General features: G+C 33.8%; 5 protein-coding genes and 7 non-coding genes across 14 annotated transcripts in view; 1 reads left to right on the plus strand and 11 right to left on the minus strand.

Moving 5' to 3' along the window:
- Window positions 1-42: 42 nt before the first annotated feature.
- Window positions 43-903, minus strand: LOC110623441 (nucleoplasmin-like protein ANO39). Of its 2 annotated transcripts, XM_043957364.1 has the most exons (2): window positions 516-903; window positions 43-427 (listed from the first exon to the last, which is right to left on the minus strand). In XM_043957364.1, the coding sequence occupies exons 1-2, from the start codon at window positions 768-770 to the stop codon at window positions 188-190; spliced, it is 495 nt and encodes a 164-aa protein (XP_043813299.1). In that variant the 5' UTR covers window positions 771-903; the 3' UTR covers window positions 43-187. The 2 variants fall into 2 exon arrangements, with proteins under 2 accessions (XP_043813299.1, XP_021624079.2); XM_021768387.2 differs by having other exon boundaries at window positions 43-901.
- Window positions 904-7,810: 6,907 nt separating this feature from the next.
- On the minus strand, window positions 7,811-10,212 carry LOC110617333 (subtilisin-like protease SBT1.8). The gene is made up of 2 exons (XM_021760059.2): window positions 8,598-10,212; window positions 7,811-8,472 (listed from the first exon to the last, which is right to left on the minus strand). The coding sequence occupies exons 1-2, from the start codon at window positions 10,210-10,212 to the stop codon at window positions 7,811-7,813; spliced, it is 2,277 nt and encodes a 758-aa protein (XP_021615751.2).
- Window positions 10,213-15,072: 4,860 nt separating this feature from the next.
- TRNAD-GUC lies at window positions 15,073-15,144 on the minus strand. Its single transcript has one exon. It is a non-coding gene; the product is annotated as a tRNA-Asp (tRNA).
- An 18,622-nt stretch (window positions 15,145-33,766) lies between these two features.
- On the minus strand, window positions 33,767-33,838 carry TRNAD-GUC. Its single transcript has one exon. It is a non-coding gene; the product is annotated as a tRNA-Asp (tRNA).
- Window positions 33,839-35,676: 1,838 nt separating this feature from the next.
- On the minus strand, window positions 35,677-36,466 carry LOC110618230 (protein LTO1 homolog). Its single transcript, XM_021761357.2, has one exon. The coding sequence runs from the start codon at window positions 36,300-36,302 to the stop codon at window positions 35,928-35,930; it is 375 nt and encodes a 124-aa protein (XP_021617049.1). The 5' UTR covers window positions 36,303-36,466; the 3' UTR covers window positions 35,677-35,927.
- Window positions 36,467-37,152: 686 nt separating this feature from the next.
- TRNAD-GUC lies at window positions 37,153-37,224 on the minus strand. Its single transcript has one exon. It is a non-coding gene; the product is annotated as a tRNA-Asp (tRNA).
- Window positions 37,225-42,500: 5,276 nt separating this feature from the next.
- On the minus strand, window positions 42,501-42,572 carry TRNAD-GUC. The gene has a single exon. It is a non-coding gene; the product is annotated as a tRNA-Asp (tRNA).
- Window positions 42,573-43,482: 910 nt separating this feature from the next.
- On the minus strand, window positions 43,483-45,639 carry LOC110617627 (H/ACA ribonucleoprotein complex subunit 4). The gene has a single exon (XM_021760547.2). It carries the CDS (start codon window positions 45,459-45,461, stop codon window positions 43,611-43,613), a length of 1,851 nt encoding a protein of 616 aa, XP_021616239.1. The 5' UTR covers window positions 45,462-45,639; the 3' UTR covers window positions 43,483-43,610.
- Window positions 45,640-46,472: 833 nt separating this feature from the next.
- TRNAD-GUC lies at window positions 46,473-46,544 on the minus strand. Its single transcript has one exon. It is a non-coding gene; the product is annotated as a tRNA-Asp (tRNA).
- Window positions 46,545-47,264: 720 nt separating this feature from the next.
- On the minus strand, window positions 47,265-47,336 carry TRNAD-GUC. Its single transcript has one exon. It is a non-coding gene; the product is annotated as a tRNA-Asp (tRNA).
- Window positions 47,337-48,532: 1,196 nt separating this feature from the next.
- Window positions 48,533-48,604, minus strand: TRNAD-GUC. Its single transcript has one exon. It is a non-coding gene; the product is annotated as a tRNA-Asp (tRNA).
- A 13,321-nt stretch (window positions 48,605-61,925) lies between these two features.
- Window positions 61,926-72,089, plus strand: part of LOC110616622 (protein STICHEL) — a 12,029-nt gene continuing 1,865 nt past the window's right edge. The window contains exons 1-4 of one of the 2 annotated variants that reach the window (XR_002488232.2): window positions 61,926-64,592; window positions 64,770-64,989; window positions 65,567-66,109; window positions 71,589-72,089. The exon at window positions 71,589-72,089 is cut by the window's right edge and continues 235 nt beyond it. Coding sequence is in view for 1 of the 2 variants with exons in the window: in XM_021759053.2 (XP_021614745.1) it covers window positions 62,487-64,592; window positions 64,770-64,989; window positions 65,567-66,109; window positions 71,589-72,089 (3,370 nt within the window). In the remaining variant the exon portion in view is untranslated. The remainder of the gene's footprint in view (window positions 64,593-64,769; window positions 64,990-65,566; window positions 66,110-71,588) is intronic. The other variant, XM_021759053.2, reaches the window with a different exon arrangement.

The following is a 72,089-nucleotide window of genomic DNA, read 5'->3' on the forward strand; positions in this document are numbered from 1 at the left end:
TCTGTATTTTTTTTTAATTTTTTATTTCTAATTTCAACAAAATAATTTAATAAATATTCTATTAAAAACCATGGCCAGAAGTCGCAGATGAGAGAAACTCCTCGCAACCCAGTCCCAGATGAGAGAAGCGTTCACCTGTCCTTGAGCCACCTGAAACTCTTTCTGAAAGAGCCTTTAACTTTCCCTTCTACACTGTAAACCTTATAGCTAGCGACTCGCTTCTTTCGTTGCAGCTCCGGATCATTGAAACTCCAGCTCTTAGAAACAGACCCACTTGCAGACTTGCCCTTTTTGAACCGAACATCATTGTTGCCGACCTTGGTTTGGGCTTGGGATTGTGTTGGGTAGACGGAGGATGCATAGGAGGCGCTATAACATCTGAGATCTTGCATGTTACTGACACCGGACGATGAAGTGGGACCCATATCTCCGGCACCAACAGAGAACGCAACCCAGTCCCAGATGAGAGAAATGAAGTATATGCAGAAAATTATATAAATTTGGACATATATTACCTCTTCTTCACCGTCTTCATCCTCGTCATCGTTTTCCTCCTCGTCGTCGTCGTCATCGTCATCGTCATCTCCGCCTTCACCATCGTCATCGTCGTCTCCGCCTTCACCATCGTCATCTTCATCGTCATCCTCGTCGTCGTCCGCCGACTGAACCGGTGGCCCTCTGGAGGATTGTAAGACCTGAACCTCGTCGTCTTCGTCGTCCTCGCCCCCCTCATCAGTCATCATCGTCTTCGTAGTCTTCGTCGTCCTCATCTTTCGGGAGAATAGGGGTGGGGGAATCGGGAGATTGGAGTTTGGAGAATGTGGAAAATGGGATGGAGGGGTTCGGCGAAAGGTATGGAGGGGGTTGGGGTGCTGGCCTGCTGGGTTGGGTTGGGTTGGGTTGGGCTGGGTTGGGTTGGGTTCGGTTTTTCGGTTTGATCGGTTATTTAACATGTTTAAACCGAACCGAACCAAAAACCGAATAATTTTAAATCTACTAACCGAACCAAACCGATCTTTCCGACTAACCAAACCGATAAACCGAATTTAATCGGTTCGGTTCGGTTTTTCGGTTTAGACCGAGAATTGCTCAGCCCTAAATATGCCTACTTGGGAGCTGGAAATACACTTCCAGTAATTATTTCTAACCAGTTAAGCCAAGAAGAAGAGGAAAAGCTCCTTGATGTGTTGAGGAAGCATAAAGAAGCAATTGGGTGGACCTTGGAGGACATAAAAGGCACCTCAAGACCATTCGGTGGAGGCTCATCTCACCAGAATCAAAGACAGAATGCAAAGGATGGAGCACCTATTGGACCTGCTGGTGGACCATTTTCTGCCCCAGCACCGTGACAGATAGCGATTTACCCAGTGATTTGCCCAGTGCTTGCCCAAATCACTGGCCAAATCACCCACAGGCCAGGAAGTCCCTTTCCCTTTCTTTCCTTAAATTTTTTTTTTATATATATATGCTTACACATTGAGGACAATGTTTGTCATAGGTGTGGGGGTATTACTAGGTTAAATTTTGCATTGATTTACATTGATTCCATCATCTTTTGCTTTCTACTTGTGTCTTTTTGTTTCTTTTTACATCTTTTTGCCCCATGACATACACCACACATTTTTTTTCTTGCACACACACACATAATTTTGTCTTAGCTTTTGCTCTACTCAACATAGATAACAAGGTTAAAAGAGTTTCTTTATCTCATGACCCCATTGATTTGCCACCCCTTTAAGCTTAAATTGAATCATTCACAATATGTTACCTTCACTTAGGGAGTTTTTCTCTTGAATTGAATCCTCAAATTTGCTAAGGTCAAGGGAAATAAAAATACAAATACATGCAAATACAAAGTTAGTGTAACTCCCTATGAGCTGATTTGCCCAAACTATCATAAAAAAACCAGCATAAAGCACAAATCATAAACTTGTTCCAATGGTTTAAGACTATGAACTGAGCCTAATAGCCACTTGGAGAAGTGACTGACTGAGTAACTGGGGGTGTATCACCCATGTACACAATCGCGTAAAAAGGTTAGTGACTTTTTCAGGCAAGGATAAGAATAAGTGTTGCTGAAAATAAAAATAAAAATAAAAAGGAAGAAAGAAGAAAAGGGGCAAGTCACTCCTAGGGGCTGCACTAAACCTAACATAAAAGAATAAGCATGATTGAGTCAAAAACCTTTCTCTTAACCATGGTAGGTGAAAGGAAACAAGGAAAGGAGAGGACGACCTTGGTGCATGTACTCTATACTGTGATACTTCAGCTTAGGAGTCTAGGGGGGGCTGATTAAGTGGTACTTAGGCTCAAAGGAAAAAGGAACTTGATTAACTAAGTTATTTGTTGCTTGAGGACAAGCAAAAAGCTAGGTGTGGGGGTATTTGATCAAGCATAAATTAGCCGCATTTTTATTATCCTTTTTATTGCTTATTTACACATTTTTTAGTTTAATTTATGATTTTTATCTTGTTTTTACAGAAAAGGAAGAAATTGGAAAATTGGAGAAAAAGTGCAGAAAATTGACTGAAAAGTGATTGGGTCAGTGATTTGCCCAAAACACTCAAATCACCGGGCAAATCACTTTGACAGCAGAAACCTGGAGGCAATAGGCAGAAGTGATATGGGCAGTGATTTGTCCAAGACACTCGAAGACACTGGCCAAATCACTCGCAGAAGACAGAGAGCAGAAAACTGGACTGACTCACAGAAAAGTGATTGGGTCAGTGATTTGCCCAATCACTTGAAGAAACTGGTCAAATAACCGGGCAAATTACTTTGACAGCAGAAACTGACAGCAGAGCGGGAAATTGGGCAGAAAACAGAAATCCGAATTTTTAGATGTCCAAATCCAACCCAATCACTACCAACATAAAACCAAGAACCACGAAAGAGCTTCTCATCCAAGGAATTCCAATTGCAATTAAATTCAACATCAAAAGAGGAGTCAAACACCAAATCAAAAAGGGATTTCAAAACCCTAGATAGATAGAATTCTTCAGCTATAAAAGGAGAGCCTCCAAACCAGCAAAGGCATCTTCTAATCATCTCTCAGCTTCAGAAACTCTCCAGAAACGCAGCAATCTCTTCTTTCTTTTTTTTCTTTTGTGATTTTGTCCACCATGAGTGGCTAAACACTTTCCTTTCTAGTTGAAGTTGGAAAATTCAGATTTTGTGATGAATTGGGAGATTTAAATCTCCATTGTTAAACTTCTATTTATTTTCAATATTTATGCAATTTGATCTTTCTATAATTGTTGTTTTGCTTTTAGAATCAATTTAGGCCTATTGCTTTTAATTGCTTGAGTAACAATTGTTTGAATAATTTAAGTCCGTAATTGCTTATATTATTTGAACACAAATTTAATCAAGTTGCATGATCTAAACTTGACAACGCGGTTGGCAAGGTTAGAATTAGGTTTCTCTAAGTCTTAATGCAGTTAACAGTTGTTCGATGCCAAAGGCCCCAAGGACGTTCCTTGGCAACTTGTTAACTAGTGTTTGATTAGCGAACGTTTCCTAATCAAACTAGAACTAAGGAGGAATTTGGATTGTGAGAAGCGTCTTCCACATCCTAAACTAATTTATTGAGATAAATAGGAGTATTAAAGAATCAATGATCAATTCTAAACAATCTGAAATAGATCCATACTTCAACTAGAAGCTTTTCTCTTATTGATTTACTCATCTTTAAATTATTGCTTTCTTTTGTTATTTAGTGTTAATACATCAACTCAAAACCCCCCTCTTTTAATTACTTGTTATTTACTTGACCTAGTCATTATTAGGAAAATCATTGGTGTCAATTTCTTGTGGTTCGACCCTATTGCCACTATCTACAAGTTTATTGTTGATTGTTTAATAGGTTTATTTTTTACGGCTTCGACAACCGCTTATCAACAACCGTTTTGTTCGGGAGTATATGGGCAAGAAACTCTCTGTGTTATTCCATTTTCTCATAAATAACAGGTTAAAGCTTGATACTCTCCCTCCCCAATCTGTTTGGAACATTTTAATCGATTCATTAAAGTACTTTTCCATAAGTTGGCGAAAACAAATGAACGTTGGTAAAACTTCATATTTTTGTTTTAAGAAATAGACCTAAGAATATTTGAAAAAATGATCAAAGAACAAGACACAATAACGATAACCATCAATAGAAGAGACAGGGGAAGCCTCCCAAACATCAGAACAAATCAATTCTAATGGCTTAGTAGCCTTAAAATTTGACTCTGAAAATGGAAGTTTATGCATTTTACTTGACAAACATGCATCACAAAGTTCAACATATTGAAATTTATTACAAGCTAAATTATTCAAAGAAATAAAACTACGAAGCAAACGAGAATTAACATGGCCTAATTTGCATGCCAATCAGAAAAGGTAGCAATATTAGCTTGTGGATGAAACAGAAACAATGGAAGATTGTATAATCCGTCTTTACTCAAACCTTTGTGAATGATTCTCCTCGTGCGGATACCCTTCAAAAGAAAGAAGTTTGGAAAAAACTCGATAGACATATTGTTCTGAAGTGCAAAAGCAAATTGCGTGAAACAGATGGTGAATGCAAAATATTATCAAAACAAAAAAGATTATTGGAATTTCGAAAATAAGAAGAGCCAACAGAGGAAACACGAATCATTTTACCATTGCCAATTGTGACAGCATCAGTTCCTATATAAAGTTCAATATGATCAATGTTTCCGTAGGTCAGTGTTAAATGAAAGTTTGCTCCAGAATCCAATGTCCATTCTTAAGCTTTTGGCAGTCCTCAAGCAGCAACAAGATGAGCAGAAGATTGGCTGTAATTCTACTTAGATAATGGGCAAAGCCAACTTGTATGTCCAGTTCCTCAACAAGTGTAACAAATCAGAGATGAAGTTGATCGAGAATTAGAATCAAAATTATTGTGTGACGATTGATTATTCATCCAGAACCTATGTTGGATTGTTGGTTGCGAGAATTGTGTCCAGAATCGTAACCTCCTCTCCCTCGATTATTTGATTCCCACCAGACCTGTAGGAACCGTTTTAAGCAAACTAAGCAGTTGGCGAAATAGAAGAGTCCAGTGATAGACTAGCAATCTTCAATTGTGCTTCTTCACCCAACAAAAGTGTATACAGTTCATCATAAGAAATAGCAGAGTTTCAAGCTTCAATCGCTCGAATAAATGGATGATAGGCAAAGTCCAACCCTTCTAAAATATCACCAATAAAAATTGAAGCTTGTAACGCAGCCATAGTGTCGAACAAATTTTTTGCTCGTTTGAGATAATCATTAATAGAATCTGATCCCTTCTTTAAATGTTTCAAAAGCTTTCTACACTTCATGATCTGAGTGTGTGCTCCTTGAGAATAAATAGTGCAAGTAGAATACTTATCATAAAATACTGCAAGAAACATCCATCATTGCAAGTAGAATTATTTTAAAAGTTTGAAACTTTTGTACCCATATAAATTTGCAGCATAAAAGTCTTTTGAAAATAGACCGAACTGAGGTTTAGATTCCATCTTAAGAAAATGGACTGAGTTTAACACACGTCTAAAAACTAGTTAAAAATGAAAAGAGTGTTCAAAGCCATACAAACGGATATATTATCCTTACCATAAACTAATTTAAGATTTAACAAAATATTCCATAAAGTTTTATAATTTTTTACAATAATATAAATTAAGTATAAATTAGAGAAAATAAAATTAGATTTAAATTATGATTTTTTTTTAACTGAAAATTGGGAATTAATTGAGTAAAATCTAAGACCTCTCTCAAATTTATTCAGATACACTTACCATCAAGTTAAATCTGTAAGTGTATTTAAATCATAATGTTAGTAATAGAAAATAAATACATTGACACGAATTTATTATAAAAAGGTAAAAATATAATTATAATTTTTTTTAAAATAAATAATTTTATCATTGTTCGATTAATAATTTACTTTAATAACTATTTTTTTAATAATTTAATCAGTAAATTTTATTTTCTTTTATTTTCGATTATCCACTAATTACAATATATCAAATTAGAATTAATGGAGAAAATTTTAAAATTTTCTAATTTTTATAATTATAAAAATCTTTTATTATTCTTAATATAAACTGAATTCTAAAAATTAATTATTTTTATAGATCAAAATTAAAATTAAAAAAAGTTAAATAATTAAAAAAATTGTCTAATTAAGCCTAAACGTTATATCAAACTATCAGAATTGTTTGGAAAAAAAAAATCAGAATTGTGCCTGCTTGGTAGCCAAGAATGATATGAAATTTAAATTAAATAGTAGATCATATTATTGAAATAAAATAATAATAATTAAAGCATGTCTAACTAATTATAATTTCAACTCTAGCTAATAGTTTATATTCTAATAATTTTTATTTATTGAAATAATTTTATAATAAATTTTAATTTCATAGTACTAGAATTATATATATGTAATCTTTAATCTAATATTTTATGTAACATTTATTTATAGAATTTGGGATTTTTTTTTCTCATATGGTATTATAGATTTAAAATTAAATTGGCCCTTTAAATTTAAATTTTTTTATTAGGTTTTATCTATTTGAATTTATAGTGTTTTATTCAAAATATTAATTTATTTTAAAGTTAACTTAAAATTTAAGGACCAGCTTTGCAAACCACTAGACCTTTCTCTATAGCTATAATGACTTCTGTGTCGCAGATCACAATCTTACCATACACCAACCCCACTAGATTACTCCCCATTCTTTGTCCACTGTAGATGCTCAGACCCCCGATTTGAATATTCTACCGTTGCATAGCACATGTCCATGGCAGTAGGGAGATTTTACTTAGGACAACAGCCACCGTCAAAGTTTTTACAAACACTAAAGCGACAACGTATATGGCTCACAGGAACTCCACGTGCAATGGAGCAGCCAATTCTACAGCCACGTAAAAACACGAGTCATCTTTGGAAAAAAGATGAAATACATAATAATTAATACTTAATTATTTTTTTAAAAAAATGTTTACTTAAAAAAATTCTTTTTTGAAAAATAATTAAATTACACTTTAAAAATATCTTAATTTTTATCTAAATTTAACTATAATTATTATTAAACTAAAAATATTATTTTTTAGTATTTTAAAATATGAGTTACACCCTAATTTAATTTATTAAATTTTATTTAAATTTATTTAATTTTAATAATAATTTAATAATAAATTTTAATTAAAAATAAAATTTAATATTTTTTATTTAATTATATAATACATGACAAAATTTTTAACCGATTCACTGATGTGAAAATATCATATGATTTGCTATATAAATTTGTATTACTTCAAAATAAGCACGTTTAAAAGCAGAATAACACTCATAAATTTAGTCTGATAATAAGTATATTTAAATAAATTTAAAAAATTTTAAATTTTACTAGTCGAAATAAATTTATAATTAAAAATTAAAAATTAATTAATTTAAAAAGTTAAATGTTTATGTGTATTTAAATTTTAATTTAATTCTTTTAATTTTTATTTAATTGATCTAATCTGTAAATTTTAAATTTAATTATTTAACTGATATATTATATGTATTTTGTTATTATTTTTTAATTTTTTAATTAATGATGTTAATTAATTCAAAAAGATTAAATGTTTTTGTGTTTTTTTTTCCATGTTTTATAAGATATGAGGAGTCCAAACGTATTTAAATTCAAGTCGCATAAATAACATTATTATTTATACATTTACTGGATTGATACAAGTTATTTTAACTAGTATAAAACATTATTCCACACTTGTCATACATAAGATGAAGTTTTTGTAGATGGTAGCTAATTTCTCATGGCCACATAACAGCAATTGGGCTGCTGACTATGTGCTTAGCATTACTCCAAACAATCCAACCAAATGCAGCTTTAAGTTTAGACTTGTTAAGTCTCTTGTCCACAAATGTAACTCTATATCTCTTCTTCTCCCCAACATTCTTAAAAACCAGCTTACTAGGATTCACAGTCACATCCACATTTGATGGAGCAGTCACTTTCACTTTGTACACTGAATTGCTGAGACCAACATTTGTCACTTCACGACTGTATTCTACCATTGACGACTTGTTCCCAAACAAAACAGAAAATGATGGGTAATTCAGCTCACCAGGATCTCTAAACTTTCTCGAACAAGACAGATTTGGGGTGTCCAAAATTTCTCGAAGATATTCAAGAGGATAATTCAATGAACAGAAGAATTTAAGGTAGTCTTGACTTGAAGCATCATAAACCAGACCAGGAGAGAGAGCTCTCTGTGGGTTTACAAAACCAGAACCGTATGCAAATGAGTTGGCAGATGAACCTTTAGAAGCATCTCTAAAAGGCAAGTTCATGTTGTCTGTGTTGTAGGCAGTTGTCATAATTGCTGATTTTATTGCAGTTGGACTCCAAGTTGGATGTGCTGCTTTTATTAATGCAATTATTCCACTTACATGTGGACATGCCATAGATGTTCCTGACAAAATTTCACCATCTTAACATTAAATATATTAAACGGAAAATTTTGCCTGAATACCTAGTCCTGCCCAAAGAATTCCCCATTATCACGAATTAAAAAGATGCATATAACAAGAACCGTACCTGATACAACATTGAATTTGACAGTCCTCTTATCTTCCTTCAAGCCTGATGGACCTATAGCCTCAGTCCATGCAGCTAAGATGTTAACACCAGGAGCTATAACATCAGGCTTCAAGATATATGGAGTCACCAAATTTGGCCCTCGAGAACTAAAATAAGGCACCATCGGTGACGGCTTTACATTTACCACCGTCCCATCAAAGCCAAGAACAGCCGTGGGACTAGGATCAGTTCTCTCGTATTGTTTAATCAAGTCACCCACTTTCCACCCCACTTCCACAGTTGGCAACAAATGGATGTCAGTTGATAATTCTTTCATACTTACAGAGTTTACAACTATCATCCCAACTCCACCAGCTTTGCGAACCACTAGACTTTTTTTCACATTTTCTGTGACTCCTATATCACAGATCACCACCTTGCCACGCACCAAAGCTGGTTCAAGCGTACCATCTAAACAATAGTTACTCGAGCTATTTTTTCCTTTATGGTACACCAACCCCACTAGATTATTCCCCATTCTTCCTCCACTGTAGATACTCACACCTCTGAATAGCTTTTTGTTACCAAGCAAAATATAAGCCGGGAAGTCTCTGTCTACACTCCCGGCACCCACCGTTATAGCCCACGGAGCTGTGTTCGCTACTGACGATTTTTTAGGTCCTGTGTTACCAGCTGCAAAACTCACCAAAATTCCCTTACTCATTGCTGCGTATGCACCAACGGCCATGGGGTCAAGATAATACGGGGGTGGTTCAGAGACTAGGGCGATAGACAAAGAGATAACATCAACACCATCTGAAATAGCACTCTCAAACGCAGCAAAAATATCGGCTAAATAACAAGCATCGACTCGTGCACAAACCTTATAGCTTGCGACCCGTGCACGATAAGCTACTCCTCTCGCAGTGCCCTTACCATAGCCGAACAAGCTCACATTCTCCACCGGTGACCCTGCAGCTGTACTAGCACAGTGAGTTCCATGCCCGTCATAGTCCCGAGGCGAGGGAACCTGTTTCGAAGAACCAGATGCTTGTTTCTCGTGTGATTTTAAGAAATAACGAGCCCCAATTAACTTGTTATTGCAGAGTGATCTCCCATTGAAGTCATTACTAGACACGCATTTTCCTTTCCATCTTTTTGGGATATCCGACAACCCCTTGTCGTCAAAACTTTTGGATTCTGGCCACACACCAGTGTCGAGAACTCCGATGATGATATCATGAGAAGCTTGTTCAATTTCTTCAAATTGACGCCCATCAGTCAAGCTGAAGCTGGAATTGAGACCAAGGAATTGTGGGGTGTGAGTGGTCTGAGCTGAGTACACTCTATCTTCAAACACATTAAGGACAGCATCCATATTTCTAAGAGAGTCTGCTTCTTGTGGGTCGAGATAAGCAGCAAAGCCATGAAAGGCGGTGGTGTAGGTGTAAAGTATGGAATCAGAAGTTGAAGTAAGGGATTGATACCAGTCATGGTGAGTGGGATGTGACAGAGGTTTGGAGTTGTGATTCATATGAACAATATAAGTTTGCTTAGGGGTAGAGGCTGAGAGTAGGGAGAGAGTAGAGAAAATGACTAGAACAAGCAGCCAAAGGATTTTCATGGAAGCCATTGTGAGTTCGTGGAGGGACGATGGTCGAAGTTCCGTCTTATATTCGAAGAATGCTTGGTGTGTTGGGGTTCAGTCGAAGCAGTAAACTCCAAGACAATAAAGGACAAATGCCACCTCTCGAAGAAATTTTATTCATGGATATTAAATATTTCAAAATTATGAAATTATTATTTACATTTTAATTGAAAACTTAATTAATTGAAAATTAAAATTAAGTTCAATTTACAAATCAAATTTTAAATTAATTTTTTAATTTAATATAAAAATTAAGAAGCAATAAGAAGTTTCAACTAAAATTTTCAATTTAGCACAAAAATTAATTTTGAATTTTTTTTATTTTCTAGTTAATTTAATTTACATTGAGATTTCTAAATTTAATTAAATTAAACATAGGACAAAAGCACCGCTTCAATGCTTTCTTAAGGCACCAAAACGACAACGTACATGCCCACAAGAAGTCCACGTACACTGGATTCAGAACCATTGAATACGACATAGGGAGAATTATTGTATGATTCGAACTCTCATGAGCTGATTTTGTCTCTTTCTGTGTTCTCTGGGTTATCAGCCTCTTCTTCCTGCAGCTAGACCGTTTCTTCTGTTACAATGTGTGTGGTTATCTCCTGCCCTCCTTTTTATCTAGAGAAGTGGGTTTCTCCTCTTCTGATTAAGGTGTGGTGTAGATAAATAACTTTTCTTTCTGGTTTTGAGTAAATTTGAGCTTGTTGGAGAGGACTTGTCTGATCTGCTGTGTTTGTTCTTTTTTGTTTCTTCTTTGTTGCTTGTTTCCAATTTTTGTATGCGGATGGTTTCAATGGCATTTCTGATGAAGGGAGCATGCACCGAGAGAAGGCTACTCCCTTTCTACCCGCTTGTGTTCCAGTTGGGACAGTTCTTCGGACGAGTTTAAAATCTTACTAGATGGAGTTGTTCTTGCCGCCTTGGTCGCAGCTACCTCCAGTGGACAGGATGACCAGAGAAGGGAGAACGACGGTTCTGGTCGTGAGCGGTCGGTTTGGATTTCAAATTTGCAGTTGGGCCGGATTTTTTAGAGTTTTTTTTCTTTATGAGTTATTTTATTTTTTAATCCCAAAAAATATATTTTTAGCCGATTTATCCTTTCAATAACCATTTATTTTATTCTTTGTGATTTTAAAAAATAATAAAATTAATACTCTATAGATTGCTAGAATTTTTTATTACATTTATAATTTAATTTCTATCATTTTAAATATTTTAATAATTAATTAGTCCTATAATTTTAATAAATAAATAATATAATATTAGTAAATTAATTATATTTTCTTTATAAATATTAATTTTTTAATTTTCTAAAATTATAAAAAAATAAATGACTTCTAAAAAAAATTTAACATTTGTTTTTGAGAGCGTTAAATTTAAGTCAAGTCTAACTCATCTTAAAAATTAATTTAAGGAAGAAGAATATTTAAGGTATTTATAAGAGACACATTATTTCTATTTCAAATTGATATGTGATTCAATACATTCTCAATATTCATAATTATATTGGAGCGTAACATATTTATGAAAAAGAGTGCTTAAAGTCCTTATAAAGGGTACATTAGCCATATCCCAAACAGATGTGCACATTACTTCTATCTCAAACCGACGTGAGATTCAATAAACTCTTACATTACCTCTATCCTAAACCGATATGAAAACCAATATGCATATTACTTCTATTCCAAACCGTTGTGAGATTCAACATACTCCTACATTACCTCTATCACAAACCAACGTGTGATTCAACACACTCTTCTCATATTCATGATTATACTGGAGCGTAACATATTTATGGGATGTCCAACATCGGTGAAAAGACTCTAATACCATATTAAATTTGGATTAAGTCTAACTCACGTTAAAAGCTAACTCAAAGGGGAGAAGTATTTAAAATCTTTATAAGCAGCATATTATTCCTATTATAAACCGACATGGGATTTAATATAGGAATATAGGAGAAGATATTAAAAAATAAATTTTTACCATTTTCTTTATTTCGACAATAAATTATAGAAAAAAAAAAAGAAATGAGGAGAAAACATGAGAATTTTGGTTTACTAACCTCCTTCATTAACATCAAAACATTTCTCATTTTGAGAGAAATTGAAATATTATATACTGTTTATCTTAAAATTACTTATATATTCTTCATATCATATAAAAAATATTATAACTCATGTGAATTAAGTCAACATTCAATTATAAGAGAAATTTTACTTCTACTTTAATTTAGTAAGGTATCAAAATAATAATACATTAATTTCTTTTTTTTATTTTTCCTCTTTAATTTTTTTTTACCATAAATGATTCTAGCAAGGGGGTAATGATTTAATTAATTAAAATGGTGATTTGTATTTTAAAGTTGTGGTTGTGTTGCCGAATAGTGAAATTTCGAGGGATTGTGGTCTCACTCGTTGAAATGTTGAAAGCAAAAAATGAAAGAGAAAGCAAAAAATGAAAGAAATCAGTCGATGTATACCAATGGCATAACAATCACCTCCAAGAAGAAGTTGCAGATATTTGAAAACGTCATACTTATAAGGGAGAAGAGTTAGAAGAGCGAAATATAATTGCTCCCACTTAGACAAGCAGGGAAAAATATTACACTCAGAGTCAATATCTTTCCAAACTGTGTTAAAACCCTGACTCTGTTCTCCCCTCAAACGAACAACAGTAAAGCTTTCAACCCAATAACTGATAAAATCCTTATGGCCTGTGCATGGGAAAACTCGGCATAGTATAAAATCGTTGACATCTTGTAGTTGCATCATAATTTAGAAGATAGCCAGATGGCTCATGGGGTCTATCGTCCCGTCGTATTTATCCAAAACTAGGCAGCTTGAACTTTGTGAAAAAAGTCTCAGCAAGAATTTTCTCCGACAGGGGTGAAGCGTCGTCCAAGTCGTAATCTTCCTCTTGCTCTTTTTTGGTACCTTTTTACCGCTCGAACCAACTTCCAGTCAACATCTTTCAGGGTCTTGTCTAATAATTCATCATCCTCTATCTTGGCCTTCCTTTGGACTACATATGAATTGCCTCCATCCAAGTCTTTAGAATCTCGAAGGAAGCTTCCTCCCTTATTCTGGAAGCCATGAATGAAGCCTCCTCCCTAACTTTATATTACTCAAGAGTTACCTGTAACTTTTTTTATATATTGAACCATCTGCTCATTGTTCAAATTGTTAAGGTATGTCTCATTGAGTATGGAAGGAGTGTTTTGTCTACTGCTATGGATGGAGGAGATGATGGCTTCCCTATTGGTAGCAGACTTAGCAATAGCTCGTGAGTTTTTAGCCATTTTAAGGGTAAAGTGATAGAAATGGAAAATTCTTTGAGTAAAAAGATAGAAAGCTAGGCTGAATTTATCCCACATGAACAAGAAGGACTCAATGGAGATCTCGATAATGGAACCAAATGATGTGGTCGAAAATGAGCTGAAGATGATTGGTCAATCTATAAAACAAAAAAGGTGAGGTAGTTTGCGCCTATGGACAGCTATTTCAATGCTAAGTTAGTAATCTATCAGAAAGGACAAGTGAAAGTAAGTAGCTTGAGTCAATAAAAGTGTGTAAGAATGCATATCTTGAACTATGTGTATGTTTTGTTTTTATACTATAAGAAGGAGTCGGTTAATGAATCTCCTGAAAATCCAACTGGTGTCGGCTAGTGAATAAGAGATTTCGCGATTATAAGTGTAATGGGAATATATTGAATGTTATTCTTTAATGATAACTTGTGTCATAAAAGTTTCAATCGATTCATGAAAGGACGAGTTTTTTATCGTTCCAAGTATCAACTATTATGATATTCGAATCTCCATTTTTATGGGTGAGACTTTTGTGACCAAATCTCATAGTTTAATAAACCCTTTGTCACATGGCTCCATCATACGGTGAGAGTCTATAGCACACTTTGGGTAAATATTGTCATATCTCTTTTCGTTTTCTGTATTGGATTGTCATTTCACTTATTTGTCCCATATGCAATAATCAAAGCAATAATAAAAACTCCTCTATCATTAGTATCAGCAAATTTTGCTGAATTTAGGCCATGAAATGCACTATTTACATGTCAAAATAAAAGAAATGAATGTTGTATAGTCCACAACGAGGGAAAGAGAGGGACAAAACTTTTGCATCCATTTTAAGGATTAGAATAATTAGCGGTTTTACTTTTTTTATTAATTAATTAAGAGAAAATTATTGTAGTCTTTATATTATAAAAAAATTATCAGTTGGTATCTAGATTTTGAAAAATATATTAAAACGTTTTTTATATTTTAAAAAGTATATTAATTAGTCTTTTCATTAATTTTAGTCGTTAAATATTTTATTTTCAATAGTTTAAATTTGAAAAAAATTATTAATTGATTCTGAAATTTCTAAAGAGTTAATTAGTCTATTCATATCGATAATATTTTAATTTTTTTTATAGTATTTAATGACTAAAATTAATAGAGAAATAAATTAATAAATTTTTAAAATGTTAGAAATATTTTAATTTATTTTTTAAAATCAAATATTAAACTAATCGGTTTTAGTTTTTAAAATTTAATAAATAATTAATTCTTAAAAACAATTTTTAAGAAGATTTTTTTAGGAAAAAAATATTTTCAAGAAATATTTAAACAAAATCTTTTTTAAGAACAATTTAAAAAATAATAAAAATAAAAAAAAAAATTCAACAGTTGAAGATGTATATTCTTAATGGCTAAAATTTTTATAATTTTAGATTAAAAAAATTTTCTTCAAAATCTTTAATGGATTAAGTTCAAAATAATTCTTATGCAATTTTTTTTGCTAGAGAAAAATCTGTGAGGTTGATTAAGTTCAAAAACGCCGTTGCCGGGGATCGAACCCGGGTCACCCGCGTGACAGGCGGGTATACTCACCACTATACTACAACGACCAATTGCGCTTAACACAGACTACATCAGGAAATTTATATCGTAGCCAACATATTCTAATTTAATTAAACAAAAAAATATTTTGAATGTAAAATTTTAAGAAGAATTAAAATTAGATCCTTGATTTTAAGGATTCACTGATTTATTCTTATCTTAAATTTACTCAATTGATATATTCATATATTTTTTTAAAATTTAACTCTTTAATCCTTTCGCTAAATAAATTGTTAATTATTTATTTTAATTTTATTTAAATAAATTAAATAGTATGAATATTTAAAAATATAAAAACAAAATGATGATATATATAAGAAAAATTATATGAATTAAACGCTATAAATATTTAAGAAACCTAACCGCTGTACTAACCATAGAACTAAATTATTAGAGTTTAGTAAATATATGAATATTTTAATTAAATAATTTTAAAATATGAATAAATTAATAAATTTTTTAAAAATTTAAGATTCCATAATAATCCACGTGACAGCTATGTCGCGACCGTATCAGCACGGGCGCCGAAAGTGAATTAAATAGCCGTCTGACGAGAATGGGCAGGCAAATACGCCCGTACGTATGACTCTGTGTGACAGCGACAGGTAGCAATGTGGCAGAGTGGCGGTTATGCATCCAGACTAAACTTTTCCATACACATATAAACCATTTTTCTCTCTGCATCTCAGATCATCAATTGGCGCCGTCTCTGGAAATGAAGGAGATCTTTCCATCACCGAGTTTTCATTTCCATAATACCCAGTGAGATCCACATGGCTAACCATAATGAAAACCATACTACCAATACCCCAAACGACCTGAGTTCTTCTCATAAAGGTCAGCAGTTCTCATTTTCTAGCCCTACAGCCCTATCAAACCAACTATCCGTATTGTTTAACCCTTCGCCAAGCTCGGCAGGGAACACACTCAGAACCACCTCATCTGACATGGAGTTGCAAACCATGGCTCTCCAGCTCCAAAACACCGCCCACTGGCTGGAGCAAATGCTGTAGCAAAAGGGTCTCAGCACCCCACTGAATGTATTCCCTGTAACCAAAGGCTTCAACGCCACCAAACCCCAACCCACCTTCAACTAACAAGTTCTCCAACAAAGCAGCCAAAGGACGGGCGAAATGAGTGGAGAGGCTAACAGGGAAAATGAGCCTGCGGTCAGAGTAAGAGGCCGGAGGGTAAGAGAGCTCACAGAAAATTATGAAGCTGAGAGCTATTCTGTTGAGCCAACGAGGAGGTCGAAAAGTGAGGAGTTGGAGAGGAGAACTTTCCGTCATTGGAGTTTCCATTTCCATAATACCCACTGAGATCCACTGAGATCTACTCATAAAGGTCAGCAGTTCTCATTTTCCAGCCCTACAGCCCCATCAAAGTAACCACTTGTATCATTTAACCCCTTGCCAAGCTCGATAGGGAATACATCCAGAACCACCTTATCTGACTAGGAGTTACAAACCATGCCTCTCCAGCTCCAAAACACCGCCCACTGGCTGGAGCAAATGCTGCAGCAAAGGGGTCTCAACACCCTATTGAATGTACCCCTATAACCCAAGGCTTCAACGCCACTGAACCTCAACCCACCTTCAACTAACAAGTTCCCCAACAAAGCAGCCAGAAGACGGGCGAAAGGAGTGGAGAGGCTGACAGAGAAAATGAGCCTACGGTCAGACCAAGAGGCCGGAGGGTAAGAGAGCTCATCGAAAATGATGAAGTTGAGAGCTGTTCTCACCTTTCTCAAGATGGATACAGCAGGAGATCGTCACCAAAAAGTTCATAATGCCACCAATGACAGCCTATGACGGTATGGGAAACCCCAGGAAGCACGTCCTAAACTACAAGACGTTCATGAAGCACCAAACTCACTCAGACGCCCTGATGTGCAAAGTCTACCACTCTCACAAGACCGGCTCGGGCATAGCTTAACAGCTTAGAGGCAGGAAGCATCAAAGGCTTCACGGATCTAGAGAACATCTTCATCAGCCGGTTTATTGTAGGGGTCTCGGCAGAGAGAAAAATCAGTTATTTGGATACAGTCCGGCAGAGAAGGAATGAGTCTCTAAGAAAGTACGTAGCCAGGTTCAACTCGGAGGCCCTGCAGATTCCCGAACTAGACAAAACAAGAGCCGTGGAGGCCATGCAGAAAGAAACCACATCCCCTGAGTTTTTTGGCTCACTGTACAGGAAACCGTCCAATACCCTGGCTGAACTGATGAAGCGAGCTGAAAAGTATATCAGGCAGGATGACACCTTGACTACGAGCAGATTCACCAGGGAATCAGGAGACAGAGAAAAGGCAGTGGAGAATAAAAGGCCTAAAAGACAGAAGAGGAGGCAGAACCGGGGGTCAGAGATGCACAGACAACTGTGCATTGGATTGTTATCTAATGGTTTTATCTTTTTTTATTGATTAATTAAGAGAAAATTATTATCAAGTCCTTATATTATGGAAAAATTCATTAGTTAGTATTTAGATTTTGAAAAATATATTAAAATAATTTTTATATTTTAAAAAGTATACTAATTTGTAATACCCGGCTAGACTCCGGTATCGGAATTCCTACCGTCCGGTGGAATCTCAGATGTCGAAAACCTCTAGAAGGGCAAAATAATATTTTTATGAAATGTTTTAATGTATTTTATGATTTTAAGTAAGAAAGAAGTTGAGTTTTGGATGAAAAAGACCATGAAGGCATTTCCAGGTTCGGCCTCCGAACATTAGATAGTTTTGGAGGGCAAGTTAGGCTTTCGAAAGTGGCTCAGGTTCGGCCGCCGAACTTGCATGAGTTTTGGAGGCACTTTAAGGGCTCCATGGCCGAAACGGGCGAGTTTTCTCCCCATTTTCGGCCAACGGTGAGTTCATGCTCTCCCATGGTTGTTTTTTATGATTTTCGTCAAATCCTTTAAGTTTTAACAAGTTTTATCTTGGTTTGAAGATATTTGAGCAAAAAGAGTGAAGTTGGTAACTTGGAAACCCCAAGAGCTCGATCTCTCCCATCTCCGAGTTGGATCGCCTCTCCTCTCGATCTCCAAGAGGTAAGAGTAGATCCTTAGCTCATTTCATGTTTTAAACAAGTTTTGTGAAAGTTTTTGGAGCAGAAATGCATGTTTAGGTTAATGTTGAGTTTTTGGGTTAATGTTGAGTTTTGAGTAATGTGTATTGTTTGAGTTGCTTTTTGTGTTTGTGTTGGGGTTTAGGATAGTTTGAGACCCCAAAATGCTTATTTGCTTGTGTATGCTTGTTTTGGAAGTGTTGGTTCTGAGTTGAATGGTTTGGGAGGTAAATGTGCATTGTGGAGGCTGAGTTCTGCCCTTTGGAAGAACTCAGGTTAGGCAGTCGAAGGTGTAACAGCCCGGCCCTCTCACCGGCACTGTTACCGTTCACGGCCCAGGGCTATCCCTCGCCTGGCCTCTTGCCACCTCGGGCTTTCCACTGGCGTCGTGAACAGCTCTTAACATCCATTCACCCTCACGGGTTCCTGGCAGGATTTGTCCCCTTGGGTTCTCGCATCGCATCCTTCCCTAAGTGGATTTGGCCTAAATTTCCCTTTGGAAATTAGGTCGCCTCCCCCACTACTCGAACCCTTGACCTCCCACTTTAAGGGAATAGTCTGGTGAAGCAGGTAAATCTAGCTTGTACGACACATTCCCAATCTTTTGCAAGATTTCAAAGGGTCCGACGTATCGTGGGGCTAGTTTACCTTTCTTTTCGAAGCGAACCACTCCTTTCATAGGAGACACCTTGAACAATACCAGATCCCCCTCCTGAAACTCTACCTGTCTTCTGCGGATGTCTGCATAACTCTTCTGTCTGCTTGCAGCAGTCTTGATCCTTTCTCTGATTATGGGTACCACCCTGCTGGTGATTTCTACTAACTCAGGCCCTGCCAAGGCCTTCTCTCCAACTTCCTCCCAGCAAACGGGTGATCTGCACTTCCTTCCATACAAAGCTTCATATGGAGCCATCCCGATGCTAGCATGATGGCTGTTATTGTAGGCAAACTCCACCAAGGGTAGATGCTGCCTCCAAGAACCGCCAAAATCCAGCACACACATTCTAAGCATATCCTCTATCGTCTGGATGGTTTTTTCTGATTGTCTGTCTATCTGTGGATGGAAAGCAGTGCTAAAATCCAACCTGGTACCCATGGCGTTCTGCAGACTCTGCCAAAATCTGGAGGTGAACTGGGGCCCTCTATCGGACACTATAGAAACAGGAACCCCATGCAGCCTGACGATCTCATCAACATATACCTGCGCCAACTTGTCCACAGAATAGCAACTCCTGACAGGGATGAAGTGAGCAGATTTGGTGAGTCTGTCCACAATCACCCATATGGAGTCCAATCTGTTGGGCGCTGCCGGTAACCCCACTACGAAGTCCATAGCTATATTTTCTCATTTCCACTATCACTACAAGATTTTTCCGGATTAGTAACGGATTTTTCCGTTACTAATCAATGAAAAATCCGTTACTAACCAGTTTAGTAACGGATTAGTAACGGATTTACATCCGTTACTATGAACCTCGTTGCTAATGCAATAGTAACCGATTAGCAATCCGTTACTGATTTAGTAACGGATTTAGTAACGGATTTGTAATGAAATTTAGTAACGGATTTCAAATCCGTTACTAATTTAATAAAAATTAAAAATATATAAATAAATTGCATCCGTTACTAAATTTAGTAACGGATAGAAATCCGTTACTAATCCGTTACTAATTTGATAAAATAAAAAATAAAAAAAATATTTTAAATTTATATTCCGTTATTAAATCTATTGTTAATTTTAAAAATTATATTAAATTATTAATTTATTTCATTTTTTTTAAATGGAATTAATTTATTTCATTATATTTTATATTAGATAATAATTTAATTATGGTAAACTATTAATTTTTTCATTGTATTTTATATTAAATATTAACTTTAATATTTTAAATTTTATTAATTTTATGAGAAAATTATTATAAAATTACATGAGAAAATTTAAAAAAAGAAAAAAAGTGAGAGAATAGAAAAAAATGAGATATAAAAGAGAAAATAACAAAAGAAAGAAAATAAAAGAAAATAATGATAAAAATGAAGAGCAAATAAGAAAAAAGGGAAAATTAAAGGAAATGAGAAAAAAGGAAGAAAAAATAGAAAAAAGAAAGAAAATGAGAGAAAGATGAAGAAAAAATGAAGAAAAATAAAGAGAAAATGAAGATATACAAAAGAATGTAAAAACAAAGGTTAGAGTATATATATGAGAGAAAAGAAAGTAAATGAATGAATAATGAAAGAAAAAGGAAGGGAAAATGATAGAAAGTGGAAGAGAAAATGAAAGAAAATAAAAGAAAATGAAAGAAAATATAAGAAAATGAAAGAAAAAAATATGAGAGAAAATAAAACAAAAATCAAGTGATAAAAGAAAGATCAATGATAAAAGAAAATTGAAGAGAAAATTGAAGGAAATGAAAGAAAATTGAAGGAAATGAAAGAAAATTGAAGAGAAAATTGAAGGAAATGAAAGAAAATGAAAAAAAATTGGAGTTAATAATTAAGAAAAAAAAAAGATAAGGGAGAAATGAAGAAATGAGGAGAGAAGAGGAGAAAGAAAATGAATGAAATGAAAGGGAAATAAAATGGGGAGAAAGAAAATGAATGAAGTGAAGGGAGATAAAATGGGTGAGTGTATAAATACGCGAATTAGTAACGGATTTAGTAACGGATTTAATCCGTTGCTAAATTTTTTAAAAAAAATGCGGGCGAACTAAAATAAAAAGGCGGTATTATTCTCCAAATTTTAGTAACGGATTTCTTAAACCGTTACTAATTTTTAGATTAGTAACGGATTAAATCCGTTACTAAATTTTTCAAAAAAAACGTGGGAGAACTAAAATAAAAAGGCGGTATTATTCTCCAAATTTTAGTAACGGATTTCTTAATCCGTTACTAATTTTTAGATTAGTAACGGATTTAGTAACGGACTAAATCCGTTACTAAACTTAAAAAGAAAATTTGGAATTTTAAAAAATAAAAAATTGATTTTTTTATTAAAAAAATAGTAACGGATTAAATCCGTTACTAAATCCGTTACTAATTATATAATATATTGCATTCCGTTATTAAATCCGTTACTATTTTATTTATTTAATTAATTTATTTAGTAACCGATTTAGTAACAAATTTATTAACGGATTGAAATCCGTTACTAATTTTTAGCTAATTTAGTAACGGATTTATAACGGATCTCAAAATCCGTTATTAAATTTATAAATATTTTTATTAAGTAACAGATTTAGTAACGGATTGTTAATCCGTTACTAAATAATAAAAATTAATAACGGAATATAAAATCCGTTACTAATCCGTTACAAATTAGTAACGGATTTAAATCCGTTACTAATATCCGTTACTATTCCGACAGATTTTTGTAGTGTATGGAATAGATAGCGGGTTAAGCATTCCAGCCGGCTTCTGATGTTTCAGCTTCACCCTTTGACACACTTCGCAGGTTGACACAAACTGTGCCACTTCTCTCTTCATAGCTGGCCACCAATAAACTTTTTTCAGATCTTGGTACATCTTGGTGGCCCCGGGGTGAATGTTGTATCTTGCATTATGAGCCTCTCTCATAATGTCTCCTTTCAGCCCTACATCATCTGGTACACATAGTCTGCTCCCATAGCGGAGGATCCCTTTGCTGTCGAATCTGAATTCACTATCCTTGCCCGACTGAACAGTCCTGGCAATCTTCACTAACTCTGGGTCCTCATGCTGTTTCTGAGCCACCTGCTCCAGAAACACGGGTGTCACTCTCATCTGGGCTACCAAAGCACCTGTACCAGACAACTCCAACTGAAGACCTTCATCCATGAGCTTGTAAAACTCCTTTACTACTGGCCTCCTCTCTGCTGATATGTGGGATAAACTGCCTAGTGACTTCCGGCTTAGAGCGTCCGCCACAACATTCGCCTTACCCGGATGATACTGAATCTTGCAATCATAGTCACTCAGCAGCTCTACCCATCTCCTCTGTCTCAAATTCAAATCTCTTTGACTCAGGATGTACTGCAGGCTCTTATGATCTGTAAAGATCTCACATTTTACCCCATAGAGGTAGTGCCTCCACATCTTGAGTGCAAAGATTACTGCTGCCATCTCTAGGTCATGTGTGGGGTAATTCAACTCGTGCTTCTTCAGCTGTCTAGAAGCATAAGCAATTACCCTTTCTTTCTGCATTAACACACAACCCAAACCCACTCGGGATGCATCACAGAAGACCGTGAAGTCCTCACTGCTAGCTGGCAAAGCTAACACTGGTGCCGAAGTCAACCTCTTCTTAAGCTCTTCAAAACTCTCTTCGCACTGATCGGTCCACACAAACTTCTGATTCTTCCTGGTTAACCTGGTCAGAGGAGCTGCAACTTTTGAGAAGTCCTGAACGAACCTCCTGTAGTAACCTGCTAAACCCAAGAAACTCCTGATCTATGTCACTGTAGTGGGTCTAGACCAGTTAGCTACAGCTTCCACTTTCTTGGGGTCTACCTCGATTCCATTTTCTGACACTACATGCCCCAAGAAGGAAATGCTCCTCAGCCAGAACTCATACTTGGAGAACTTGGCATATAAGTCATGTTCCCTCAAGGTCTGCAGAACCAACCTCAGATGATGGGCATGCTCCTCTGCATTCCTGGAATACACTAAGATATCATCTATGAAGACAATAACAAAGTGATCCAGGTATTGGCTAAACACTCTGTTCATGAGATCCATGAATGCTGCAGGGGCGTTGGTTAACCCGAACGGCATTACAAGGAACTCAAAATGCCCATATCTGGTCCTGAAAGCTGTCTTTGGCACATCCTCTTCTCTGATCCTCAGCTGATGGTACCCAGATCTCAGATCTATTTTGGAGAAACAACCCGCTCCTGCTAGCTGGTCGAATAGATCGTCGATCCTTGGCAATGGGTACTTATTCTTGGTAGTGACTTTGTTCAACTGCCTGTAGTCGATACAAAGTCTAAGGGATCCATCCTTCTTTTTGACAAACAAGACTGGAGCACCCCAGGGTGAGGTACTCGGTCGGATGAAGCCCTTGTCTACCAGCTCTTGCAACTGTTCTTTCAATTCTTTCAACTCAGCTGGAGCCATCTTGTAGGGAGGGATAGAGATCGGTCGGGTTCCAGACATCAGTTCTATCTCGAACTCTATCTCCCTAGCAGGTGGTAAACCCGGCAGCTCGTCTGGGAAGACGTCTAGAAACTCTCTAACCACTGGCACCGAGGCGGGCTCTCTGACCTGACTGCTAAGCTCTCTCACATGAGCCAAATACCCCTGACATCCCCTCCTAAGCAACCTACGAGCCTGAAGAGCTGATATCAGACCTCTAGGTGTATCCCTCCTGTCTCCTCAGAAGACTACCTCTGACCCATCCTGACCTCTGAACCTGACTACCTTGTCCCTGCAGTCCAAGGTAGCACCATGGGTAGATAACCAGTCCATCCCTAGAATGACGTCAAAATCTGTCAAGTCTAGAACCACAAGGTCGGCGGAAAGGCATCTCCCCTCAACAAAAACTGGACTGCACTGGCAGACTGACTCTGCCACTGATGGATCACACTGGGGTCCACTGACCCAAAGAGGACACTCTAACCCAGAGATCATCAGACCCAACCTCTCGACGGCTCTCGGAGCAATAAAAGAATGAGATGCACCAGGGTCCATCAAGGCATACACATCTGAACAACCAATGACTAAGTTAACTGCCACCACGGTGTTAGATGCATCTGCCTCCTGTTGAGTCATCGTGAAGATCCGTGCTGGAGCTGATGGACCTTGTAATACCCGGCTAGACTCCGGTATCGGAATTCCTATCGTCCGTTGGAATCTCGGATGTCGGAAGCCTCTAGTAGGGTAGAAACATGTTTTCATAAAATGTTTTAATGTTTTTCATGGTTTTAAGTAAAGAGGAAATGAGTTTTTGAATAAAAACAACCTTGGAGGAAAACTCAGGTTCGGCCGCCGAAACTCAAAGTTCGGCCGCCGAACATGCATGCATTTCGGGTGAGCCTTAGGCCCCCGAAGGCATAAGTGAGGGAAGCCCAGGTTCGGCCGCCGAACCTCAAGTTCGGCCGCCGAACATGGCATGCATGCGGAGGCACGTTCTGCCCCCGAACGTGGCCTGGCCAGCCACTATAAAAGGGTCCCTTAGCCGAAAACGGGCGAGTTTTTCTCCCCATTGTCGGCCAAGGTGAGCTCTCCGCCGTTCCTCACCATCCTTGAGTTCTTTCCTTCAAATCTTTCAAGATTTTCACAAGTTTTTGCTTTGTTTTGAAGATTTTCGAGTTTAAAGCAAGTTTTGGAGCTTTGAGGTTCAAGAACTCAAAAATCTCCCACCTCCGAGTTTAGGACGTCTCTCTCTTGATCTTCAAGAGGTAAGAGCCGATCTTAAGCTCATTTCATGTTTAAAATAAGTTTTATGCAAGATCTATGGGGTAGAATGCATGTGTAGGGTTTTTATGAGTTTTTGGGTATATGTTGGTTTATGGACAATGTATGTTGGATTTGTGTTGTTTGATGTGTTGTAGTTGGGGTTTAAGGTAGTTTGAGACCCCTAGGAGCTTGTATGCATAATTTGAATGAGTTATATGCATTTTGGAAGTTTTGGAGGCAATTATGCATAGAAGAACTGAGTTTCTGCCATTCTGGGAGAAACCAGGTTCGGCAGCCGAAGGAACTTTCGGCCGCCGAACCCTCTTGTGGAGGCAGCATTCGGCTGTCGAAGCTTGCCCCCGAAAGAGGACTTTCGCCTCTGTCTGAGAGTTTCGGCCGCCGAAAGTGCCGCCGAACATGCATGAGTTTCGCCTCTGTCTGGGAGTTTCGGCCGCCGAAGGTGCCGCCGAACCTGCCTGACTTTCGGCTCTGGAGGGACTTTCGGCCGCCGAACCTGCCGCCGAAAGTGCCCTGTCCAGCCTTCCTTTGCATGTTTTGCATGATTGTTTTGAGGTGTTTTAGGGGGTCTTTGGGGGATATTTTTAGAGTTATGTTCTAGTTGTTTGGTCCCTCATTTGAGTCCACCTGTGTAGGTTCGGACCCGAGGAACTGAGGACCCCAGCAGTGAGTTCAGCTACTTCTGAGTCAGTAGAGCTTCAGCCAGAGGTGAGTAGAATAAACCTTTATGTTTTTAAAGCAAATGAATTATACAGTTGAGCATGTTCATGCATCATGAATGCCATGTGATGAATTAGGTTGTTTGTATTAGAATTCACGAATATGTTGCATTGCATTTATGATGTTGATGTGGATTGGTTATTGGATGATCATTTAGTCCTCCTATAGTATGATGATGTTACGGCATGATATGGTATGAAAGTCCAGGTTGTACCCATTCTACGTCCCTGGCACTATGTAAGAGAAAGTCCAGGTTGTACCCATTCTACGTCCCTGGCACATTGGAATGTTATGAGATGTTATGTTAAGAGAAAGACCGGTTGTACCCATTCTACATCCCGGCACTTTGGAACGTAGAGGACTATTGGTGACAATACCATCCGAGATGTGATTTGTTGTGATGTGTTGCATTACATGATGGCATGAGATTTAAATGTTGTTTTCTATTATTCTGCTCACTGGGCTCTAGTAGCTCACCCCTTTTTCCTAATCCCCCAGGATTGCAGGTACGGGCTAGACAGAGAAGTCCAGAAGAGTAATGAAGTCTTATGTATGTAATAGTTAGAATGTGGATATGATAAATTGTAAGATGATGTATAACTGAATAGTTATGTTATGTATAATGATATTGAGGATTAGAAGTTGTGCTTGACCCTATAGATGTTGTAATCCCTTTTTGATACATGATCTTAATGTTTATTGATGACTATGTTTGTAATACCTGGCTAGACTCCGGTATCGGAATTCCTACCGTCCGGTGGAATCTCGGATGTCGGAAGCCTCTAGTAGGGTAAAACCATGTTTTTATGAAATGTTTTAATGTGTTTTATGTTTTAAGCATGAAAGAAAATGAGTTTTTGCATGAAAATAGCATTGGAGGAAAACTCAGGTTCGGCCACCGAACATGCATACGTTGCGGGTGTGCTTTAGGCCCCCGAAATCATAAGTGAGGGAAGTCCAGGTTCGGCCGCCGAACCTCAAGTTCGGCCGCCGAACATGGCATGCATGCGGAGGCACATTCGGCCCCCGAACGTGGTCTGGCCAGCCACTATAAAAGGGTCTCTTAGCCGAAAACGGGCGAGCTTTTTCCCCCATTTTCGGCCAAGGTGAGTCTCTGCCGCCCCTCACCCATCTTTGGCGTCTTTCCTCTAGATCTCTCAAGATTTTCACTTTGTTTTGAAGATTTGAGCTTTTGAGCAAAGTTTTTGGAGCTTGGAGGTTCAAGAACTCAAGCTCTCCCAACTTCGAGTTTAGGTCGTCTCTCTCTCGATCTTCAAGAGGTAAGAGCCGATCTTAAGCTCATTGCATGTTTTAAGTAAGTTTTAAGTAGATCTATGGGTTAGAATGCATGTTTAGGTTATGGTTATGTTTATGGGTATAAATGTGTGTTTTTGAACAATGTGGATGCTTGATGTGTTGTAGATGGGGTTTATGATGGTTTGAGGCCCCTAGGAACATGTATGCTTGTGTTTGTGTGTTGTAGGATAGGTTTGATGCATGTTGGAAAGGTTTGGAGGCGAAATGTGCATAGGGAGCCAAGTTTCTTCCCTTTGGCAGAAAACAGGTTCGGCAGCCGAAGGACTTTCGGCCGCCAAACATAGCTGGGGAGGCAGCCTTTCGGCTGCCGAAGCTTGCCCCCGAAAGGAGACTTTCGTCTCTGTCTGGCAGTTTCGGCCGCCGAAGGTGCCGCCGAACATGCATGAGTTTCGTCTCTGTCTGGGAGTTTCGGCCGCCGAAGGTGCCGCCGAACCTGCCTGACTTTCGGCTCTAGAGGGACTTTCGGCCGCCGAACCTGCCGCCGAAAGTGCCCTGTCCAGGCCTTCCTTGCATGTTTTCCTATGGTTGTTTCATGATGTTTTAGGGGGTTTTTGGAGAATAGTTTATAGTTATGTTCAGGTATGTTTGGTCCCTCATTTGAGTCCACCTGTGTAGGTTCGGACCCGAGGAACCGAGGACCCCAGCAGTGAGTTCAGCTGCTTCGGTGTTGTCAGAGTCAGCCAGAGGTGAGTGGAACTAAACTTAATCTTTTAAATTAAATGTTTTATCATGTTTCATGCATCATGATTATGCTATAGGATGATTGCATTAGCTTCACGAATATGCCGCATTGCATCTATTGTTGTTGATGTGGGTGAATGTTGGATGACCCAATTAGTCCATGACAGGAAGACCAGGACCCCATTCTACGGCCTGGCACAATGTAAGGAAAGACCAGGACCCCATTCTACGGCCTGGCACGGTTATGGGACTCAAAGACCAGGAGCCCAGAGGAGGCCCTGGGGAAATGGTAAGTAATGTATGTTATGACAGGAAGACCAGGACCCCATGCTACGGCCTGGCACAATGTTAGCTTGGACTAATTGGTGACAAGTTCACCCAACTCTTATGTGAATTGTTTGTGTTATGATGCATTTCATTGGAGCATAGTGTTAATATGTTTTATAGTTCTACTCACTGGGCTTTTAGCTCACCCCTCTCCCTTTACCCCCAGGTTTGCAGTTACGGTATAGTGCGGGAGTCCGGATAGAGTAAAGCAGTCATGCTTATGTAATAGCTAGCAATGGACATGATCAAATCGTAATGTAATGTCTTAATCAGTATAGATATGTAATGAGATGATGTTTATGGATGATTAGAGGTGTGCTTGACCATAGATGTTGTAATCTCTTTTAATACATGATCTTGGTTATTTTATGTCATTTATGTAAACCAACTCAGCATATGTTGTGTCACCCATTGGGGGCACTGATGAGATCCCACTGAGGGATCAATGTTATGATTATGTTATATATAATGTATATGCACAGGTTGAGTTTGGTTGATGTATATGGAAAGAAAAGTTTTAATTTTTATGTATGTTGTTGATCATGTATGGGATTAAGCAGGTTCACAGGATGCATGTTAGGCTTGCTACGGGTCCCGGCGGCCTTAAGTCGACCCGGATCCTAGCGCCGGTAGCGGTCCGATTTTCGGATCGTTACAATGTTAGCCAACTCAACACATGTTATGCCACCCATTGGGGGCATTGATGAGATCCCATAGAGGGGTCAAGTTTATGATGATGATTATGTTCAGTGCATGCACAGGTTGAGTTTGGCGTATGATAGAATGTATGAAAGAAAAGTTTTAATTTTTATGTATGTTGTTGATCATGTATGGGATTAAACAAGTTTACAGGTTGCATGTCAGGCTTGCTACGGGTCCCGGCGGCCTTAAGCCGATCTGGATCCTAGCGCCGGTAGCGGTCCGATTTTCGGGTCGTTACAGACCTTCACCTCTGAAACCCGCTGAAGAAGAGGCTGCCCCTCTCCCTCTACCTCTGCCACTGGCCTGAGTCGTGGCTGGAGCTACTGGCTGCGCTACACTACCTAAAGCTGTCTGCTGGGACTGTGCTCCAAAAGCTGCCCTAGGACACTCCCGAGCCATGTGTCCCTCTTGCCCGCATCTGAAGCAGGCTGCTGTCCCAGCCCGGCAAACTCCCCTGTGTGGCCTTCCACACTTTGCACAAACTGCATTATCTGCACCAGAGCTCGAACTACTCCCTAGTCCCAGACTGGACTTAACCTTGTTCCAGAACTTGTTCTTCTTGGACTTCCTAGAGCCTCTGTCTCACTTTTTACTACCTGAAGCTGCTGCACTCATTGAAGAAGAGCCTGGGGTCTTAGAACCAGAAGGCTGTGCCACTGACTGCTTAACTGTCCCCTGAATGATGGCACTGGCCTCCATTTTCCGGGCCATGTCCACAATGGCATGGAAGCTCTCCCTATCTGCTGACTGGATTAAGGAGGAATATCTAGAGTGGAGTTTTATGATATACCTCCTTGACCTTTTCTGATCTGAGTCAAGATTTTGCCCTGCAAATGGCAACAACTCCAAGAATCTGTCCGTGAACTCATCAATACTCATATCATCAGTCTACCTCAACTGTTCAAACTCTATCATCTTTAATTCCCTTGAGCTGTCGGGGAAAGCCCATCCTGCAAACTCGTTTGCAAACTCTTCCCAAGACAAGCTGTCCACCCTCGGGTTCACATAATTCTTGAACCACTCTCGTGCCTTCTTGCACTTAAGTGTGAACCCAGCCATCTGAATGGCTCTACTATCATCAGCCCAAATTTCATCTGTGATCACCTTGACCCTCTCAAGATACACAAACGGGTCATCCCTTTTTTCATACTGAGGAGCACCCAACTTCATGTAGTCGGTCATCTTGACCTTGCTCCCACTGGCTGAGCTAGGTCTAGAAGGTTGAGTAGCTGGGGCTGCTGGTTCTGCTGGAGGAGGAGGAGGTGCAACATTTTCTGAGGTAGGGTTTGCTGGATTTGGATAGTATGGTGGGGGTGGATACATTGGGTATTGTGAATATGGTGGGTAGTAGGGTGGGTATGGCATGTGTGTGGGATAAGGGGTAAAGTTAGGGTAATCCGATGTACCTCCCATCGAATACCCGGGATTTTATGAGAAGTGTGGGTAGTGGGGTGGCTGAACAAATTCCGAGGCCTGAGTGCCTCCTTGGGACTCTCCCATTCTTTCTTCTGACATGCTAACTCCCAGACTGCCATCCCTCCTCTGCTCTACATCCATATCGTCCCCCATGTCCTCTGACATTCCTCCCTAAACTGTTCCTCTTACTGATCTGCTTCTACCCAGATCCAAAGACCTCCTAGGGTCTCTCACTGCTCTTTCTCTACTAGACCTGCTTGACATTGCCCTAGGCAATGCTGGAGGACGGGCGCTCGTGCCCTCATCCTCAGGTGGTACTCCAGTCAATCTTGCTGATCGACGAGTTCCTCTCATCCTGTTTTCTGAAAAACAGTACACATCACATAAACATTAGCATCATATGGTTCATGTGGGCACACATGAACCCGCATCACATATCATAGCATATTATTAATGCACATGCATATAATCATGGCATTTCACATCATTATGCAAGATAGGACTCCACATCCTATCCTAGTGGACATGATCTTCTTATTGTGCTTGACCTTCTATAACATCTATGAGCCCGACACTCTAGGTCCGACCATATGAACCTAGGGCTCTGATACCACTCTGTAACGACCCGAAAATCGGACCGCTACCGGCGCTAGGATCCGGGTCGACTTAAGGCCGCCGGGACCCGTAGCAAGCCTAACATGCATCCTGTGAACCTGATTAATCCCATACATGATCATCAACATACACAAAAATTAAAACTTTTCTTTCATTCATTCTCTCATACACCAACTCAACCTGCACATGTACTGAACATAAACATGAATCATAAACATTGGCCCCTCTGTGGGACCTCATCAATGCCCCCAATGGGTGGCATAACATGTGTTGAGATGGTTTACATAAGCATTACAAAACCTCTAAGATCATGTATTAAAAGGGATATCATACACATAGGGTCAAGCACAACCTCTAATCCTCAATATCAATATATTACATAACTATTCATAACTTTACATTTTTTTCATGTCCACATTCTATCTATTACATACAAACGACTTCAATACTCTTGCGGACCTCCTGGTCTACCCTGCACCTGCAAACCTGGGGAATTTGGGAAAGGGGTGAGCTACTAGAGCCCAGTGAGCAGAATAATAAAGCATTTAAAACACATGCTATCATGAAATGCATCACATCACAACTAATCATATCAAGGATGAACTTGTCACTATTTAGCCCTCTACATATTCCAATCATGCCAGAGGCGTAGTGCAGGCCACACCTGGTTTTTCTCTTATACATAACATAACATACATAATCCATAGTGCCGGAGGCGTAGTGCAGGCCACGTCCGGTCTTTCTCTTACATAGTGCCAGGGGCGTAGTGCAGGCCACACCTGGACTTCCATATCATATCATCATGTCATAACATATGAGGGCTAATGGATCATTCAACATTCATCCGCATCAACAACATTTTATGCAATGCAACATATTCGTGTAACTAATGCAAACAACCTAAAATATTACATGGCATCCGTGATGCATGAACATGCTCAAAACTTATTTATTTACTTGAACATAAAGAGTTATTCTACTCACCTTAGCTAGCTCTGACAAAGACTGAAGCAGCTGACTCACTGCTGAGGTCCTCGGTTCCTCGGGTCCGAACCTACACAGGTGGACTCAAATGAGGGACCAACATACTATAACATGACTCTGAAAACATCCCCCAAAAACCCCCTAAAACACCTTAAAACAATCATGCAAAACATGCAAAGGAAGGCTAAACAGGGCAGGTTCAGCGGCACCTTCGGCGGCCGAAAGTCCCTCCAGAGCCGAAACCCAGGCAGGTTCGGCGACACCTTCGGCGGCCGAAAGTCCCAGACAGAGACGAAAGTCTCTTTTCGGGGGCAACTTCGGCAGCCGAAAGGCCTGCCTCCCAGGCAGGTTCGGCGGCCAAAAGTCCTTCGGCTGCCGAATCTGGTTTCTGCCAAAGGGCAGAAACTTGGTTCCCTTTGCACAAAAACCTCTCCTTCCCATTCCAACATGCATATAACTCATTCAAATCATGCAAATATACATACATTGGCTCCTAGGGGCTTCAAACTAACTTAAACCCCAACTACAACACACAACAACAACACATTGCTCAAAAACACAACATAAGCTCATAAACCTAACCATAAGCTAAACATGCATTCTACCTCATAGATCTTACATAAAACTTACTTAAAACATGCAATGAGCTTAAGATCGGCTCTTACCTCTTGAAGATCGAGAGAGAGACGACCTAAACTCGGAGATGGGAGAGATTTGAGTTCTTGAACCTCAAAGCTCCAAAACTTGCTCAAAACTTGAAAATCTTCAAAACAAGATGAAAACTTGTGAAAATCGTGAAAGATTTGAAGGAAAAGCTCAAAGATTGGTGAGGAACGGCGGAGAGCTCACCTTGGCCGACAATGGGGAGAAAAGCTCGCCCGTTTTCGGCTAAGGGACCCTTTTATAGTGGCTGGCCAGGCCACGTTCGGGGGCCGAACGTGCCTCCGCATGCATGCCATATTCGGCGGCCGAACTTGAGGTTCGGCAGCCGAACCTGGACTTCCCTCACTTATGCCTTCGGGGGCCTAAGGCACACCCGAATGCCTGCATGTTCGGCGGCCGAACTTTTTGTTTCGGTGGCCGAACCTGTGTTTTCCTCCAATATTGTTTTCATGCAAAAACTCATTTCCTTTCATGCTTAAAACATAAAACACATTAAAACATTTTATGAAAACATGGTTTTACCCTTCTAGAGGTCTCCGACATCCGAGATTCCACCGGACGGTAGGAATTCCGATACCGGAGTCTAGCTGGGTATTACAGTATGCAGGTACGGGATAGGCCATGAGGTCAAAAAGAGTAAAGTTATGTTTATGTAATAGTTAGATGTGGACATGATGAATTGTAAAGTATTGAATAGTCATGTAATAATGATATTGAGGATTAGAATTGTGCTTGACCCTATGTGTATGGTTATCCCCTTTGATACATGATCTATAAAATGTTTTTATGATGTTCATGTTTAACCAAGTTTAATGTATGTTATGATACCCCATTGGAACATTTATTGAGGGCTCCAGTGTGTGATTTATGTTTATGGTTATGTGCATGCACAGGTTAAACTTGGTAAAGGAAGGAAAAAGTTTACAGTTTTATGTATATGTTGATCATGTATGGGATTTATCAGGTATACAGGAGGTATGTTAGGCTTGCTACGGGTCCCGGCGGCCTTAAGCCGATCTGGATCCTAGCGCCGGTAGCGGTCTGATTTCCGGGTCGTTACATAATTAGTCTCTTCATTGATTTTAACCGTTAAGTGTTTTATTTTTTATAGTTTGAATTTGAAAAAACTCATTAATAAATCTCTTAAGTTTCTAAAGAATCCATTACTCCATTTATATTGAAGATATTTTAATTTTTTTTATACTATTTAATAACCAAAATTAATAATTAAAATTAATGGAGAGATAAATTAATAAATTTTTAAAACATTAAAAATATTTTAATATATTTTTTTAAAATTAAAAACTAAACTAATCGGTTTTTCATAATATTGGATTGTAAATTTTTCATTAATTAAATGTTTAAAAATTCAAGAAAGTAACTAAAATTATTACAACTCAAAAAAGTAAGTTACATTCTAATTTTTGAAATTTAATAAATAATTAATTCTTAAAAACAATTTTTAAGAAGTTTTTTTTAGGAAAAAAATATTTTTTCAAGAAAATATTTAAACAAAATATTTTTTTAAGAACAATTTAAAAAATAATAAAAGTTAAAAATAATATTTAAAAAAAAATTCACTAGTTGAAGATGTATATTCTTCATGGCAAAAATTTTAGAATTTTAGATTAAAAAAATTTCTTCAAAATCTTTAATGGATTAAGTTCAAAATAATTCTTATGCAATTTTTTTTGTTAGAGAAAAATTCTGTGAGGTTGATTATAAAATTTTTCAATGTTAAGAGAAAAGGAAGAAACGCCGTTGCCGGGGATCGAACCCGGGTCACCCGCGTGACAGGCGGGAATACTCACCACTATACTACAACGACTTAATGACCAATTGCGCCTAAATTGCTTACATTAATGGATTACTATTTTGGCTAACGTATTCTAATTTAATCAAACGAAAAAATATTATGAATGTAAAATTTTAAGAAGAATGAAAATTAGTTCCTCGATTTTAAGGATTCACTGATTTATTCTTATTTTAAATTTACTCAATTAATATATTCATATTTTTTAAAAAATTTAACTCTTTAATCCTTTTGCTAATTAATTTATTTTAATTTTATTTAAATAAATTCAATAGTATGAATATTTAAAAATATATGAAACAAAATAATAATATATATGAGAAAAATTATATGGATTAAATGTATAAATATTTAAGACAGCTAACTGTTTTACTAACCAGAGAACTAAATTATTATAGTTTAGTAAATATATGAATATTTTAATTAAATAATTTTAAAATATGAATAAATCAGTAAAATTTTTAGAAATTCAAATAATTCACTTAAAAAACACCATTGAGTAAAAAGTTGAATTTTATATAATTTTAAAATTTTAAAAAATTAAATTAGAGTAAATTACATTAGTTTTAGTATAATTAAAAAAATTAGTCTCTATATTTTTAAAATCAAACCCTTAAATCTCTGTACAATCGGTCCATTTAAATAAGAGGTATTTTCATTCATAATTTCATTAGTCAATGTGTCAAAATAATAATTAACAGAACTATTAAATCTCTCTATAATTAGTTTATTCAAAATTATAATTCTTTTATCCATTATAAATATTAGTTTAAAACTAGTGGAAAGTATAATTTTTTCTAAAATATTATTTGTAAAAATCTATAATTTATTTAAAAGTTATTTGATAGCACTTAAAAATAACTGAAATTATATGTATTTTCTAAAAATTTTGAAATTATTACGTATTCAAGTATTTTAATGAATGGAAATTAAAAAATGAAAAGTATTACTCCCTCCGTCCTATAATTTTTATCCTTTTTTTTATTGTCTCAAAATTATTGTCTACTTTCTTTTTTTAGACTATAGTAACGCATACATTAACTATTATAACTTTATTTTATTTTATTTTATTTTTAAAAAAATCTCAAAACATCTCTTAGTATCTAATAAAATTTAATATATTTAAGATGATATAATTAAAAAATTAATAAAAAAATTTATATTTCTTGTAAAAAGTAAAGTAAATAATTGAATATGATAATCTAAATAAAAATTAATAAAAATTTAAGTATTATTTCAAATGAAAAAAAAAGAATTAAAATATTTAAATTTTAATAGAGGAGAAAAAATAAATGAAAATCCAACTGTTTAATATTTTTAATTTAAAAAAGAGTCAATAAAGAGATTTTTATGTTTTTTAATTACAAGAAATTGATGAAAACATTAAAATTTAATCGAACTTAAGTGTTCAATTTTAAAAATATAAGAACTAAATGATCTATTAATTATATTAAAATTAAAGAATTAACCTGTAATTTATTTATTTAAAAAAATAATAAAAATATTTTTAATAATAAAAATAAATAAAAAAATCTCTCATTTATATAAATTAATTGTATAAAAATTTTATGTGTTCTGTTATAAAAATATAAAAATTCATCCGTTAATTATACTAAAATTTAATTTAATTTTTCTCACTTCTGCTTTCTTTCTTTTTCTGTTAGTTCCTTCAATTGATGATCTTATCTCATAATTTTCTTTCATATTTTTTTATCATTTTTCTTTCTTTTATTATCCTTTTTTTCTCTCATCTTCTCTTCTTTTCTTCATTTCTCTATAATTTTTCTTTTTATTAATTTTTTCATTTTCTTTTCCCTATTTTTCTTTCATTTTCGCTTTAATTTTTATCTATATTAGTTTCTCCCATTTTTTTCTCTAATCATTTTCCTTCTCTCTATAATTTTTCCTTTTTATTATTTTCACTTAATTTATTTTCTCCTCTAATAATTTCTTCCCTTTTCTCTTATGGCAAGGCCATGACTAGATAGAAAATAGAGGAAATGGGAGAAGAAAATAGAAGAAAGGGGAGAGGAAAGGAAAGGAAGAACGGAGGGAGAAGGAGAGAAAGAGAGAGAGAGTTATTGTATTATTTGATTCCTCCTCTTCAATATGGTACAAGTACGCATTTATACTCATAACTATCCATAATCTCCTCCACACTCTCATCCTCCGGATCCAACCGCGGGTATTTCTCAATCAACTCTTCCATTTGCTTGATGGATTTCTGAACCCGGGTCGATAATGCAGTCGGGTCAATCCGAATGGCAGAGTTCCAAACATCGACACAGCCCCGATAGAAGCCAAGTTCCTCGCCGACCTCGAAACCAGTCTTGAGGCCCACTTGTCGAGCTTCCTCTTTTCCTGCAACTACACCATGACTATAGCCTTCACCGTAATGGGTATCCTCTAGATTTAGCGAGGATTCGAAGATATCTTGGATGGAGTTAGACTGAGACTCAGACTGAGAATGAGACTCCATGGAAAAATTTTGCCTCTTTCGTGGAGCGAAGGAAAGATTATAAAACAAAAATTGAAATAGTTTGATGACTTGAAAAGCACAATTGATATGAAGAATTTATTATAGAGATTGATGGGCGGATACCTGCTTGAACTTGAAGAGACAGTACCAATGGCGGTAGTTGATTCATAGGTGATAATGGCTTTCGTTTCAATGGATTTAGCCCAGAACAGAGTCTTCTTCAGTGGGCTTATAGCTTCAAGCCCAAAATTACTTTTATTTATTATACGAAATCTAATGTTTAAAAAAAAATTAAAGAAATATTTCTGTTATAAAATATTGATGAAAAAAACATTAGTTAACATTGTGATCGAGAATATTTTAATTTTTTTTATACTATTTAACGAGTAAATTTAATAGAAAATTAATTTTTTTTAATAATAATACATTAAATAAAAAGTAGCATTTATTTATTAAATATGCTTTTTTTAATAGAAATTAGTGGAGCTAAATAAATAATATTGTCTATTACATTGTCAGACTAACAAAATAATGTTATTTTTTATTAACTTACTAATAAATAATTAATTCTTAAAAACAATTTTTAAGAAAAAAATATTTTCAAGAAAATATTTAAACAAAATCTTCTTTAAGAACAATTTAAAAAATAATAAAAATAAAAAATAATATTTAAAAAAATTCACCAGTTGAAGATGTATATTCTTAATGGCTAAAATTTTTATAATTTTAGATTAAAAAAATTTCTTCAAAATCTTTAATGGATTAAGTTCAAAATAACTCTTATGGAATTTTTTTTAATTCTGTGAGGTTGATTATAAAATTTTACAATGTTAAGGAGACAAGAAAGAAACGCCGTTGCCGGGGATCGAACCCGGGTCACCCGCGTGACAGGCGGGAATACTCACCACTATACTACAACGACTTAATGACCAACTGCGCCTAACATTACTGTATTCTAATTTAATCAAACAAAAAAAATATTTTGAATGTAAAATTTTAAGAAGAATTAAAATTAGATCCTTGATTTTAAGGATTTACTGATTTATTCTTATTTTAAATTTACTCAATTGATATATTCCTATATTTTTAAAAATTTAACTCTAATCCTTTCACTAAATTGTTAATCAATTTATTTTAATTTTATTTAATTAGATTAAATAGTATAAATATTTAAAAATATAAAAATAAAATAATAATATATATATATATAATTATATGAATTAAATATTTAAGACAATTAACCGCTTTACTGGCTAGAGAACTAAATTATTAGAGTTTAGTAAATATATGAATATTTTAATTAAATAATTTTAAAATATGAATAAATCAGTAAATTTTTTAAAAATTCATGAAAATAATCCACATAAAAAAATACCACCAGTAAAAAGTTGAATTTTATATAATCTTAATATTTAAAAAGTTTAAATTAAAGTAAATTATATTAGTTTTAGTGTAATTAATGGATCGGTTTCTATATTTTTAAAATCGAATACTTAAATTCTTCTAATCAGTCATATAATCAGTCATCTAAATGAGAAGTATTTTCATTTATAATTTCGTTAGTCAATAGATTAAAGTAAGAATTAATATTTTAAATATCTAAAATGCCCTCATAAATAATTAAATTTTTATTAATGTTGATGAAACATTTTATATTGTATAAACTAGACTTTTATTTTTGAATTTTAGCGTAATTAACATATCAATTTTTATATTTTTAAAATTAAACTATTAAATCTCTTAATATTTAGTCCATTCAAAATTATAGTTATTTCATCCATTATAAATATTAGTTTAAAATTAGTGAATCGTCAAAATTTTGAAAGTATAATTTCTTCATAAAATATTATTTGCAAAAATCTATAATCTATTTAAAAATTACTTGATTTATATTAGTTTAAAACTAGTGAGTGGTCAAAATTTTGAAAGTATAATTTCTATATAAAATATTATTTATAAAAATCTATAATCTATTTAAAAATTACTTGATAACACTTAAAAATGGCTAAAATTATAAGTATTTTTTAAAAATTTTAAAATTATTAAGTACTGGAGTATTTTAATAAATAGAAATTTAAGAACAAAAAGTGTTTCTCTGTTCCATAATTTTTATCTATTTTTTCTTTTTTAGTTGTCTCAAAATTATTGTCTACATTTTTTAGACTATAATAATATAAGTTAATTATTATAACTCTATTTAATTTTATATTATTTTTAAGAAATCTCTCAAAATATTTCTTAATATTTAATAAAATTTAATGTATTTAAAATGAATATAATTGAAAAATTAATAAAAAAATTATATTTTTTAATATGTGTGAAAAAGTAAAGTAGATAAAAATTATGGGACAGATAAAGTAAAATTTAGTCGAATATAATAATTTAAATAAAAGTTAATAGGATTTAAGTTTCATTTTAAATGAAAAAGAAATTATTAAAATGTTTAAATTTTGATAGATGGCACTAATTTTTAATTTTTTTTAATTTAAAAAGGAGATAATAAACAGATTTTTATGCTTTTAATGGTAAGAAATAGATAAAAAAATTAGAATCTAATATAAAAAAATTTAAGTATTTGATTTTAAAAAATATAAGAATAATTAATTAATGTTAAAACTGACGGATTAACATGTAATTTATCTTCAAAATCTTTAATGGATTAAGTTCAAAATAATACTTATGCAATTTTTTTTTGTTAGAGAAAAATCCTGTGAGATTGATTATAAAATTTTTCAACGTTAAAGAGAAAAGGACAAGAAACGCCGCTGCCGGGGATCGAACCCGGGTCTCACCACTATACTACAACGACTCAATGGCCAACTGCGCCAAACATCAATTACATTTCAAATTGCTATCTTGGCCAACATATTCCAATTTAATCAAACAAAAAAATATTTTGAATGTAAAATTTTAAGAATTAAAATTAGATCCTTGATTTTAAGGATTCGCTGATTTATTCTTATTTTAAATTTACTCAATTATATATTCATTGCTGAATAAATTGCTAGTCAACATATTTTAATTTTATTTAAATAAATTAAATAATATAAATATTTAAAAATATATAAATAAAATGATAACATATATATATATATAATTATATGAATAATAAATTAATTTAATTATTTTTTTTCAATTGACTATCTTATCTTATAATTTTCTTTCATTTTTTTTCTATCAATTTCCATTCTTCTCATTCTCTCCCATCTTCATTTTTTCTCATTCCCTCCAGTTACTGCCTCTTTAGCTAACTAATCCAACTTCTTATATTCTAACATTATCCTCCCTATGAAGGTCATCCTTGTCCCTGAGGATGAACCGAAATGCTACTCATTCCTGTTCTCTTTTCTTAAGAGCTGAAACTTGGCTCCATAACAAGGTCTTTGGAACCCACAAATTACGCAAAAGCTATGAATCTCCAACCAGCAAAGAATACACTCACTTGCACTTGTCTGAATTTGTTTATGAGTGATATCAAAAGCTATAAGAAATTTCCAAAATTCAACCACCCTTTGCAAAAAGACACATGATCGCCTTCCCGTCCCCAAATTTCCCACTCTAGTTCCTTCAAGATCACAATGTCAACTAATGTCCAGCCACATATGTGATTCCAATTACCAAATTTGTTCATATGTTTACAAATATAAAGAATAACCATCTCAAAGTGTGTCTTATCGATGCTTGTGAGACCTTTGCAGTTCATTTTGGCATTTTCACAAATAGTTTTAATGCCTGAATTCCCCATCAACAAGGAACACATTTTCTTCATTTATCTTCTCATAATTTCAAAGTAATCCTCTTTGAACATTATATATTTGCGGTATCCCAATCTTAATTCACTACCACAGCAATCCAAGTCTCACTTTTCACATTTATTTTTTCCATAAACTTTCAAATCTTCACCTTTAACCTTCTCAATAAACATGCCCTTTTTGTTTTCAACAAATTTAAAAAGCATAGGGACAAGAGATAGACCTTCGGTATTAAAGATTTCCACGCCTTGAATTCCCAATTGAATTTTAGGAACGGGATTTGATCGAGGAGTCACATTTTTTGTCGAAGAATGTGTCCATATGCCTTCTTGAAATCATCTGATTTACCATCTTGAATTGGTAATCTCATTTCATCGTCCTCACTCCAAGATGCCTTGGGCTTTCAATTGTGAACCTTTAGACAATTCCAACATCTGTTCCTCACGACTTCCAGACATGGAATTCTACATTGTGGAATTCTCCATTACATGCTCCTTTTTTGCTAGCGTGGCCAAAATTTCTAGAATCGTTGATTTCTTATCTTTTCCTTGTGAGGCTCTCATCATTACCATCATTTGACTCGTTATTTTTTCAATTTTATGTAATCTCAAACTCAAATCTTGGATTTTCTTATCCTGCAAATGAATTTGCTCCACTAATTTCTGCAATCTAAAGTTCTCGATAACCATTGTTTGTTTCTTCTTTCTTGCCAATTCAGTTCTGCACATATTGGATCCTAAAGATCAAACTGATCTAGTCAATTATATTCAACTGATTTAGTTACACATCTGATTTAACTGATTTAGTTACACAACTGATCTAAAATAATATTCTTTCATTTATTAATTTTATTTTTTTATAGATGAAAATCAGTCAAAAAATAGCTGATAATAAAAGAGTAAATAAAAAAAATTGTATCTATTTCTAAATAAGATTCAAGTATTGTTTATTTGCGATGATGTTTATTTATATTTTCTTATTTTGTATAGCATTTCAGTAAATTTATTTTATTATTTAAATAATTTTAATAAATTTTATTTATATTTTAATTTAATAATAAATTAAGTTAATTTTTATTTTCATCTGAAGATTTTAAATTGTAAAAATCGTTAAAATTATGATTTTTTTAATTTTTTCAATATGTAAGACATGATAAATAATTATAATATTCGATTATGATGACCATTGGATTTCTCCACCCCGGTCTGAGACCAGACCCATTAGGGAAGTCCATAATCTGAAAGCTTCTAAAACCCACTTCAAGAACCAGGTCCAGCCCCCTCAGCTCAAAGACTGGACTCTAGTCAGTTTCTTCAATCAGGCCGGTCCAGCTCTTTCGGCCCAATGAACATTCCCTCTGAGCCTAGTCTTAATCTTATCTTCCGGCCCAACTCGGAACCCAGAAGAAATTAGCTCATTCGCCTTGTGGGACCACCCGTACGCGCGTTCGGGAAAATCAGGGGGCCGTTACGCATGGGGCAGAGATCTGATTCCCTCGTACGTTCGTATCAATGTAGCAATAACAGGTGGCCCAAAAACATACGTTTTGTTTCACGTCACTAGCGGACAAAAGAAAAACATATAAGGAGAGAAATATTCTCCTTTAGGTCTAGATTTTTGCCAGTTTTACATAATCCATTATAAAAATATATAATATGAAATTATCGTAACTTCAAATATAAATTTAATTAATTTTTTTAATTTAAATATTAAAAGTTTTTTAACAGATTTTTAACGAGACCGAATAATCTATTTTTGACTGCGATCTTATATCCTAACAAGCAACTAATGGTTTTCCATAACATTGAATAGTAAATTTTTTATTAATTAAATGTTTAAAAATTAAAAGAAAAATTATGTGTTTTGTATATATATATATATATATATGGTTATACATTAAATAAAGGGTAGCATTCATTTATTACATATACATATTTTTAATAGAAAATTAGAGGAGCCAAATAAATAATATTATTTTGTCTATTAGACTAAGTCAAATTAGCAAAATAATGTTATTTTTATTAACTTAATAATAATTAATTAATTCTTAAAATCAATATTTAAGAGATTTCTTTTAGGAAAAGAATTATTTTCAAGGAAAAATATTTAAACAAAATCTTATTTTTGAAGGACAATTCAAAATAAAAATAAAAAATAGTATTTAAAAAAATTCACCAATTCCATTTCAAAAAAAAATCACCAGTTGAACATGCATATTCTTAATGGCTAAAATTTTTATTATAATTTTAAATTACAAAAAGTTATTCAAAATTTTTTTATGGATTAAGTTCAAAATAATTCTTATGCAATTTTTTTGTTAGAGACAAATTATTTGTCAGTTGAGAATTATTTTCTTTTTTAATATCATGCTTATGTTAGCTTATTTGGGTTCATTTAGATAATAAAATTTTTCCATTTAAAGCAAAAAAGAATGCATACAAAAAAACGCCGTTGCCGGGGATCGAACCCGGGTCACCCGCGTGACAGGCGGGAATACTCACCACTATACTACAACGACTTGGTTGCTAAATGCGCCTAACATTGTTTACTAAAATACTTTGATAGCCATCTTGGCCAACCTACTGTAGTTCAATCACACACAAAAATATTTTAAATGTAAAATTTTAAAGAGAATTACAATTAAATTCCTCACTTTTAAGAATTTATTAGTTTATTTTTATTTTAAATTTACACAATTAAAATATTTATATATTTTATAAAATTAAAATTTTTAATTTTTCTGTCAAATAAATGGCATATGAATATTTAAAATTATAAAAATAAAATAATAAAGAAACCTTATTTTTGAAGCGCCCCTTAAAAAATTAAAAAGAAAAAAAAATAGTATTTAAAAAAAAAATCCCAGAGATGGCTAAAATTTTTAAAAAAATTAAAATTAAAGGTTCTTTGAAAATTTTATGGAGAAAGATCTGTTGGAAAATAATTTTAATGCAATATCTTTTTCTAAGAGAGTATTTCTCACTTGAGAATTCTTTTTTTCTAATATGAAAGCGCTAAACTGACATATGCTTATTTGAGTTCATTTAGATGATTATTTCTTTTACAATCTTCTGGGTTGATAAAATCTTTCCATTAAAAAAAAGAAGAAGAAAAGAATGAAAATAAACTTGAACAAGCAGAACGGGGAAGGGAGTTGAAATGCTCAGGAACATTCACTTTGAATTTCACTTGTCATAAATTTGACCCAGAATTCACAAAATATTGGAAATTTTGAATATAATCCATCCACCTATGAGGAATCAAGAAAATTCTCTTTGTCCAGCAAATAAATCATTGCTAGAAATTTCAATGCAAAGAGGAAAATTAACCAATGCATAATTGCTGCCCACAACAACTTAATGAACATGATAGAGAATGAACCAATAAATTGTTGCAACAGAAGAAACTATATTTCGTGCAGACCAAAGTTATGGAAAACGATTCTGCTGAAATTGCATTGCAAGGATTTCAGAAACTATCAAATTATCATTGCAGTTGCCAGAAAGTTAACATAAGGCACACATTTAGGAATAAACAAAAATGTTAATGAAGGTGTCTACTCTTCAACATCTCTATCCTTCTTTTTCTTCTTCTTCTTCTCCTTCTTCTCACTTCTATCAGCCTCACCATTAGTTCTGCCATCATCAATGGTTGCAGCCTCCTCAGCCTCTTTGGCTTTCTTCTTCTTCTTTTTCTTCTCAGATTTTTCTGTAACAGGTGAAACAGCTTCACCTTTATCACCGCGTTCCTTTTTCTTAACCTTCTCAGTCTCCTTTTCCTCAAAAGTTTCTGCTTCATCATCTCCTTTACTCTTCTTTTTCTTCTTCTTTTTCTCTTTCTTATCATCGTCACTTTCGTCAACCCTCCCTTCCTTTACCTTCTTCACCTCAACTGTCTCTTCCTTTTCAACTTCTTCAACTCTAACTCTCTTAGCCGGAACATGAGCAGTAGGGCTATCAGTGCTTTCATCCAATTTGCGCTTGCGCCCTTCCCCATCTTCAACATCCTTGCTTTTCTTTTCCTTCTTCTTCTTCTTCTCCTCCTTCTCCTCCACCTCTTCCTTATCTTCCTTCACTGCATGAATCTCCTTTGATGTCTCATTTGCAGCTGCAAGGCCAGCAACTAAAGAATCTCCTCCTGTGGGCAAAACCAAATTCCTCATCCATTCTTGAGGTGTATTCTCATTTGGCTTCCCATGTTTATCTAACTTCCCATCAGCAATCAACTTCTTCTTCATCGAAGCTCTGGGTCCCAAACCCCATTTCCTCGGGTAAGTGTCGCGATCCATCACAACCCTCTTAATCTTTGCCACAACACCATGATCACATGTAGCCATCACTGCAGTAGTCATCTCTGCAATCCCCAAAGCAATTGCCTCCCCCTTGGTGGTCATCAGTACAACTTCCTCACCAACCTCAATGTCATTTTCAAACCTCAACAATCCTGGAATCATCAGTTTAGCCCCATAACAAATTGCATTCACAGCAGAATCCTTCACAACCAACCTCTTATAACTGGTCAAAAGCACTTCAAGAGGCATAATCACTCTCCTCAAATAGGTTTCATCTCTATAATTATCATAAACCCATTGAGCATCCATCACATCATGCATAGTCACCATATTATCTCTCTCCCCCAAAATCCCAGATCTCACTCTCCTCAACTCCTGCATATGCCCCCCAACCCCAAGAATCAGTCCCAAATGCACGCACATAGTCCTAACATAAGTCCCAGCTTCGCAAGAAATCCAAAAAACAACCAAATGCCTATCTGGGTCATATTCCAACAACTTACTCTCATAAATTGTCCTAATCCTAAGCTGCCTTTTCACAGCAGAAATCAATGGCGGTCTTTGAAAAACCGCTCCAGTTAAAGTCTCAAGAGCTCTAGCTACTTTGGCAACATCAGGGACCTTATCATGCAATCTTGCTACACAAACATACTCCTTACCAGCACCTTGTTGTGATTTAACAAGGCGGGTGGCTCGATCAATACAAACAATCAAGTTACCTGTAACTTTGGGATCCAATGTGCCACTATGCCCTGTTTTCTCGACCCTCAGAATCCGTTTGATCCAAGCAACCACCTCGTGCGAAGATGGATTCGCTGGCTTATCAAGATTCATGACACCATAGCGGATGTACTCAGCAAGAGGACGCTTCAGAGGAGAGTAACCAGAAGGAATAGGAGTGTAGTGACCAGTACGAACATTTAGACGGTCATAGTTTTTTAATAGAATAGGCCATTGGGAAGTGTCCATTGCCGGAGTAAAGCTCTGAGGCTTGATCATAAAGTCGCCGGCGGCATCATCCGAGCCTTTTGGCTTTGCATCCGGTTTTTCCATGCCTTGTGTGTTCTTTTTCTTGTGCTTCTTCTTCTCCGAACGGGAAATCTCAACCTCGGACATAGTTTTAGGTCTTTGACTGCTGTGATTTATTAGGGTTTTGCTGGGATTTGAAGGTGGCGATCATTGCAGGAGGGTTCAAAGTGGAAATGGAAATTTATAGGGTTAGGGTTTTGGGGGTTTTGGGAAGAAGGGGGAGAGGGAGAGAAGAGCCATTTTGGGTCGGGTTGGACCATTTTCATTGTTGAGCCCTTTTTATTTAAAAGGGCATATGAAAAGGCCCAATTTAACAACATAGATATAATGATTATTGCCGATTAAATGTCAAGCAATATCTTATTTTGTAGATAGAGCATTATTTTATTTAAATTAAAAAAATTAATTAAATTAAACTAATTTAAATTTTTATTTTTATTTTTTATTTATTTTAATTTAATTTAATTTTTAATTTTAAAAATTTTAATCGGTTTGATTTTAATTAAAAAAATTTTAAAAAATCAAACTGAGCTGAGATAATAATATATTATTTTTAATAATATAAAAAGATTAAATTATATTAAAATTAAAATATTTTAATTAAATTTTAAAATATTAAAAATAAAAGATAAAAAATAAAAAAATTATTAAAAATTTAAATTAATTTGAATCAAACCGATTTAATTTAATTCAATTTCTGATCAAAATTGATTCGATTTGATAATAAAATTTTAATTTTTAATATATTCTATTAAATTCAAAACTGAACCGACTAAATACTCCTCAATAATTATTTGAGATTAATGCATTAAAATTTAAATTATTTTATTTTTATTTATATTTTTAATAATTAAATAAAAAAATTCAGCCAAAAGTGTAGCAAGAACATCAAAACGAACCAATGAGGGCGAAACTAGAAAAATATTTTAGAAGCGTCATAATAAATAATATTATAAATTATATATTTATTTCAATTTTTATTATTTTTTAAAAAATATAATATATTATTAAATCAAAATTCAAGAAAAGTGAAACTTTGGGTGCAATTAACAGAAGTCGCATGCATCAAACACGCAAGCGCAAGCAAAATAAAAACACCGCCGTTGCCGGGGATCGAACCCGGGTCGTCCGCGTGACAGGCGGAAATACTTACCACTATACTACAACGACTTGCTTGATAATTTATAAAATTAGTTTATCTTAAAAATATCACTAAAAATATTTATTAAAAGTAGCACTGGAATTGACGTTTTCAAATTAAATTTGGCTTGATATATCTGTTGCTTTGATATTTTCAGAAGCAAAATGCTAATTAGAAAAAATTATTATTTAATTTATATAGCTTAATACAATTAATTAGTTAATTTTATTTAAAAAAATATATTTAATTCTGTTTATTATTCTATATCGTTAATTATTTAATCCTTTCATTAATTAAATCGACTAAATAGTTGTTATTTTTAAATTATAAGAATCAAATAATTATTATCAAATTAAAATTTTATTTTTAAAAAATCACATGAATTGAACAACCGTATTTTAAAATTATAAATAATAATTAAAAAATATTTTAATTATTTTACATATGATTATTTTAATTCGCATTATTTTAATAATAAAGCCTTTATTAATGCTATTTCAGATTTAGAAACACAACAAAAGCTCTGACTGTCACCAAGCAAAGTTTAAAACTATGAGCTTCAGTAGTTTTATAAGATTTCGAATTCAAATCTCAATTAAAAAATAAAATAAAATAAAATAAAATTATAAAAGAGAAGAATGAAATCAGAAATTACATTCGCCCATCTGAACATATTCTATAGTTACAACGCAAAAAGCTTCACAAGCAGTTAGCATTAGATTGAGAAACTACGTCCACATATCAAAAAACGCCGTTGCCGGGGATCGAACCCGGGTCATCCGCGTGACAGGCGGATATACTCACCACTATACTACAACGACTTGATGAAACTTTAAAGATAAATGTTATTAATATTAATTTATTAATTTATTTTTATTTGAAATTTATTCGATTAAAATATCAATAAATTTTATAAAATTAAACTTTTTATAATTTTATCAGATAAATTATCTGAATATTTAAAATTATAAAAACTAAGTAATATATAATAAAATTTATATAAATTAAATAATATAAATATTTAAAGGTGACTAATAACTTTTTAATCCAATAATTAATTTAGTCTTTTCTAAACTATAATAATATATAAATTTACTATTATAATTTTATTTTATTTTATTTTAAAATAAATTAAAATATTACTTAATATTTAATAAAATTTAATGTATTTAAGATAAATATAATTGAAAGTTAATAAAAAAAATTATATTTTTAATGTGTGAAAAATAAAGTAAATAAAAATTATCAGATAAAGGAAGTATAATATAAAATTTAAAGATAAAATATTATATGATATTAATTTACTAGTTTATTTTTATTTTAAATTTATTTAATTAAAATATTAATAAATTTTATAAGATTAAAGTCAAATAAATTTTGAATATTTAAAATTATAAAAATAAATAATTAAATAATATAAACCCTTACATAATATTTTTTAGCTGAAAAACTAAAATATTAGAATTTATAAAATATAAGGATATTATTAATGGAATTATATTTATTCAATTATAATTTAACATTGAAAAAAAAATCCAACTTTACATTTATTTCAAAGAGAGAAAATGACAGCTATAGGTTTTAATATTTTTATATTTATAAACAAGTGAAAGATAATTTTTTAAAAAAGCTAATTAAAATAATATTTTTTAAAATACCGTCACTTCCAATTAAATCAAGTTATCGATATTTTTATGAACGTTCATATAAAAAAACACTTTTTTATATGGATTTTTTTAAAAAAATAATTTAATATCTATAATTTCAAAATAGAACTTTTTTTAATTCCTATAATTTAAAAAGAATAAAAAAGAGAAGAATGAAATCAGAAATTATAAATAACTTACATTCGCCCATCTCAACATATTCTATAGTTACAACGCAAAAAGCTTCAAGCAGTTAACATTAGAATGAGAAACTACGCCCGCATGTCAAATTCAACCAAGGACCCAACGCCCATTGCCTTGACTGAGAATGGCAACATACTGCTTTTGGCAAAAAGCAAAAAGACAAAAAACGCCGTTGCCGGGGATCGAACCCGGGTCATCCGCGTGACAGGCGGATATACTCACCACTATACTACAACGACTTGATTGGTAATCTCTTATGTTTAAGATATTTTAATGGAAAACTTTAAAGAGAAATGTTAAATTTATTCAATAAATTATCTGAATATTTAAAATTATAAAAATTTATACAAATTAAATAATATAAATATTTAAAAGTAATTAATAACTTTTTAATCGAAAAACAAAATTATTAGTTCTTTTTAAAACTAGAGTAAAATATAAATTAATTATTATAATTTTATTTAATTTTATTTTATTTATAAAAAATCTCTTAAAATATCACTTAATATTTAATAAAAATTTAATATATTTAAAATAAATATAATTAAAAGTTAATAAAAAATTATATTTTTTAATGTGTAAAAAATAAAATAAATAAAAATTATGAGATGAGTAGAGTATAATATAAAATTTTTAGAAAAAAATATTATTTAATACTAATTTACTTGTTTATTCTTATTTTAAATTTATTCAACTAAAATATTAACAAATTTTGTAAAATTAAAGTCAAATAAATTATAATACTAAACAATATAGATATTTAAAATTATAAAAATAAATAATATATAATAAATTTTATATGGATTAAATATAGCTAATATTTTTTAACTGAAAAACTAAAATATTAGAATTTATGAAATATAAGAATATTATTAATGGAATATTTTTGAAATATAGACAAATCAGTAAATTTGTTTTAAAATTCAGAATTAATAACAATCACATGAAAGTTTGATTTTTGTATAATTTTAGTTTAAAAGGTCCAAATAATGTGCTCTGCGTAATCCTTTAGATCTTCGCCACTTTTGCAATTTTGAGCTCCGTAAAGAATTTTTTTTTTTTTTTTTATTTCTACAATTAAGATATTAAAAAAACAGTTAATTAAAAAATCATTTTTCATAATAAAAAAAATCATTTTTCTTATGAAAAATGAAAATCAAACCATTTTCCTGGAAAGCAATTTGGAAAATAAATTTGAAAATTTTTTAATTTTAATAATTCAAATATTTATATATGAAATTTATTAAGATTTCTTTAATATTATAATTAAATAATAAAAAATAAATAACTTTTTTTAAAACACAATTTATTTAAAAATATTTTTTTTAAATATAAGATATTTTTAGATAATAAAAAAATATGAAAAAGATGAACCAAAGAAGAAAACCGAAAGAATCGATATAGAAGAAGAAAGAGATAATTTGGTCTTTTATTATATTTTTAATGGCAGAAATAGACGGAAGATTCATTTTGTTGACATAGAAAAAAAATAAAAATATTTTAATAGATTTCTAAAAATGTAAGGACCGATTTATTAATAATGTCAGTACCCAAGGACTAAATTATAAATCTCTCTAGCAAATTAAGGGACTACATACAAAAAAAAATATCAAAAGGGACTACATACAAAAAAATATCAAAGGAAGATGTAAAATGGATGAAACCTTTTCAGACAACATAAATAAAAAACCTTGAAGTAGCGTTCTAGTGTAACCAGTTACCATCAACAGTCATCAAACCAAAAATGCACAGAACATCTAAAATACAAGTCCCATATCCAGATATACTAAAATGGAATTTATCAGAGTTTGATTCTCAATGACATGAGAATTTATTGATCCAAAGTAGCAAGGAGCAAATTACAGTGCAGGATGCTCAAATCTTTGACATGCCACCGTCCATCTGCATGATCAATCAGACATCAGAAAGACATGCATAAATCAAAATCATTTCTACAAAGATCATCATATTTAACTGTTTAACAAGCTTGTCAATTCCTCTATCAGAAAGTGTTCCTATCAAAGTGCCTAAACAAGTCAATTTAACCGGTAAAGTTACCTCTCTTAAATATTAATCTTAGCAGGCCATGTGCAAGCTTCAACTTGTTTCATTTTTGGATCATCAATCACAATATTTAAGGGTTGGGAACTGAGTTTAAAAGGGTAGGGCTATCGAGAATTTGAGATCATATTAGGAATGAGCTTGATGATCATTATCAAGATTAAATATTTATATCTTGATTCGTGCATTCATTATATGTTTTTCAATTAATACTGCACAAATCTTGATATAAATAATCTGGAGCTTATTATGCTTGTCTTCACATGCAATCGAGCTTATAATGGATGCACCCTTTAATTAAAGATGAAAAAAAAAAATTTAATCTTACATATATCCTCAGTTAGCATCAAACCATTTAGAAATAAATTACCAAAATTATAAGTTTGCGCCATTTTTCTGGAAACAGGAACAGATTTAGGAAGCTGAAGAAACAAGCTAATCAATCTGCTGACTAAATTTAACTGTTCACTCTAGGTAAAAAATATGGAATTACAATTCAACTTTGTGGATCAAATATTTGTACACATTAGAAATTTTATGGTACAAGTACAATTATGATAACTTATCTACCACTTTCTTTTTCTCCATATCCAGGCAGCCAGCTATAAAACATAACATTGTTCAAAAACTTGAAATCAAGTGAAACAGAACTTCTAAATCATAAAATTACAAAGCAAATTGTTAGAATTGATAACGTTCTCCTTGAATTAAAAAGAAAATTACTCCTTAATTTAGAGATTAATTATCTCCTTCATTTAAGAGATAATATCTTCCTAAATATAAAAATCTATATTTTGGTAATTTCTCATTATAAATATGCACTATGTATTATGTACGAATAACAGAAATTGAGTAAAAATATAGCCCTTTTAGTCATTTTCCTTCCCTTCTATTCTTTCCCTTCCCTACTTTCTTTTTCTTATAATAAAAACTTAACATGGTATTTGAGCCCGTAGAAAATTTTGGGGGGTTTCTCTTTCTTGATCTCCCTTAAAAATTCTGGGATTCTTCTACCTATTCTTCTCTCCTTCCTCATGATTTGAGAGCAAAGGGTTGAAGTCCCTCCTCCTCTCTTCTTAATTTCTTATCCATCCTTGCTTTATTTCTTTTTCTTTCTAGAGCTATGGGTTTGAGTCCCAAAAGCTATTCTCCTTTGTATAGGTTTGAGTCCCTAAAATTTCAATTCCAAAAATCAGTTCTTTTACCCCAGTTCTTCATGAGGAAAAGGGAGCCTAGCCAAGTTTAGTGCTGCCTCCTCAGGGTGTTGGTAAAACTGCTTAGTAGTCAGGCTTGCTGCGGTGCTTTGAGTATGATTTGGGAGCAGTTATGTACTGATGGTTTTTTTTGTTTTGCTTTTTTGTTACTTAAGGGTTAGTCTTTGGATTCAATAAAAATCTCATCAAGGGGAACGTTAAATTGATAAGATTCTCCTTAATTAATAAGAAAATTATTCCTTAATTTAGGAATTAAGTATCTCCTTAATATAAGGGATATATCTTCTTAGATTTAAGGATCTATATTTTGGTTTTTCATTACAAATATGCACTGTGTATTATGTAGGAGTGATGGCAGTTGAATAAAGATGTAATCTTCCCTTCACTTGTTTCTTTTTCTTATAATAAAAACTTAACACAAATAATTTCTAAATTATAATTGTTGTGACACACCAACAGAACATATGACATGATAAAAACAGAATACACATGTCGCACCACTACAAGTTCTCACAAAATATTCCCTGCTAGCACATATAATAATAGCATTGATTACAAAAAAGAAGCATGACATAAAAAATTTTAACCAATTTACATTGGCCCAGTAACGTACTCTATAGTTACAAGGCAAAAAGCTTCAAGCAGTTAACATTAGAATGAGAAACTATTTCCCATATCAAATTCAACCAAGACCCCAAAGAACTCCGAGGCAAAGTACATATGGTTACCTGATTTGAAGCACACAATACAACTTCACATAATGATAGTATGATACGCGATGAAAAGAGGAATAAGTAACAAGGTACTGTTCTATTAAAGCAATTCCATACTTGGGAAATCTTAAAATTCACAAAAATGCATAATCACACAATTACTTATCAATGATAAACTAAATCCAATGATAAGTAAGTACCATGATCAATAAACAATAGTCATTGATAAGTAAGTAATATTTACATAATTTGATCATGCTACTTGGGGGAAATGTAGGAAAAATAGAAAAGAGAACTCAGAGGAACAAAATACAGATTCAAGTATAAAAAATCTCTGATACGCAACATAAGCAATCATAGCTACCAGTACTTTGCAAAAGTTGCAAATACCAGAACGACAAAATATGCACATTTTTCACCGAAACCAAATAGCCAAACACCATCTAGTCTAACCATTACACTGCACAAATTGGCGAATAAGAAAGGCACCTCTTTTCAAACGATCTCTTATTCATCATCAAAATTACCAAATGAATGTGGCTATTAAAACTATAGACAGAAAAATGGGCAAAAATCACCAGGACCGATCACAGCTTGAAATTTCGTAATCATGGCAAAAAGAAGTACCCAGAAGCTAACAAGCTCCGATTTCCAATATAAACCAGAAAACCTACCAAGAGAACTGTTTAATCGGATAGTAATAAAGCACCAAAACAAAATTAGGTCTACACTAAATTCAAACTAATCCTGAGTGACACAAAAAAAATCAAGAGAATCGAAAATCAGCAAACCTGAGAAGCAGAAATCGAACAATTATTGTTGAAATCAATGAGAATGAGAAGATGACGATGCATGGTGGCCAGAGGAAGGAGCATAAAGCTTGTTGTAAACTTGTTCCCCAACAAGGTAGATGCCAAAGGCGACTAGGCCAATGCCAAGACCAGGAACTGCGTGGCGGAACTGATTGGTGATCATCGGATGCTTCCTCCACTCATCCCTCCTCTTGAAGAACTCACCGGTAGTTCCCAATGTTTTCCCCATTTTTTTTGTAAAACTGCGTTCGTTGGATGCTGAGTTCTCACAAAATCGGAGGCTTTCCGGATTGAGATCTTCGTTGTTTTGGGTATACCGAGCGGCCTTGGGCGCTTGCCGATTTTGTTTGGTCGGGTGGGCTGGAGAGCCGATGGAGGGTAGCCCAAGTGAGGTTAACCCATTTATATTGGTTTTAGAGATTTTAATTTTATTTTTTGAACCACAAAAAAAAACAGAACGATTATAAAATTATAATCTCAAACCATTATTAGACACTAAATCCGCATTAAACCTTAGAAAAATATTTTATTATAAACGGGAAAATATTTTTTTATTAAATTAAAAATATATATATATTATTAGTAATATTTTATTAAATATTATTAGTAATTTTAAAAAAAATTACTATACTTCGAAAATATTATAAATTTTCTTATAAAAATTTAGTGATTGATCGGTTCAATTTAAAATTAAATTAAATTAAATAAATTAAAAATAAAATTTAATTAAATAAATTAAAAATAAAATTTTATAAAAATTTAATAATTGATCGGTTGATTTAAAATTAAATTAAATTAAATAAATTAAAAATAAAATTTTAGTATTTGTGAAATTCATATAAAATTAATTTTTGAATAAAAATTATTTTAAATTAAATTAATTTGATTTAATTTAATTTTAATTCAATTTGATTGATTGAATTTTTAATAAATTTTTTATTTTTTATATTTTATATTTTATATTTTATATTTTAAAGTTAAATTGAAATATTGTTATTTTAATTATTATTTAATTTCTTTATATTATTAAAAATAATATAAATTAAAATAAATTTGGACAAGTTTGTGACCGGATGATGTACCACATGCCATAATTTCAAATTTGTAATGATTATTTATCGATAATAAATTTTAATTTGTTATATTCTTAAATAATAAAAAAGTAAGCCTTAAATAAAAAAATAAAAAAATAAAAAATAAAAATTATCATCAAGAGTAATAAATATCCATTAATTCCCAATTATGTCTAGCAACATTAGAGGGATGCTTTTCTCATGTTGAGAAAATATCCATATAAACTACCGATCTTAAATAATAACTATTTAATGTAAGAGTCACGTGATAAAAATTTGATAAGTTGACATGCAGTTATTTTTCACTAAAATTTGTTTCTTTTCAAGTATATTAAGTGTTCATAACCATTAATAGGGCTGTGCAATTGGTCGGTTCGGTTTCGAATCGAATCGAACCAAAAAATCGAAAATCGAATTATAAAAATATTAAAAATTGAAAAAATCGATTATAAAAATATAATCAAACCGAATCGAACCGATAAAAATCGGTTTGGTTCGGTTTGATTCAAACTAAAATCTGTAAATTTTTTTAATTTTCTGCTTTTAATTTCAATAGAATAATTTAATAAATATTTCACATAAATTTATCAATAAATATTGATTGAATACATAATAATAATACTTAAAAAATCTATAAAAATCTATATAAAATTTAAAAATATATATAAAATTAGTATTTCTATGTATAAAATCGGTTTTTCAATTTTTCGGTTATTTAACACGTTTAAACCGAACCGAACTGAAAATCAAATAAATTGAAAAATATTAATCGAACCGAACCAAATCTTCCAATTAACCGAACCATTTAAATCAAAATTGATCAATTCGGTTCAGTTTTTTGATTCAGACCGATTTATGCTCCCCTAACCAGGATGTAATCAAGCAGATATTTTTGGATTGAGAGGCTCTCTCTCCTTATTAAATTTCTATTTTCTTTTAATATTATTTCTTAGTTTATTTCTAATATATTTTGGTTATAAAAAACAAGCGGTGAATAAAAATAGTTGTATTATTAGTAACAATGATCGTGTTATACTATAATCTTTATTACTTAAGTATCATAATTAATTTAATAATATAATATATATTTGACAATTGCAAAAAATTAATTATTAAATCTCATAAATTTTCATTTTTAATTATCTGAAATTACATAAACACAGTTAATACTGTTAAAATAATATTAAAGCTAGTTATTTTATTTATATTTTAAAAATTTAATAGTTCTACAAAAAATTTTAACTTTTATTTAATTAAATATTTAAAATCTTATTAATATTATTATAAAATATACTCAACATAACTTTAAAAAAATATTAATTTATATTTTAAATTTAATTGAATAAAATTAAATAAAATCAAATATGTAAAAATATCATCCTAATTGATTATAGTGGTGGGATCAAATACACATGCTTGGGAAACTTTTATAAATCTTGTGTTTTTGTCATCATTTGATCATAAACTCTTTTCTTCTCTAATGTTCTTTAGCAAATGCCTGTTTGTCCTTTTTGTTTTTTGGAATGTCTCCTACCAATCAAAAAGCAAAAAGAATAGACTTGCCAAACATGACCCACTAATTCTCATCACTAATTATTATCAATTTGATTATTATTTTTAATAATTTTTCAGAATTACTAAGTGAAATATTATTATATAATTACTTTTCTGTCCATTTTTATATATACCATTTAAAATTTTTATGTAATAATTAAAAAAATATTTATATCACTTAAATTATATATTTAGCCGAATAAATAAAAAGGGATTTTATATGAAAGAGAATTAATTGACAAGGATATTAAGAAAATAGGTCTTTTACGTCGCCCATCACATTTCCTTTTAATTTTAATCAATATTCTTAATTTATCATCGCATAAAAATTATTATTTTTTCTATTTTTACATTAATTAAAAAACTAATTTAATATAATTAAAATAATAAAATTAATTGTAAATAAACTTTTTTGTGCATATTAATTATGAATAAATTTTTTAAATTAATTAATTTTATTTTTAATATATATTGATAGTGTAACATTCTCAAACTCATAGTTAGAGTGGTGCTCTCATTAGGTATTAGTTAGACTATTTCATTACCAGAGTAAGTTGCATTAGGGGAGGTGCTAACTTAACTCTAATCTGCTAATAACTGAATCATAGAAAATACAAATAAAGAAACGGACGTATGCAGAAATAAAGTAGACAGTGTGATTAGCGAGTCGGGAATGAGTCACTTTCAGGAGATGCTTAGGGTTTCCCGACGTGCTTGCTTGAGGTACTTGTTTAATCCGTCTTGCTTGCTTAAGTAAAAAAGACTTCTAAAAGCTAAATGTATAGTTTATTAGATCAATCTATGATTATTGAAAGTTTGAAAACTAAATTGAAACATGCTAAAAAGTTTAGTAGGTTAAAGTATAAATATGGAAAGTTAAAACATAAAATATAGTTTACCCAACATGTGTCACCTAACTAAGGAAAGAAGAATTGACAAAGCAAAAGGAAAAAGGGATTATCTTCTTCCTTCCTCCACATTGCCGTAGGTCACCCATTTTCAAAGAAAAAGAATTGCTTTTCTTTCTCCCACCAAAGCCAAACTAAATTTTCACCCAATCAATTTCTTTCTTTAACCAAAATTCATCCTAAGTAGTTTGTGGTAGTCCTTGCTCTATCTACACTTTGATAGGGTAAGGAGTGTGTAACAGCCCGGAAACCGGTACCCTCTCTGTAACGGCCCAAACTGCTCGGCGCTAGGACTCAGGTCGGCTTAAGGCCGCCAGAACCCGTAGCAAGCCTAAATTGAACTCTAAACATCCCATACATGATCCAACAACTGGAAAACTTTTCTTTAAAACTACCAGACTTAACCTTTACAACACTCTCTGTAGGTCCAATCATATGAACCAAAATGCTCAGATATACTAATCTGAACTAGCCCTCGGGCTATCTGTAATACACCAGTGACACGCTACCAAGTAACCTCCATGCACTATGCGCTGTGTCATAGAACCCACTCTGTAAGGGTCAGCATATCATAAGTTAACTTGGCTACCATAGAGTCACAGGAATCAAACCTGGTCTTCTCTATTGGCCTCTCTATGGATCACAGGAATCAAACCTGGTCTTTCCTCTGCACTGGTCTTGGGTCAAAGGAATTAATCCCTGTCTTCCCTCACAGTTATCATTCACTGGGTTTTCGAAACACAACATATATTAAGTCTGGTCTGACTCATTTCTCATCAAGAAACTGTAAAACAGGATACATGCATACACTAGGGATTAACATACACGAGACAAGAGGCAAAAGCACATTCTACTTCATTTATACAGGAACTGACTAACTATTATATCACTTTCACATAAATCTCTTTAATTACATCATGTCCACACTATACTATTACACATGCAATCCTGTAGCATAACTCTGTTGCTTCTGCCCTTCCCAGCTACTCTCTATACCTGCAAAACTGGGAGTAAGGGAAAGGGATGAGCTTCTAAAGCCCAGTGAGTAGAAACACTGAAAACAGTTCATTCATACGCACTTAATATGAAAATGCATCACAACTCATACATTTCACATCATTGATTGGACATGACCTCAAAACTCCCTCGACGGGCTATTGATGTCACCTGGGTCCAATCATCTGGAATTAGACATGACCTCAAAACTCCCTCTAAGGGCTATTGATGTCGCCTTGGTCCAATTCCCACTATCACTGAATAAGCAATGCAACAACTTCGTGATTCTAATGCAAGTCACCCTATTAAAAATCATAGCATTCATGATGCATGTACTATACTCATACATTCCATTTCTCAGTATAAAAGATTAAGTTTAGTTCTACTCACCTCTGCTCCTGACTGACTCTGCAACTGCTAATCCTGACGACCTCCCTGAACTGTCGGGTCCAATCCTACACAAAAGGACTCGATTGAGGTGTCAAACATACTCTTATTAACTCTTAAACAACTTCCCAAAACCCCTCTAAAAGCTCATAAAACAAACACATAAAGCATGCAAAAGAAGGCTGGACAGGATACTTTCGGCGGCAGGTTCGACGGCCGAATGTCCTCTCCAGAGACGAAACTCGCCTACTTTCGGCGGCCGAAGCTCCTCTTTCGGCGGCCGAAGCCTTCGGAGGCAAGGTTCGGGGGCCAAACCATACTCCAGAGACGAAAGTCTCTAACCTTCGGCAGCACCTTCGGCGGCCGAACCTCCCCTCCAGAGACGAAAGTCCAATCCTTCGGGGGCAGGTTGAGGCAGCCGAAACCACCTCCTCAACACCTTCGGCGGCCGAACCCTCCTTCGGCGGCCGAAGCTGGGTTCTCCAGTTAGGCAGAACCTAGCTCAACGCATGCACAACTTCCCCCAAACCTCACTCAACATGCCTCTCAACACACAGAACAAGCATATACGCAAATATATGCACAAAGGGGTCCAAAACTACCTAAAACCCCCAACAAACAACACCCATAACACATAAACATACTCATGCATAAAAACCCTCAAAAACATCCTCACCATGCAATTCTACCCTTTCCCTCCATAAAACTTGCTTAAACACTAGAAAACACAAGGATCAACACTTACCTCGTCTAGACCAAAGGCTGGTGCGATCCTAGCTTCAAAACATGGAGAAACCAAGCTCCGCAAGCTTTAAGCTCCACAACTTACTCTTTTTACTCAAACCTTCAAAACAAAGGGAAAACTCATGAAAACCTTGCAATACTGGAGGAAAACATCATGAAAACATCCAAGGAGAACCTAAACCCCACCTTGACCACAAAGAGAGCTTCCAGCACCCTCCATGGCCAGTCAACGGGGCTTAAATAGGTGGCCAACCGCCCTTCCTTCGGCTGCCGAAACTGCATACAAAACCATGCAACGTTCGGTGGCCTAACGTGAAGTTTCAGAAGCCGAACCTATAGCACTTTCGGCGGCCGAACCTGCATTTTGCCTCCTTGGTTTTTTCTCTTCAAAACTCATTCCCTTCCTTTCAAAACCATAAAACACTTAAAACCATTTTAGAAAACCTGCACTCTTACCCTTCTAGACAACTCCGACATCAAGATTCCACCGGACGGTAGGAATTCCGATGCCTGAACTAGCCGGGTATTACAGAGTGTTACAGATATGGTCAATATGTCTGAGATCCGGTAAAGAATAGGATCAAAATATATTTTGATAAGTTTAGTTTGATTTGTCTTTTCTTTATTTTTTTTTCATCAATTACGTATAACCACTGTTCTATGTATATATTTTCCGTTATTGTCACGCTCAACGTACATACAGATATGCTATATCATTTTTTATGATCAGACAGTCATTTAATTTTATCCAACGTCGTGTAGATACGATTTTGAATATTTTAAATTTTATTATCTTGCAGGTCCATCAAGATAATTGAGTTAGACCTTCCACATATAAATCTGAACTCTATTCGGTCGGTTTGAGTGAATTCTAAAGTTTATACTTATATATTGGGTCTTAATAGAGTTTGATGTGATTTTTTCTAAATAGGTTCAGCTATAACCTGAATATTCAAAACTTATAATTATCAAATATTACAAGTAAATTAACTTGTAAATTAAAGATGTATAAAATTTTTAATAAAATAAATGTGAAATAAATCAATAACAGTGAAAATTTTGGTAAATAAAAGAAAATCGCTAAATCAATGAAAATAAATATATAATATTAATTTAAATATAAATAAAAATGAAGTTAACCATGTCAAATGATTCAAGCATGGGAGAAAAAGACATGAAAGGAGAACACTGAAATTTAATTTTTTTTTTTCATTCAAGATAAAAAAACTGGCAGTTATTTAATAAAATATTATCTAATAAGGTTTATTGGATTTTAAAGGAAAAAAACTTCTAATTATATATGACAAAATCCTAATTTTTATAATTATAGTTAATTTTTAAAATTATTTATCCAATTAGATATAAAAAATTTAAATATATAAAAAAAGTTTAATATAATATTAAAAAATTTAGTTATTGCCTAGGCAAAAAAGCCTAGAAGTTTTGAGCGCAATTAAAGGCTAAACTGACAGCAGAAACTTTTTTGGGAGCTTCACAGCTCAATGAAAAAGAAGTTAAGGACTCTATTTTTCATCTTTAATTTTAAAAAATCAATATATAAACTTTTCCATAATTCCTTCTACTTTGGTCATTTCATTTATTTGTGGGGCATTTGTGTTTTCTAACTATGCTGTTTTTAATTATTTTTTCAAATCTTGTAGACTGTAAAGGAAAAGTTCCTAAATCAACTGCCCTAATAATTATAATTATTACCAACCAAAATTAAATTATTTTCATTTTAATTAGTTTCACCCTTTTCTTGATGATGAATTTCATTTGCATAAATGCATTATTTATTTAGACTTTTCTTAGCTAAAAAAAATTACAAATTGATCCCTCATTTGGAATAAAAAAATTCATAAAAATTTAATTTAATTTAATTTTTATTTTTATTAATTTTTTATTTAAAATAATTAAAAAATTTATAATAATTGTTCTGTCACTGAATTTTACGTGTATTTATGGTGTAAAAAAAGTTGTATTTATTATAAGACTCTTGTAAAATATGTTAAAGGTGGAATGTGGGATTAGGAGTCACTATCAAATTATTAGAATTTAATTAAAATATTTTTTTTAAAAAATTAATATAAAAAATCAAACGAATAAAATCTAAAATATCTTAAATTTATTAAAATGTATTTATTACCGGACTGAATTTATGAATATTATAATTTAAAATATTAATACATGCTAATATGTAATATGAATATTTATGATGAAAAGATTTAGTTGGTACCAAGAAATTCACAATTAATAATGCATAATACAATTGGAATTGTTTTGACATTGATGTGTTGGAAAAAAAAAACTCTTTTAAATATATTAAATAGAAAGAATTAAATAACTGATTTAAAAATTAAGTTTAATAAATTTTAATTATAAGTAATTAAAACAATAAATAATATTTTTAAATATTTTTTAACCACATAAAAAATAATGATTTTTTAAAAAAAAAATATTTTTTTTTACCCTCACACTAAAATACTAAACGTAACACTAAATTTTAATAATTTTTCTTAAATATTGATAGAATTAAATATTTTATTGATTTAATTTAAAATTAAATTAAATTTAAATAATTAAAATTAAATTAAAAATAATTTTTTAAATTGAATAAATCTGATTTAATTCAATTTGATAATAATAATTTTTTAAATTAAATCGAATTAAATCTATCTGATTTAATTTAATTCGGTGAATGGAATTATTTTTTTTATTTTTTTAATAATATTTTTTAACGAATGCAGATCCCACAGCCACAACATGCTTATTATGCTTATGATAGTCCATAAAAAAATCTATCCAAATGCTTATTCTAATTATTTCAATATTCATCAACATTACTAATGATGTTTCAATTAGGAAAAAAAGAAAAATCAGAAGGTAATAAAAAGACAGGGATGACTACAACAGAAACAGACAAGACAAGAAAGCATGAACTGGGGAACTACTGCCTTGAAACTCGAGTATCTCTCCTTTCTACCATAGGCTACTTTGTTATTTATTTATTCATTTTTGAATTATTATATTTTTAATTTCTCTAAAGAAACAATTATAAATTATTATTTTTTAATTCCCAATGTACCATACATCCTTCGCCCTCCCTCTCTTCAAAACCATATACACCAACCCAAAAGCTTCAAGCTTTCAAAGATTTCACATGGAGCGCCAAACAGAACCCTAATCACAGGGAGAGAGAGAGAGAGTCTGTGTTAAAAGAAATTTAAAAAAAAAAAGGGGAAAATCACAGATACAAGTATATCCACATTCAGTAATTCATGGAGTTTTCTTTCTCCAAGCCCCACTTTCTGTTCAGGTAATTAACACTGCCATACTGCCAAACTCCTGTCAGAGCTGCCCTTTTCCCTATCCGTATACTCTCGAAAACACCTACTTTTCTCCATTAGCATCACCGCCACCTCCTCCATAAATGCTTCGGTTCAATCATTATTAATTGCTTATGTAAAAAAGGATATATTTTTCTAAGTGTTTAGCTGTCTGATCAAATGAAATGGGAATGTAGGTGGTGCTGTAAAGGAAGTTTTCTTGGTTTTCTCTTTGTGCGTTTTTCAGTTTCAATGTGTTTCTTGCTGAGGTAGTGTTCGTAGTGACCGTTTGATAAGGTTGCTGCAGAACAACAAAGAAATATAGAAAGGAAAATGGCAGAAATGAGAGTTTCTGATCCAAGTAGATTGCATTTGAAGAAGGAACTTACTCAAATCAGAAAAGCAGCTCGAGTTTTGCGCGATCCAGCAACTACCTCTTCGTGGAAATCGCCTCTTACTTCGTCTAGATCTGCAGCAGCTGAAACTCTAGCTGCTGCCGCTGCTTCTTCCACTTCTGCTTCTGCTTGGAAACAGTTTGAGAATGAGAATGTAATCCCAAATGGGAGTAATTCGCATTTGGATTCCCACTTCAGGGATACTGGGAAAGAAAGGAGAGTGTTCCTATATAATTGGAAGACTCAGAAATCCTCCAGCGAGAAAAGTGCAATGCCAAGAAATGATGCTGATGAAGACTATGAGTCTCGTTCAATTGAAGAAAGTTTCGATGATAGCTTGAGCGATGAAAGGAATGCTGCAGATTCCAAGAGTGACAGTTACATGGGCGAGAGTAGGTCTTCTTCAACGATTCTCAGGTGTAGAGGTGCAAATCCTGTCTCACGTTCAATGAATAGGGCAATGGGGATCAAGAAAAAATGTAAGAAAACTAACACCCATTTGGATATTTTGTCTAGATATCAACAAAAAGAGATGAATTTGAGAAGACTGCTCAAGAGTCATCCTTCAATGGCTTTAGGTTTAGGAGTAAGAGTGGAAGACTCTGTAGAGCAATCTGATGATACTGAAGAGTATAGTAATTCTGAGGATCTAACAAAGAATTCAGGGGCATCCCCTTTTCTAATAAAACATAAGCATAAGAATTTGTCAAATTCTCCATCTAAGTTTTTGAGAAATTGCCAAAAAGAGGACTCTTCTTACTGTTATAGCACACCTGCATTGTCAACTAGTTCTTATAATAGGTACTGTAATCGTAACCCAAGCACTGTTGGATCTTGGGATGCCACCACAGCCTCATTGAATGATGGGGATGACAAGGTGGATGACCATTTGGATTTGCCGGTTCGCCAGGGATGTGGGATTCCTTGCTATTGGTTGAAAAGAACACCGAGACATAGAGGGGTATGTGGGAGTTGTTGCTCTCCTTCCCTTTCAGACTCTATAAGGAGGAAAGGGACTAGCATTTTGTGTGGTAATCAGTCGATGTATCATAGGCGCTGGCGTTCATCATCTGCTTCAAATAAGAGAAGACTTGCTTCCAGAAGTTCCCAAGGACTTCTGCCGCTGCTTACAGATATTGATGGCAGAGGAGGGCCATCTATTGGAACTGGTCATAGTGATGATGAACTCTCTACCAACTTTGGAGAGCTCGATTTGGAGGCCTTGAGTAGACTGGATGGGAGGAGATGGTCTAGTTGTAGGAGTCAAGATGGACTAGAGATTGTAGCTCTCAATGGAGATAGAGAAGAGGAAGGTACACTGGAAAATATTCTATGTTTGAGTCAAAAGTACAATCCTCTCTTCTTTGGTGAAGTGATTGGGCAGAACATTGTGGTTCAATCTCTTATAAATGCTATTTCCAGGGGAAGAATTGCCCCTGTTTATCTTTTCCAGGGTCCCAGAGGGACTGGCAAAACATCAACAGCCAGGATTTTTGCCTCTGCGTTAAATTGTAGGTCTATAGAAGAAACAAAGCCATGTGGGTACTGCACCGAGTGTGCCGATTTCATTTCTGGTCAGACTAGGGATCTATGGGAAGTTGATGACAGCAATAAGAAGGGATTTGATAAAGTCAGGAACCTTTTGAAGAAGCTTTCACAGCGGCCCCTGACAGGCTCTTCTCATTACAAAGTTTTTCTCATTGATGAGTGTCACTTGCTGCCAGCTAAGATGTGGCTTGCATTTCTCCAATTTCTTCAAGGACCACCACAACGAGTTGTGTTCATATTTGTAACAACTGATCCTGATAATGTGCCTCGTACGATACAATCACAGTGTCAGAAGTACCTATTTAACAAAATTAAGGATGCAGATATTGTGGCAAGGTTGAGGAGAATTTCTGCCGAAGAAAATCTAGATGTTGAATTGGATGCATTGGATTTGATTGCTTTAAATGCAGACGGTTCACTTCGAGATGCAGAAACTATGTTAGATCAGTTGAGTTTGTTGGGGAAGAGGATAACTACATCTCTAGTAAATGAACTTGTGAGTTCTATCCACCTATCCATAGTTGACTTGTTCTACCTCAATTTATCTTTTTTCAACTCACTTTTCTGATATTTACTGGGCAAAGAATAATTACTTAAATAATTAAATTTTCGCTCTTTTTCTACAGTGTAGATGAAAGGTTTTATTTTTCATATGCCCTTCTGCTTCTTTCAGGTGGGTGTTGTCCCAGATGAAAAATTGCTGGAACTTTTGAAGTTGTCTATGTCTTCAGACACAGCAGAAACAGTGAAGAGGGCCAGGAATTTAATGGACTCTGGTGTTGATCCCATGGTTTTGGTGTCCCAACTGGCCAGCCTTATTATGGACATCATTGCTGGAACTTACAATGTTGTTGATGCCAAATATAGCAATTCATTATTTGGTGGACGAAGCTGTGAGTACCGACCTCTTAATTCTAAAACTGTACTGGAAAGAATTTTAGGTGACGTTGAAGTTTATAGTTCAGCAAATGAGATTTATGAATGCAGATGGAAAACAATGTGAATTTAATTTACATATTAGATAAATATTTTTAACCACCTGACTGAATACTATGTGAATTTTCAGCTTGCAGGAGTATCCTCAAATGTGATGAGAAAATATAAAGATTTTTAATTGCCTGGCTAAATACTGTATATAAGCCATCTTTAGTTATTGTTCTGTTGTTGTGGTTGTAGTATAGCTGGCAGCAAGCCCCATTACTTGTATATATATTCTTCTTGGGAAAGGCTACGTCAGATTTGAATGAATGTAGATCTATGCCCAGAGCTGGAACATTTTGTTGTTTTAACATTGTCTTTAACAGAACTCTGGTGATGTGATGGTGTGTTGACAAATTTTCCTAATTTCCAAGAATGCATATGAACTATAAAGATAACTGTAGACATACACAGTGGGAATTTCCCCTCTCTTTACTTAAGTATTTGCTATGGCATCTTGGATTTATTTATTTGTTATTTTTTTATTTTTAGTGAATGAAGCAGAAATGGAGAGATTGAAGCATGCATTGAAGCTTCTATCAGAGGCTGAGAAACAGCTACGAGTTTCAAGTGACAGCTCGACATGGTTCACAGCAACTCTTTTACAGCTTGGTTCAGTGCCTTCACCAGATCTTACTCAGTCAAGCAGCAGTAGAAGACAGAGCTCGAGGACAACTGAGGATGATCCTTCAAGTACTTCTAGAGAAGTAACTATTCACAAGCATAACTCAGATGCTCATTATTTGCTTCGTAAATCAAGTTCGCCTGCTTCCTTGTATAAAGCTATAAATGAAAACTCCAGCCACCAAAGAGAATGTGGTTTCAGCTCTAAGCCCCCTCGTAGTCAATCAATGGATAGCCTTAACTCTTCTGCCTCACGGGATGACAAACTGGTCGGAAATCTGCTACAGAGAGCCAGAAACTCTGATAAGTTGGATCACATCTGGGAAAAGTGTATTGCAAATTGTCACTCGAATACACTTAGGCAGCTGCTACATGCTCATGGAAAACTTTTCTCTATCTCTGAAGTTGAAGGTATGCCCATAATTTTTCTATACCATCCAGTTACCTTTCAGTAATGAAACAGCAATCAGAAGGCATGTTATTCTCCTTTTCATCCCCATTTCTCTGTACCATTCTTTTTGATCTTGTAATATTGGATCTGTCTTGTCAACCTTTCAGTATCTGAGAACTGCTAGCTAGTGATTCCCAGGTACTGGAGTTGTGGGATGAGAATTCAAAGTAAAGAGCTGGCTTCTTCTCCCCCGCCCCAATTGTATTGCATATAGTAGAGACTAGGGCCAAGTTATTTTTTCATTCCTTCAGAAAACTGATATAGTGATGGATCTTTCTTGAGATTTGTTGTATACTATAATGTTAAGTTAATTTTCAATCACAAAACTAAGATACTACCCATTTATGTTTTCCATGAATAAAAAATGTCAAATAGAATCTAGAATCACACTCATGTCTAGAGGTCCTTTGTAGTTATTCTTATTCTTATTCTGCTGTTGTATGAATCATAGTCCTTTCTAGTTACACCTTCATATTTTGAAATTGGTATGTCTTTTTCGTATTTGAGAACTAGGCAGCCAAGTTAGTATTTGGCACAGTGTACATCTTTCAAGCTGCGTATTAGACTTTTAGTACATGTTATGGAGTTGCAAAAAACAATGATCAAGTCACTGCAATCTCACATTTTAAATCTTTATTTCATCATGGATCTCAATGACAAAGGAAACCAACCGCCGTATTTGTATTCTAAATATATTGATCTAATGGACATGCATGTAAATTGACATAGAAAGGAATTGAATAGATGGATTTATTTTAGCTTTTCCACTATTCCAGAATCCCTATCTTATACCTTGCTTCTCTGAAAATTTTTGTATTTGTAGATTGAAGAATTTTGGCTGAAATTTTTAATTCTATTCCAATTAAATTGATCTTTACAATGTATGAATATTTATATACAAAGAATCAACTTAAATTAGGAATATTTACAATAAGAATAAAATCTCTATAATCAAGCCTTATAATTAAGTTTAATTAGGATTCTAAAAATTTGAGTCCTCCTAATTAGGGACCTTCTATGTTGGTTAATACTCCCCCTCAAATTGGAAATTGGTGCATAGATATTACGTATGCCCAACTTAAAAATTAAGGTGTGATAGGTCTTGTTGATGAGCTAAATACATCAGCTAACTGTTCATCGGAAGTCACATGATCTAATCTCAATTAATAAAGTATCGATCAATCTCTATATGTTTCGTTTGGTCATGTTGAACCGGATTGTGAGCTATACTGATAGCAGTTTTATTGTCATAGTACAAGAGCAGTTTGCCCCTCTCCAATAGTTTTAATTTCTCTAACAATTTTTGCAGCCATAGGAGTTCACAAACAACTTGTGCCATCGCTCTATATTTCACCTCAGTACTTGATCGAGCAATACACTTTGCTTTTTGCTTCTCCGAGTGACAAGGTTTTCTCCCACAAGTGTGCAGTAACCATTGTTCGATCTCCTATCATCAAGGGATCAAGCCCACCAGCATCTGGGAATGCGCATATGCGAAGATGACCTTGTTTAAAGAATAGTAGACTTTTTCTAGAAGTAGACTTCAAAATGCGAAAAACAATTTGCATATGAGGCGCACGAGGATATGCATAAACTAATTGACTAAGCTGACTGCATATGTTTTGTCTGGTCGAGTATGTGAAAGATAAATTAGTCTGCCTACCAACCTCTGATATTTGCTAATATCCACTTATTCACCAATCCTTACTTGTAGCTTGTGATTGCTCTTAATGGGAGTTTCTGCTGGATTGCAGCCTAACATATCAGTTTTTTCTAAAAAATCAAGAATGTATTTTCTCTGAGAAATAAAAATTCCTTTTTTTATCTGACAACTTCGATTCCTAAGAAATATTGAAGTTTTCCTAGATTATTAATTTCGAACTCCTGAGCCAAAAAATTTTTCAGTCAAGTCATCTATGAGTGGCATCCCTTGTCATTACTATGTCATCAATATAGACTATGAGAAGAGTAACTTTACCCTTACGTTGTGTGTTGTGATGTCTGATAAATAGAGTATGGTTAGCATTGCTCTTTTGATAGCCAAAGGAAATCATAGCTCTGTTGATAGCCAAAGGAGATCATAGCTCTGCTGAATTGGTCAAACCAAGCTCTGGGTGGCTGGTTCAACCCATACAAAGCATTTTTTAGCCTACATACCCTTGTGTTTTTTCATCAGCAAACCCAAGAGGAATTTCCATATACATTTTCTCCTCTAAATCTCAGTGGAGGAATGCATTTTTCACATCAAATTGCTATAGATTTCAGTCAAGATTGGTAGCGCAAGATAGTAAAACTCTAATTGAATTCATTTTGACAACAGAGGCAAATATCTTCTGGTAATCCACTTTATAGGTTTGAGCGTACTCCTTAGCAACTAGTCTGGCCTTGAATCTTTCAATCGATCAATCTACTTTGTGTTTCATAGTGAACACTCATTTGTAGCCAACTAGCTTTTTTCTAGGTGGAAGAGATACCAACTCCCAGGTCTCATTTTTAGCCAAAACTTTCATTTTTTCAATTATTTCTCCCTTCCAATTGGTATTTTTTGAGTGCTTCCTTCCAATCCTATGGGATAGACACAAAGAAAATAGACAAATCAAAGGCTCTATAGGATAGAGACAAAGAATCATTGAAGAGAAAGTTAGAAATAGAGTATTTTGTACAAGATTTAACTCATTTTTTTTGAGCAATTGGTTTATTTAGATCATTAATGGGCTCAAGGTTTATAGTTGACTCACCGGATGGAGAAGAGGAAGATTCATGATACTGAGTAGGCTGCATAATAGCTTTTTCTGCTTCTGTTGTGTCTTTTCTTGAATATTTCCTTAAATCTGATTTATCCAAACATTCAATTATCTTTTCCTAATCACCAATGGTCTCTCTCTGTATAGTAGTCTCCTATAGAGTAAAATGCTCTAGAGTTATAAGATTAGGAATCATCTCCTCTCTCATTTTCCTTCCTCTGAAGAGGTGATTCACCAGATGGAGAAGAGGAAGATTCATGATACTGAGTAGGCTGCACAATGGCTTTTTCTACTTCTGATGTGTCTCTTTTTGAGTATCTCCTTAAATCTGGTTTATTCAAATGTCCTATTATCTTTTTCTAATCACCAATAGTCTTTCCCAGTGTAGTAGTAAAACGCTCTAGAGTTATAAGACTAAGAATTATCTCTTCTCTCTCATTGTCCTCCCCCTGAAGAGGTGGTAGAGTAGTATTGAAGTAAGATTTAGTCTCTCTAAACGTAACATCTATACTGACAAAGTATTTTCTAGATGGAGGGTGATAACACTTATAATCCTTCTGTGTGGGAGAGTACCCAATAATACACATTTAAGAGCCTTCAAATCGAGCTTTCTACCTATCCTAATATGAACAAAACACTTGCAACCAAACAATATAATCATTTTTCCCTTGTAGCACTTTTAAAAGGCTTGTAAAGGTGAGAGTTTTGAGAAACATTTTATTAATGAAATAAGTTGCGACTAAGATTGCATCTCCCCAATAGGTTTTTGGAAGGTTAATAGTGAATAGGAGAGATCAGACTACTTCCAACGGATGCTTATTTCTTTTTTTAGTAACATCATTTTGGACGCTAGTGTAAGGACAACTAGTTTAATGTAGTATCCCATTAGACTCTAGATAAGCATAAAAATGACTATCCATATACTCTGTACCATTATCAGTTCTCAAAACTTTTATCTTAGTACCAACTTGAGTATAAATTATCTTGTGAAAGGATTGAAAGTTAGAAACTAAATCACTCTTTGCCTTTATCAAATAAACCCAAGTCATGTGAGTGCAATAATAGTAATTAACCAACGATTATCAGATAGTGAGACCATTTGAGTAGGTTTCCAAATATCAGAATGGATGGTCACAAAAGGGATAGTACTCCTATTATTACTGGAGGGATAAGATGTTCTTGTATGCTTAGTATACTCACAAGTATCACAAACTAAAGAACCACATTGAGTCTTGAAAAATAAATTAGGATAATGTTTCTCTAAAATAAAGAAAGATGGGTGTCCTAACTATCGACGCCACTGTATGATTTTCTGGTTGACATTATGATTTCTTCCAGAAAAGGTCCAAGGTGAATTCAAATCTAGATTCCCTTTCAACATATATAAGCCATCGTGTAGTCTACTATATCCAATTCTCTTTCCAGTTTGAAGATCCTGAATAACACAATGGTCAGAAAAAAATCAATTTTATAATTAAGAGTTTTGGTAAGAGCACTAATAGATAAAAAATTAACTGGAAACAAGGAACTTGGAGAATAGAGGATGGCTTAATATTGAAAGTACAAACAATCGGTTCGGTTCTAAAGATAGAAACAAAATAACCATTGGCTATTCTGACGGTGTCCTTTTGTAGACACAAAAGGTAATTAAGAAAGTATTTAGAGGAGTCCGTCATGTGTCTATTTGCACCAGAATTAATAATCTATAGAGCACTATCAAAGAATAACATGTTAAAAAAAAACAACAAAGCAACCGCAGCAATGGAAAAGAGATTGCCCAACTAAAACAAATACCTAATCAAACTAAAACAAATGCTCAATGAATACCCTTCTTAGCAAAGAATACTTTTTGCTACTGCCCTAATAGAGAGCAGCAACAAAAGCAAAGGAATAGCCAAACAACTGCAAGAGGCAATAGGAGGCTGCCCACACCAACAAAACACCCAATCAATACCAAATCCAGCAAGAAACAGCATGAACAGGCCGGAAAGAGAGGTCCAGAGGCAGCAACGAGGTCTGAGCATGAAGATCTATGCCGGAAACAAGCTCACGTGCCGAGATCTCGGTCACCAGAGGCTGGCAGACGGCCGGTGAAGGGGCTGCGGCTCTAATGGGGTAGGCGGTGATGAAGAAAAATGGGTCTAGATAGGTAGGTGAGTACCAAATTTAGTTGCCTAGGGTTTTGAAAGTCCAAAATTGAATAGAAACCCTAAATCAGGCAAAAGCTCTGATACCATGAGGAATTTTGAGTGAAATTTTCATTCTATTCCAATTGAATTGATCTTTATGAGCTTTGAGTATTTATACACAAATTATGAATATTTACAATAAAAATAAAATTCCTATAATCAAGCTTAATTAGGATCTCAAAAATCTAAATCCTCCTAATTAGGAACTTTCTATGTTGGTCAATATAGATTGATTTGACTACTACTTTTATCTAAGCTTTTGTTGCTGCCAAAAGATAATCTAAACACGCAGTGAAAATTTGATATTTAATTGATGGTCAAATAGAATAGCTTCTGCAGTAGGTTAAGCAACAAGAACTAAGATTGTTTTGAAGGCAGGCCTTCTAAGTGTCATTGACAATGGTGATCGTTATGTGTGTAAATGCCTGACTTGAGTGTTCTCTCTCTCTCCCTAGTCCTTCCCATTATCCCATGAGTTTCATGTAGTTGTATGACTATTCTTGCAGGTTCTTTGGTCATTTTCGTTGCATTTGCGGATGAAGATATTAAAGCAAGGGCTGAAAGGTTTATGAGCAGTATCACAAATTCAATTGAAGTGGTCTTGAGATGCAATGTAGAGGTAAGAATCATCCTTGAGCCAGATGGTGAGGAATCTATGAACCGTGTGAATCAAAGTGAATTACAAGGTCAAAAGCGGGCAGAAGCAACTTTGGGAATTGAGCAGGAAAAGAAAGCAAATGGTTTCACTGATTCACAACAGGAATCCCCAAAATTGGCCAGAGGAATCTTTAATGATATGGAGGGCAAACTGAAAGAAGGATCAGGAGATCATTTTAAATCCTTAATATCAACAGAGTTACTGCCTGAAGCCAATGCTGAAAACGGTGATGTGAAAGAGAGGAGGCAGGAATTACCAATACAGAGGTTAGAAACTGCCTGGCTACAAGCTACAGAGAAAGGCACCCCGGGATCATTAATTGGTCCGAAACCTGAGAAGAATCAAGTGC

The sequence above is a fragment of the Manihot esculenta genome, chromosome 6, assembly GCF_001659605.2.
Source record: "Manihot esculenta cultivar AM560-2 chromosome 6, M.esculenta_v8, whole genome shotgun sequence".
Classification (NCBI taxonomy): Eukaryota; Viridiplantae; Streptophyta; class Magnoliopsida; order Malpighiales; family Euphorbiaceae; genus Manihot; species Manihot esculenta.

What these genes read in the sequence shown, in the direction of transcription:
- LOC110618230 (XM_021761357.2), bottom strand. Translation starts at nt 36,302, where the DNA reads ATGGAGTCTCATTCTCAGTCTGAGTCTCAGTCTAACTCCATCCAAGAT.
- LOC110617333 (XM_021760059.2), bottom strand. Translation starts at nt 10,212, where the DNA reads ATGGCTTCCATGAAAATCCTTTGGCTGCTTGTTCTAGTCATTTTCTCT. An exon ending in CAAATTCAATGTTGTATCAG is followed by an intron (nt 8,473 to 8,597) that starts GTACGGTTCTTG and finishes AAATTTTGTCAG; the next exon opens with GAACATCTATGGCATGTCCA.
- LOC110623441 (XM_021768387.2), bottom strand. Translation starts at nt 770, where the DNA reads ATGAGGACGACGAAGACTACGAAGACGATGATGACTGATGAGGGGGGC.
- LOC110617627 (XM_021760547.2), bottom strand. Translation starts at nt 45,461, where the DNA reads ATGTCCGAGGTTGAGATTTCCCGTTCGGAGAAGAAGAAGCACAAGAAA.